The sequence below is a fragment of the Panthera tigris genome, chromosome A1 (assembly GCF_018350195.1).
Source record: "Panthera tigris isolate Pti1 chromosome A1, P.tigris_Pti1_mat1.1, whole genome shotgun sequence".
NCBI lineage: Eukaryota > Metazoa > Chordata > Mammalia > Carnivora > Felidae > Panthera > Panthera tigris.
The window spans coordinates 192,838,835-192,910,923 of record NC_056660.1 but is presented as its reverse complement, the minus strand read 5'-3'; the positions used below and the strand labels follow the sequence as shown (position 1 = coordinate 192,910,923).

Genomic DNA, 72,089 nt, shown 5'->3' with positions numbered 1-72,089 from the left:
ACATTGTTGGTGTAAACTCTATGGCATGACTGAAGTCGCCATGTATCTAAGGACTCTTATCAGGCAAGATAATCCAAGGGTTCAGAGTCTGTCTTTTAGGAACTAATCAAGGATTGCCCAAGAGCAGCCCAGGTCTTCCGAGTTAACCCTGTACTACACAGGTAAGATTTCATTTCCCTTGTCATAAAACAAAGATGTTGGATAAAGACATTGGTTCCTAAGGTTTGTGGGCATAGGTGCAGGTAGGTAGGGAGTTTGTAGATCAGGATTCTCAATGTACAGGTCTACAGTGAAATTGTGGCCATTGTAATTTTTAAGAATTCCTTCTCTTGATTCTGACATTTACTCTTTGGTCTAGGACCACTGGACATAGTGAGGTAGTTAGAAGTCCAACTTCTGGAATTAGATGACCTCATTTTGAATCTTATTTCTGCTACTTACTAGCTGTTTAACTTTAGCCAAGCCTCTCTGTCTCAGTTTCCTCATCTGTAAAATAAGGATAATAATAGTATATGTCTTTTAAGATTTTTCTTTTTATTAAGGAGTAATACATATTTAGAGCAGTGCCTGGTCTAGAGTAAGAACTGTATAAATATCTATTATTATTATTACTATTATTATTATCACCAAAAGATTTCCTACCCTAGTATTCTAGCATTCTGGAAATCATAAATACAGCAGAAATGGACTCCAGAGATTCTTTCCCCTCATACAATTAATGTTTTCCATTTTGCTTTTTCTGCCAATTATGCTCAGAATTGGAGAGCCGGATAACAAGAGGTGATGGCCAGAATCCTTATGGTTAAGCACTTGCTTAGCAACCATTGATCATGACTAGCACCTGTAAGGACTGCTCATCTTTTGCAATTGATGCCTCACTATAATTTAACATGTGGTAATACACTCTTATAAGATCACTGATCTCACGAATTAAAAACCAGCTAATAGGGGCTCCTGGGTGGCTCAGTCGGTTAAGCGTCCGACTTCGGCTCAGGTCATGATCTCGCGGTCTGGAGTTCGAGACCCGCGTTGGGCTCTGTGCTGACCGCTCAGAGCCTGGAGCCTGTTTTGGATTCTGTGTCTCCCTCTCTTTCTGACCCTCCTCCATTCATGCTCTGTCTCTCTCTGTCTCAAAAACAAATAAACGTTAAAAAAAAATAAAAAAAAATAAAAACCAGCTAATAGTTCTGGTTCAAAGAAATCTTCTCTTGACCAAAAACCAATTCAGTATTTTAGATTTGAGTAGCTATTCAAATGCAAGGTAACCTATTGACAACATATAGAAATGGGTTAGCATTAACTCACGAGTGGTAGGGCTGACATGTTGCCTGATAGACATTAGATGGATTGGTCCATACACACAAAAGAGGTCTCATTCTCAAATAGCATCCCCATGACATTTTGGACTTCTTAAAGAAGTAATTTCCAAAACTTTTTTATTGACATTCATATCAATGAAAATTTTATTCATAAATGTACATGCTTATACTCTGGCATATGTATATTCATAAATTATATATGAGCATTTCTATTTTAATATATCATGTTCTGTTATAATTTTTCAAAGTTTTAGGTGGTAAAATAAACATTATTAAAAGAGATTATAAAATAATTTAAAGTAAGATTGAATCATATATTATTTATTATTGGTATAAAATGTGATAGGATACTTCTTCATTATTTCTTTAAAACAACTGGTTTAACCTTTTGTAGTAAACCAATTTCAAGCTTTGGCTACAAGGTTCAGGTCAAATTTCTATTTATGTCTATACTTTAAGAGCTAAACAAGATCCTCACAAAGACATGATTCTCCATAACTTTACTGACTGAGAGAACAGTTCAAATCATACCACCTGAATTTATTTTGGTTTATCTACACAGAGGCAGAGGCTATCTATAATCAGTGTTTTACTTTTTTAATGTTTATTTATTTTGAGAAAGAGAGCACATGTGCAGGTGTGAGTGTAGGAGGGACAGAGAGAGAGAGAGAAAGAAAGAATCCCAAACATGAGCATGGAGCCTGATACAGGGCTGGATGCCACAACCGTGAGATCATGACCTGAGTGGAAATCAAGAGTCGGACACTCAACCGACTGAGTCACCCAGGTGCCCCATGTAATCAGTGTTTTTAGAATATCAGTTTCTTTATTTCCAGAAACAGTCTCTAATAATGAATATCAAAAATCCCTCTTGATATCTATCCCTCATGTCAAATACCTATGAGTAACAATTCACATGGTCCCTGTTGCTTTCAATCCCCAGTGAACACAAATCTAGGTTTTTCTTAAAACTCAGTTTTGACCACATCACTTTCCTTTACTGTATGGTAGACAAGTCTGGACAACATAATACCAGCCTAAGATTCTTTGCATTGTATAGTGGAGAAAAAAAGGGAATAAACTTCTAGAGGTGCATAGCACTTGGCAAAAGACAGCATATTCTCATATAAACAAGTACATATGCCAACCTGGAAAGCAGACGGGACTACCTGGCTGAAAACCCCTAAATTATCAATTTTCATGTTCTGGGTAGTGATTCTCAAAGTGTGCTCCTGGGACCAGCAGCATCAGCATCACCTGGAAACCTTGTAGAAGTGCAAATTCTCAGGCCTCACTCCAGACCTACTGAGTATCTGAGGTGTGACCAAGCCATCTGTCTTTCAACAAGCCCTCCAGGTGATGCTTATGCATATTAAAGTTTCAGAAATATTGGGTCAGAATGTCTTCATATTCTTCATGCTTATTTTTAAAATTCCTGCTATTTGTGATGGCTCCCCACTATCAATGGCTATTCTTTCAAGGTACCATTTATACATAGGTCAAAGCTCATAGCTAGAGATGGAAGACAATTGCATTTAAAGCTTCCCAGGTAGAGGCACCAGTGGCTCAGTTGGTTAAGTATCTGACTTTGGGTCAGGTCATGATCTGTTGGTTTCGAAGTTTGGGCCCATGTCGGGCTCTGTGTTGACAGCTCAGAGCCTGGAGCCTGCTTTTGATTCCGTGTCTCCCTTTCTCTCTGCCTCTCCCCCACTCATGCTCTATCTCTGTGTCTCAAAAAACAAACAATAAAATAAAATAAAATAAAATAAAATAAAATAAAATAAAATAAAATAAAGCTCCCCAGGCAATTCTCAATATGAGTGCAAGGTAAGAGAAGAAGGTCACGTTAAATTATCTGGGCAGAGCAAACATGGAAAGATGTATGGGAATGGTGAATATTCAGGCAAGGAATGACAAAAATTTAAGCATTATTTCAAGGTCCTCCATTTTGACTATTATCATGTCAAACAGGAAAGTTAAACACTAGAATGATATTAGCAAATTGGAGCATTCTTGAAAGTATCAGAACATATTTTTAAGAACATTTTCTAAAGTATAGTCTTTGAGATAGTAATTCTGTGGAATGTATTATTGAGATTCAATAATCATGTAAGCTCGGGAAACACAGCTAAACAGATCTCATGACTATTTCATGGTAGGACTTCCTAAAGCCTTTCATACTGTTAATCTCCTACAGAAAGATTCTAGCATACAGTATTTCCCAAACTTTTCCCCTAAGAATTCCTTCATCTAGGTACACCTATCAGCGGCTTCAGGGATATTACAATTTCATGTGAAACACTTTGGAAATGCTGCCTTGTGACTGTCAAGAATTTATTGTATAAGTAGCAGAGTAGACTTTTATTTTATTTTATTTTATTTTATTTTATTTTATTTTATTTTATTTATTTATTTTTGGGCTGCTCAGCTTCTACTTCTAATAACACTCTGATCTCCTTTTGCGTAGTTGTATCTCCCTCTTAAGGGAAGTCTCAGTAGACTTGTAAACTAAGATGCCTATTTTACAAAATGGAGCTAACTAGATTCCAGGAAAGAAATAAGCCTTGAGGCCTAAGGCATCCATTGTGCACAATTATTTCTCCCCCATGCATGTAGAATGGTACTAGTTATGCACCATTCTTGAAAAAATTGAGAAAATGGTCACATAAATCATTTTCTCTGTTCTACGATTTCAAATGTAGTAACTTGCTTGAGATAGGCTGCCATGGTTAAGGACTTCTTTGGGATTGCTATTGCCAAATCCATACTCTTATCATCCAGGTTAAGTTTGGTGGTAGGCATATGCCTAAAATTCAAGGAATTGGTTCCTCTCTCCCAGGACTTTGAATCTTGAAAAACAGGCAAAATATGAATTGGTGTCTGCATATGGCCACTCCTCACCCTCTAGACTTCCCATTGGTCCTTTGTGTTGTCTAGGTTTTTTAAATAAGTGTGTTTGTGTTTGAAGTAACCAGATTAGGTTTCTCTTGCTTCTAATCCATGATATCACCCTAATACCAGTAGCTTTCTATATAACCAACAATTTGGGGCTTTTTATAAAGGGCAAGACAGAAAAAGAAAGACCAAGATACAATGGGTAGAACAATAAACTTTGAGAAATGGTTGGAATTTGACACTACACTTAAATCCACCTTGATATGCTGAAGCTCCATTCTTGCCTCTCAACAAAGTTCTTAGCTTCTTTGCCTGTTTTTCACTGGTGGAAAGAGGCAAATACAATTTATTACTAAATTCACAATTGAGTCCCTGGATGAAAGAACTGTATGAAGACAAACAAAGAACGCCATATGCTTCAGATGTAGAAGGCTTTAGGGAAGGGACAAAATCAATCTTCAACAAGTGGAAAAAGAAAAGAAAAATTAAAGTGCAAACATGTACAGAAGACAGATGGCAGTGTATTCATCATGTTGATTCTTTTAAGAGTGGCCACTTGATCTAGGAGAGAATGAGGAAGGCTTGTAGCAAAAGATGTGCAAAAGTACCTAGAACATTTATTTGGATTTTTTAAGCAGACCACCTGCTCTTTTTATAAGTAATTATTTGTGCCTTAGCAATGAAAGGCAGTTATACTGTCAGCAGGGAAGGTCTCAATTATACCCCCATCTTGGTATTGAATATGAGGTTCTCCTTAGAAGCCAAAAAAGAAAAAAAAATAAAAAAAGAAAAAAATTACAAATGTTCCCAACCAGATGTTCACTTTGAAATCTAATGGAGATCTCCCAATTATCCTTCTTTCACTAATGAAACTATAGAGTGCTAGCATGTGGTTTTACAAGCAGGAGGTCATGCCGAAAGTACCAGAGTGCTAGGAACATTACCACAATGAGCACAATATTGAAGCTGTGATGGGGAGGTTGACTGGGGAACAGACGCCCTAGACTCATCTATGATTTCTTCGGATTTCATCACCACACCAGTTCAAGAGTTTCTACACTGCCCCAGATAAATTACAAATTATCCCCCAAATCATATTTGACTTACTTTGGTATTTTCTACACCATGAGGGAAAAAAATGTATTGGTCATGTTTTTTAAAACCAGAGTATGTGTTTTCCTTTCAAGAGCTAGTCTCTGAAGATGAATATGGAAAAATTTCCCTTGCAGATTGTGATTACACACATACAAAACAACACCTCGTATTGCTGGGGGAGAAAAGAGCGATACATTTCAAATTAATGTTCTCAGAATAGGTTTTAAGATTTTTTTTTTTAATGTTTATTTTTGAGACAGAGCGAGACAGAGCATGAACGGGGGAGGGGCAGAGAGAGAGGGAGATACAGAACCTGAAGCAGGCTTCAGGCTCTGAGCCCTCAGCACAGAGCCCGATGCGGGGCTTGAACTCACAGACTGTGAGATCATGACCTGAGCCGAAGTCGGACGCCTAACCGACGGAGCCACCCAGGCGCCCCAATAGGTTTTAAGATTCTAAAAGGTGGTTTTCTCAAGTTAAATAACAATTGATTTTAAAAAGCATATTAGCTGAGGAGTAACAACCAATTAATTTATCTAGATCTGCTATAGAATGCTTAACCTACAGTATTTTTCTGTTATCAATTATGTTTGGAAGTAATATAAGTTTTAAAAATTGCATGTGGATTAGGAAATGACACAGATTTTAGATCTGACAGAGGAGATTCTTGTGACTTACTGAAAGAATATTTTGAAAGTTTATGAGCACCTAAACTTTTGGTAAAATGGGATCTTTACTCAAAGCGTTAAAGATACTTCAGAAGTATGTTTGTTGTTTGTGCGCTTTTTGTTTTATTTTGTTTCGTTCTTTTCTTTTGGGGTGTGTGTGTCTGTGCATATGTGTGGTAGATGTGGAGGGGATAAAAGAGACACAACACCATAAATGAATACTCAACATGAAAGTAGCAAGAGTAAGATTCACTTATATTGACTTATAACAAGTTGGGACAAATAAACATACATTGATTCTTAAATCCCTATTGTGTTGGTTAGACTTGGCCAAGGAAACAATGTTATGAAAGCTAAGCATTAGGAAGAAGAGCCTGGCAGATCAGGGTCCAGGAAAAACAGAGGGTGATATCTGATACTTAGAGAGCTATCATAGTAGTCCCAAGAGCTGATAATAGAGGCAGGTATGGGACAAATGGCAGCTAACTTTGCAAGGAAGACTATAGTAGCAAGAGGCATTCACTCCAGAGGCAGGAGTTCCCAGACACTTCCAAAAGAATGTGTTCTTTGTAATGGCAACATTTTTGTTCACCTGACACGACAGTATTGTCTATATAGCATTTGTTAGTAAAGAAAATATATCCACCTACTACTGGGCTATATGCCCAGTGCATGGTGGAATGTCTTAAATATATATAGTAGGCACTTAATTAATGTGAATACAAATACTAATATAAATTCAATACATAAATGTGTATTCTTCTCAGCAATATGCACTGAGATTGGAAAACAGTAGTATGAACACATCTGGGACAATTATTTGACTTACAGACAATGATTCCTGTGCATATGGATTTAATTAATCCTTGAAAGTCTTCTACAGCTCATTTTGTACCTGCCTTTTAATGGTATCTACAGTTCATAAATTAGGAGCCATGATCTTAAAGGAGTGATCAATAGAACAGTCATGCTTGGGGCACCAGTCGGTTGGGTGGCCAACTTCAGCTCAGGTCATGATCTCACGGTCCGTGAGTTCGAGCCCCGCGTCGGGCTCTGTGCTGACGGCTCAGAGCCTGGAGCCTGGAGCCTGTTTCGGATTCTGTGTCTCCCTCTCTCTGACCCTCCCCCATTCATGCTCTGTCTCTCTCGGTCTCAAAAATAAATAAACATTAAAAAAAATTAAAAAAAAAAATAGAACAGTCATGCTTACTATTTCCAGGTCTAGAACCTGACATCATACCTTTACCATTGCCTTTTTGGAAACTTCAATTCCTCAAGTAAGTTGCTTGATATGCTATAGGCCTCAGTTTCCCCATCTATAAAATAATAACAGTTTACCAACTATGGCTTTAAGAACACAATGACAATGTATGTAAAGTGCTTAGCACAGTAGCTGGCATAAGATAAGGGCTCTTTAAAATAGCTGTTATTTTAATTCTTTTTCCTCCTTGGAGAATGAGGCTTTTAGGAGAGAGTGACTGAGGGACAGATCTGGGTGGCCCTTTAGGGCTCATTCCCCGTCCATCCTTTTTGGGGAGTTTTGCAGAGTGAGCTCAGCACATCTGAGTTAGCTCCCGAGATTTCATCTTTCTAACAAGGGCACTTCTCTAACCAGAAAGCTTCCATGATAATACAGTTGCAGTGATGTACCAGTAAAGTAGTTTTCCAAAAAAAACCAGTCCCCACTTTGTAGTATTTGTCAATTTCTGATGTGTAAACACTCTCACCATGGCCAATACCAAGCTAACAATGTGAAGTCATGAAGGCACCACTGGAAAGAGGTGAGTGCAATCAGCTTTTATGAGGCAGTGTAAGCCTCCTCCATTCTACTACTGGATGTTCCCTGTCCCTCTGACTCCTTAAATATATACAGTATTATACCATGGCCCCTCTCCACTGGAATGCTATCCATGATGCTTTCAGAACTGTTATGGCTGGCCTAAGCCTTGGAAATTAGACTTCAAGAGACTGTATACACACTACTATTTAAGTCTTCCCCCAATAAATCCTATATTATATTTGCGCTGCTTGGTGCTAGTGGCATGTGACCATGACCTCTTTACATGGCAAAAGTAACACCTGACCCAAAGAACATTAGAGTTTCAAACATCAAAGTCATATGCATGGAGGTGGTAGAGATGAAGCATCTCAGTCACTAACAAGCAGATGAACATTCACTTTACTTTTCCTAAGCTTAGACCTTACAATCTGGAAGCTTATAAAACATTTCTACAGGAGAATCTGGTTTCCTGCTATCAATCACTTTGGTATCTTGGTTTCCCATATTGAAAATGACCTCTAATAGGATACCTAAGGACACATCCAGCTGTGACATTCCTTCATGCTGACCCATATTCAAAACATTACCCAAGCCTGTTAAACCCTTTCCCCAAAGAGCAACTTTATTTCAAACACAGAAAAAAGCATACAGAAAACCATAAAGGGTGAGGCATAGAATGAATTCTTTTTGTTGTTCTTATCACTGATTAAACGCATTTGGGAAGAATGGCCGATCAAGAAAAATTATTAGCTTTTTGTACAAACTTGAAATGCAGACTAGTAAAAAACTGTCAAATGCAGAATTTTGTTGTGCATAAATCTATACCTTAGCAGATATTCATTAAATGGGTCTCTCACTGTTAGCAAGTATGTTTCACCTTGGCACACACAACTTTCAATTCATTTAACTCAGTGGGTTTTTTGTTTGTTTGTTTGTTTGTTTGTTAGTGCTTATTTATTTTTGAGAGAGAGAGAGAGCAAGCGAGAGACGGGCAGAGAGAGAAGGAGACACAAAATCCGAAGCAGGCTCCAGGCTCTGAGCGGTCAGCACAGAGCCTGACGTGGGGCTTGAACTCTCAAACCGTGAGACCATGACCTGAGCTAAAGTCAGACGCTTAACTGACTGAGCCACTCAGGGACCCTTAACTCAATGTTTTCTTTTGCTTCAAGTGATTGCCTTTGCCTATGGGCTTATTTGAAACAGGCTTAGGGGCATGTTTCTCCTCTGATTTAACTCAACATATATTCCAAGTTTCCTAACAGGTTAGATTTCCTCTCCTCTCCTTTGGACTCTGTCTCCAGGTCCATTCCCTTCCATTGTATTCTCAAATGTCCATCAGGGGATTAAGACAATGGAGGACTGTGGGGAACAGGATGTAGACAACCCAGCTTTAAACAGACAAAGCTAATCGGATTATCAGAAACCCTTCCGAGAAAATATGGTTTGGAACTAAATGATCTCTAACGCCCTGACCAGCTCATAATCTGTTTATCTCCATAGCTGAAGAAGATGTAATAGACACAGAAAGGATCCTGTACAATCTGCCTCTCTAGGTAACTACACGTAAGGTACAACAGTACCCTAGGTACAAGGGTAAGAAAGACAGCTAGATTAGATGTTTAATAAGGGCTGGGCTTTGCCTTTCTATGTGGTATCTTATTCAGTCTTCATTGTAGGCCATACAAGCTAATATTCCCCCATTACTGGTGAGGATGCTGAAGGCTACATATTTGCCCAAATTTTTGCAGCTTACCAATGTCAGGCTTGCAAATGGCACCCCGATCTGAAAGCAAAGTCTGTGTTCTCAACCATTCTATGCATGACTCCATTCTGCACCTCCAAAGCTATGGAAATTCCATCAAGGGTGTCAAATCAAATGCTACTTTCCACAGCTTGAATAGACTATACTGTTATATTAATCCTTATCTGTGACTGACCCTCAAAAAACAATCATCAAATTCAGTCTTATATTTCTTCAATGCCCTTCTCTTTCCTAGGATTAAAAAAAAAAAATTGTAGACCAAGGAAGTTTATGTATTTTCAATGTAAATACATAGGAGAGCCATTTTTTCTTCAAAGACTTGGAAGAATATTGTAGTGCAAATAATTGGTCCTAATTTTTTGTTCCCTTAGGTTATGTTCTTGCGGATTATGTATATTGCTTCATGTTCCATCCAAAGAATAGGCTACAACAATGCTGAGATATCACATTTTCTGGGTGGATGAATGCTTATAACATTGTCCTTCACTTCTAATGACAATAGTGACTGTTTACTGGATATATTTCCCCTATATTATCTATTTTACCACAATCCTATGGGGTAGCTGCTATAATTGTACCCATGTCAGATGAGGAAAAAAAATAATTTCAGCTTTGTCACACACAACAAACTGATCTTGCCAGGACTGGAAACTTAGTTCTCTTATTCCAGATCCCATTCTTGTACTATACTCCATCACTCATAACTCCATATTTGAAATACTCACACACTTGCAACTATGTAATGAGTCTTATTTCCACTGGATTATTTTTCTCATTCCCTTCTTTCAAGCTTTCATTATAGTTTTCTGGGCGGGCCTACAAAAATAGTGAAGCTTAGATATGCTTAAATTGACCAGGTTCTTCTACCTTAACCCCCCAGAACTAAATTAGATTTTTTTTTTTTTCTGGAGGGAGGTCATATAAAACAGGAACAGAACTTTCCTGATTAGAACACAGTGAGCCTAGGGTTGAATCCTGTTATAGCCCAACACCTTGGAATAGAATGTCTTCCACAGTCAAGCTATTCTGTCTTTAAGGGGCTGGCTAAACTACTTGAAAGTCATCAGGGGAAAAAAGTTATTCCTATTTCAGATAAAATGGGGACAAAATGATAGTTGCTGAACTGCAGACAGCTTGGCTGAAGACTTTAGCTCACAATGTTTTCTATTTTCTTTTATGTATTAATCTGCATGTAATAACACACATAATTTTTTTTAAAGATTTCATTATTTTTAAAAAATTTTATTCTCTATTTTTTAAATGTTTATTTATTTATTTTGGGGGGAGGGGGCGAGAGAACATGAGCACAGGAGGGGCAGTGAGAGAGAATCCCAAGCAGGCTCCACACTCAGCAGGGAGCCTGACACAGGCCTGGATCCCACAACCGTGAGATCATGACCTACGCCCGTATCCAGAATCAAACACTTAACCAACAGAACCACCCAAGAGCTCCTTAAGATTTTAAGTAAGCTCTACACACAACTTGGGGCTTGAACTTAAAACCCTGAGATCAAGAGCTGCATGCTTTTTCAACTGAGCCAGCCAGGTGCTCCAGTATACATAATCCTTACTATTTACTCTATGCTATTCAGCATGCCACAGAATTTCTGCAAGATAACTCAATTAATCCTTATTAAAAAAAACAAAAACAAAAACATGTGGTAGATACTATTAGTATTCCCATTTTACAGACAAGGAAACTGTGACAGGCCATATAGCCAAAAAGTTCTTGGGCAAAGATAGAAATAGTAAGAAATACTCACTTCATTCTCTTACTCTTAATTCCCACATCTGAAACATGAAATTAATAACATAATCTCAGTAGGATCCTGGGTATTATGAGATCGACAAAATAAATCTATTATATCTGCAGTTTCAAGAAGCTTAAAGCCTAATTTTAGACAGAAGCTTTTCACATGCTAAAAAAAATAGATAAAGATAAATTTCACTATAAAATAGAAAGTGAAGTAAAATGTGATTAGAAATCAAAAAGCATGGAAAAGACAAGAGGCACTGACTACTAATTTCCCCTCCTTGAGATATAAGGGCTCTTGAGTCCTATAGTAAAGGAATCTGAGCTTTGCTCCGTTTAGAATTTCCCCCAAATAATTGATGGATGGGGTTGAGGTGAGGAGCTTTTCTGAATTCCATGTAGGGTAATGGACCCCTAGATAAGAGATAGGAAAACAACCTGCAATAATTAAGCTTCTATTCTTTTTGAAAATTATTTCTGAAGCTAGAAAGAAAGAAAGAAAGAAAGAAAGAAAGAAAGAAAGAAAGAAAGAAAGAGAAGTGGAGGGGGGATAGGGGCAGAGGGGGATGGAAAGGAGAAAGGAAAAAGGAAAAGAAAAGAAAAGGGAAAAGAAAAGAAAGTGTGTTTCTGATAAAGTTCAGAAATTCTGATAAAGATCAGGAAGAGAGTGAGTTGACATGGGAGAAGAGATTTGAACTTGACTATGAAGAGTGTGTTTGGGACCAGTAAGGCAGAAAGGGGTGGTGGAGAGCATTCCGGTTATAAAAAAGCACAGATTTCCATTTCTATTTATTCCTTTGGAACATGGTTTGTTCCAACTGGTTGTGCCTTGCTAATGATTCCACATTGCACATGTCTTAATTAACAAGCATATAGAATAATTCCATCACTGCCTCCTGATGAGAGTCCAGAAAATAAGCCGAGGAGATTCAAGAGAGTAAAAGACATAGACTGCCATCTCCTAAACTGATGCTGTCAGCATGTGGCTGAGGGTGACAAAAAGTCATTATTCTCCTATTACTGGGCTTCTGGGATCAATTAATTCAATATTTCACAGACCTCCTAGACTAGAGACAGGAGGTAAGCTGCAATTAATTATCTATTCTTTTCAAAGATCACTTCTAAAGCTCAATAGCTGAGCTAAAAAAAATAAAAGGGAATTGTAATAAAAGAAAGGAAAGGTGCTTCTGATAAAGCTTATGATTGTAGTTAACTGGAAACTGGATCGACAGTAGAAAACTGAAGAGGAGGGCAAAACCTACTCAGAAAAATCAGCCCCCTGTTCCCTCAGCTCTGCATTAGGTGTCCAAGGCCAGGATTTCAACTTGGTGCTAACACTAACTCACTGACATTTTTGAAGGTATTGCACTGCATCAGTTTGCTTAATTGCAAAGTGAATTCTGTGAGTTTGTTTCCAAACCCTCAAGGATTGTTCTGAGGATAAAATGAGATCATGGCTATGGACTTTGAAAGCTTTGGTAGGCTGGTCATACTAATGCAAGAGATAAAAGAACAGCCTGGATATTTCAGGGTATACACTGGAAATGTGCTTTTTAACTAAAATTTATTCCTTAAATTACCCTCTTATCATTTGGTTAGTGACTGTCTAGTTTATCCCTTATTTTGTCTATGTCTGTTCAAGCAAAATTAAGTGGAGCCACAGAGACACTCACTACTCATATTTTTTTTTTCATTCATCACTTATATATAACACCCAGTGCTCATCACAACAGGTGCCCTCCTTAATGCCCATCATCTTCACCACCCCCATCAACCCTGTTTGTTCTCTGTATTAAGTGTCTCATTGTTTGCCTTCCTCTCTGTTTTTATCTTATTTTTCCTCCCCTTCCCCTATGATCATCTGTTAAGTTGCTCAAGTTCCATATATGAGTGAAATAGTGGGTATCTGTCAATCTCTCATTGGCTTATTTCGCTTAATACCCTCCAATTCCACCCACATTGTTGCAAATGACAAGATTTCATTCTTTTTAATCACCAGCTACTCAGAGATTCTAAGTAGATTCCGGGTTGATAGGTTCGGCAGGCATTGTCAATTTATGGAGAACGTGGAAGCCACATGTAAGTGTAGCCTTCACCTGCTGTCTAATACGGGCACAAAATTGAGGTAGTAAAGGCCTACATGCCAGCTATATATAGCTGCTTTATCTCCATTAAGTAAGTCATACTATTCAGACAATTATATATTTCAAATTAATACCACTTAGGGAATTTGCTGTCGTCTATGAATTCTATCTCCCTTCACTTTCCACCTAAATTTGCAGTAATTCTACTTCATGTCTTGTCTTACAAACCACACCAATCTCCTCTACTCTGCCTGTGCTCTGTACTCTCCTAACTGCCTGTGTTTGAGTTCTTCTCTCATTAATATTAACAATTAACATTTACTGAGTGGTTATCGTTTGCCAGGTTTTTTCATAATTGCTTTACATGTACTAACTCATTTAATTCTTATAAATGCAGTAAAATACCATAATGACTCCCCATTTTACAAAGAGCTGAGGCTTACACATATTATACAACTTGCTGCAGGAAATACCACTAGTAAGTGTCAGTCCAGAATTCCCTTCCTGCCATGTCCAGTCGTCCAATCCTATTTAACTACCACTTGCTCAATAAAGCCTTTCTTGATGTTCCCAGTCCCAAGAATCCTTTCCTTCTGGTGACCGCTACAGCAATCTATCTGTTCTACTTCCTTGACACTTACCCCACTTAATCTTTAAATGCAGATTAGTTCGAGAATATTCACAAGTAGTGAACTATTCTAGGCACTGGGTATTCAAAGGTGAATAAGACATAGTGTCTGCCACTGAGTAACTTATAGTCAAATAGAATAGATATTCAAAAGATATAAGAATATGATATAGTATTTAATAATTCATACATACACACAATGCAGCTAAAATCCCTGGGAAGAACAGTTGGAAGAATAGGTCATCTGAGCTGAATATTGACCAAAAGGAAATATAGACAATTCCTAGGTTTCTGGCTGGAGCAGTTGGGTCAAAGACGGTATCATTCACACATACATGGCATCCAGTAGGATAAGATAGGGCTGGGTTATAAGTTTATTTGGGGATGTGTTAGGTGTTTGGTATTTATGGGACATTTAAATGTGACCATCCATTTGATATTTGGACATGGTCAGGTAAGAAGTCTAAGGAAGTTCTAGAGGTTTAAGAGTTAAAATTTGAGGGACAGAAGTGGGTGGCTTCATCCAATCACCAGCAGAAGGTAAAAGCAGTATTATTGATTTTTGTTTAACACATTTCTCTTTTTGTTGAGGATATAAACTCCATGACCTAACTCCTTCCACCAGGAGTTTCTTCTCTGCCTCCTCACAAGGGCTTGGCTGTTCCTCTGCTTTACGTGGATGTTGGGACTACAGGGTAAAATCAGTGAAGGATGGCAGTGAAACATTAACTTTTAAGGGTCAGGTAGAGAGAAGTGAACCCCTAAAGGACAGACAAGGCAGGGCCAGTGGAGGATGAAGTAAGCCAGAAGAGAGTGGTCATGGAAACAAAGGCAGAGAGCAACTCAAGAAGAAAAAAGTAGTCGATGAACTACTGTGAAATGGCAAGACTGGTAAGAGTTTACTACTTACCAGTTGTTGTGTGGGAATGTTGTGTGGGAATGCAGTAAGTGATGGAAATAGGAAGTAACAATAACAGTAAAAAGAATATAATAATAAATAAAAATAATAAAAATGTCAGAAATCATATTATGGAGTTCAAAGCATGATAGAGTTAAAATATTTATATTTCCCCCTTTTCTGGTAATGTGGTAAGTTGCATTAACTGATTTTAAATTTTTAACCAATTTCACTGAAGTTTTTGGGATGTTTGTGCATGAGAGAGAGAGAGAGAGAGAGAGAGAGAGAGCATTTATAGACCGATTCTAAAATGTTATAGAAATTCAAAGATACAAGAAAACCAAAACTATTTAAAAAGAAGAACAAAGTTGGAAGACTTACTAAGTATCATGATTTATTACTAAGTAATAGTAATAATGATCATGCTATATCAGCATAAGGATAGAGATAAAGAGACCAATGTAATTAATAAAATGGAAGAAAAAGAGTTCAGAAACAGACCTTTTATACATATGATATATGTATAGATGATAGATGATATATGTATAGATGATATATGTATAGATGATAGATGACAAAGGGGACAGATACTACAGTGAAGTAGGGAAACCAGGGTCTTTTCAGTAAATTATGCTAAATAAATTGGATATCCATATGGAAAAAGTATATCTCAAGTCCTATTTCATACTGTATGCAAAAATTAACCTAGGTAGAATGTTCACCTAAACAGAAAAAGTAAAACACTAAGTTTTTATGAGATCATAGGAAATTATCTTTATGATCTTGAGGCAGGTGGGGGGAAGAGTTCTTATACAAGACTATTTCAGACTTTAAGAACTCCTCTCATCATAAAACGAAACAAAACACAATAGAAAGAGTGAAAAGTCCAACAGTGATGTGGGAGACTATGTCTGCAATACATTTATTTAACAAGAGCTCACAACCAGAATACATAAACTCCTAAACATCAATAGAAAAACAGAAAAATGGCCAAACAGACACTTCCCCAAAGAGGATATTCAAATGGATGAAAAGGAGCTCAAATCCATTATTAAAGAAATGTAAATTAATACTACAATGAGATACCAGAAAGGCTAAAATGAAAAACAAAACAAAGCAAAAAAAAAACCCGAAAAACAAAAATAGCAAGTATTGGCAGGGGTGTGCAACAGTAGCAACACTCATACAGTGTTCATCCAACATAACCACTTTGGTAATACATACATATATTTAAAGTATAAAGTACATATCCTACTATCCTCCTAAATACATGCTCTATAAAACACCTAACAATGTGCACCAAAGGACACGCGAGATTATTCACAGCAGCATGAATCTTAATAGCCAAAAGTGAAAACAACTCAAATGCCAAATGTTCATCAACAGTAGAATAGATAAACAAAGTATGCTGTATTCATACAATGGGTAATATCCAGAAATAAAAATGAACTACTACTATACCCAGGGATCAATCTCAAATACAATATCAAGCAAAAGAAGCTAGATATGAAAGAACACCTTCTGTGTATTTCCATTTTTTATAAAGTTCAAAAACAGGTAAAACTAAAACCTCATGAAAATTAAAATTGAAATATAGGGATAATGACTCAAATTGGGCTTGAAGTGGGTTTCTGTGAATATTCTGCATTCTGATCTGGTTGCTGGTTTCATGAGTGTATTCATGGTGTACAAATCATGATGATGTCTACTTTTGATCTATGCACTTTTCTGTATGTATATTTCCAATTAGTTAACAGAAAAAAAAATGTTGGATTTGATGAACTTGCCTAGGTAAAGGAGAGTGAAGACCTTGACAACCCACAATATTTATAGCCTAAGCAGAGGAGGAGACATTCAGTGAAAGGCATCAGGAAGAGACAAAGATCTACGATCCAGGTCTAATTCATTTTGGCTTTCAGCTACAGAACCCATAGCAGTGTCTTCATTCAATTATTCATGTACCAATTCAACAAACGCTTTGGAGCACTGACCCTGTGCCAATTACTGTGCCAAACTCTAGGCATAGAACAGTTACCAAAAGGAAGTAAATGCTTCTTTTAAGGAGGCATGTGCTTTGTACATTGTACATTAAATTATTTTGAGTGAACAAATTAGTGAATGAATACAAAGCAACATTTGAAGTTGGAAGTCCTGTTAATTGGTAAACTCCTCCTTTTGATTTACAAGCTATGGACATAACCACAGGCTCGCTGAAGCCAGATATAAATGTCTATGTTTCTGCACTGGAATTGGATTTTGTGATTCCTGATTCCCTTATAGGGTTATCAAATGCATGTTTACCCAATTTTTCAAATTCTATCTGGTTTTGTTCTTTATGGCATCTTCAAAATATAAAATATTAAATTTCTCTCTGAAATAAAGTAGAAAAAAACAGAATTCAAACTAAATATTATATAGTAGCTCTCTGTATTCCTCTCTCCATAGAAAGCTCAATATCAAGATGAAAGTGAATGAAGTTGTGCTACATGAATACAAATATGGATAATTACAATAAAGTCTGAGACACCCATTTTTTTTTACCAGTTATATTTTTACCTATTCATTTGACAAGAAAAACATTTCCCAAGCTTGTGATGACTTAAGAACTCCCTCAAAATGTTTTTCCAGAGTATTCAAGATAGAAATGTGTTAGCATTTGTGTTTGTGTGTTCATACAGGAACAGTAATCTACACAAGTCTTGCTCGGAGGATAAAGAAATACACAATGATGGTTCAGTAATTAGCATCTTCATTATGCTTTGTGCTTTACAAATTATCCTACCACCTTTAGAGCACATCCACCATGATTCTCTCCTTTTTTTTCTTAATGTTTATTTATTTATTTTGAGAGGGAGAGTGTGTGTATGCAAACGAAAGAGCACGAGTGGGAGAGGGGCAGAAATAGAGGGGGAGAGAGAGGATCCCGAGCAGGCTCCATCTCACGGGCTGTGAGATCATGACCTGATCCAAAATCAAGAGTCAGATGCTTAACCAAATGAGCCACTCAGGTGCGCCTCTTTCATTTCTTACATGATGCCATGAGAATGGTTTTTTATCTGTATTTTACACGCACACAAACACAGCACACAAAGGCCCACCATTGAGACACGTGTGGTACCTAGCCCCAGGTTGCCTAAGTGTCACAAACACCACTAGAATCCACAATTTTCAGTCTCTAAATCCAGAGTTTTTTCTACTTACCCCATATAGTACAAAATCTGTCTCAGGTTGGATTTTCTGGAAAGCAAATTCTGAAACAATGAAATGTGCAGTATATTTATTGAGGGAGTACCCTTGCAATTAACACTTGTGAAAGCGAAGGGAAGAAAACAGGTTTCCACAGAGAGAGAAAATGAGCTTGGCCAGCCCACAGGGGAGTCAGGAAATAAAATGGCCCGCATTCTTCCAAAATGGCCAGGCTTTTATATCCCCAGGCTCAATCAGTCATTGGATGTGAGCCACCTAGGAAGGTGGGCCACCTGGGAAGACCATGAGATTGGATGGGGTGACTCTCTACAGCTGATGCAATCCTTGAAGTTGCTGCCAGCTGAAGGCTGTTTACTGACAAGCATTTTTGGTAGCCTGGGCGAACAGCTTCCTTGAAGGGAAAACTGAATAGCACATTTTTCTTTTGTCACCAATCTTACAATGATCGCTTAAGTCAATCAATATTTTTCTGGTCGTCCTAACTTTCCAACAAGGATATCCTGTTGCTTCCTAAATACTATGGAACTTGTTTGTGGGAACATGTCTCTGGACCACAAATTAACATGGAAATACGGACCTATGGTTATCATTTTCACTCTTCCTTTTAAGCCAAAAGTAGCCAGAGATAGAAAAACTCTCATTTTAATACACAGAAAGTGACCCTTTCTCAATCATACATGGGACAGGCTTCCTGGCTTTTTTATATTTTGTTAGACAGTGAGTAAGTGTAATGGACATTCAAATGTGAAGGCATTTTGGAGAACTTATATCCATGATCATATGATAGAGTAATCTCCCTTAAATTAACTGTGGTACATTTAGTAGTTAGTCTCAATTAATGTCATCGCCCCAAAACCTTATTATAGTTTCAACCTGTAGTACCTCTGTATCCAGCATGCTTTATACATTTCCCTGTGGAGAGGAATAACTTTGTTTTGTCTTAAACGTGTCTGTAACTTCTGCCAGAAAACACTGGCTGCCATCATGATTATCAGCCTCGTCATTATAACAACAGTTATTAAAGTTTTCTATTTTCTAAGACTTCACATGTTTACCTCATCCAGCTTTCACAACAATATTACCACTAAATAAATATGGTAGAAAGACAACATATATTAGAATGGTCTAGAACCTTTGGAAGTATGGTAGGGGCAACGAGAAGATCTTGACTCACCCCAGGATAGACATTAGTCACACCCCCCCACCCCAACCTGACCATAGAGTTTTTGCTGTGCTTGGGTAAAAACTGCTTAGCGCATGTTACTTAACATCATGTTATTGGTTGGTTGGTAATACAGAAAACATCAACTCTAATAAGTATGTTTAAAAAGAATTTTTAATATGCCACCGGAGAGAAACTGGAAAACAAGAAACAGCAAATCACACGCTTTTAGAGAAAGGAAAAGATCTTGAGTGATAAAGGTGATAAAGTAGAAAGTGAAACCATAACCTACTGGTGAAATAAAACCATTCATAGGAAAGCTCCCTCAAATAGTGGTATTTGGTGGAATACTGGTTAGTGTTCTTAAAGAGTGAGACATTTATCTATTAGCTGATTCCTTTACCGCTATTTGGGGCACTGGCTTTTCAAAAGTACCTGTGAATTCTAAATATCTGCCTTGTTTCTTTTCTCTAAGCATCTGGGTAACTGAATTTACCCAATACCAAATTTACCCAATTTAACCCAATACCAAAGAGGTATTATTGGCAATAAAACTGCTCTATTCTGGAACGTTTTCTTATTCCTTGTTTTGGGGTTCTGCTTGGCAGAAAACCATTGCTACTTTAATAGGAAAATAAGGAACTCTGCACAAAACTCGGAAATAATTTTCATAATTAATACAGAGGAAAAAAATGGAAAGGGAGCTAACATTAATGGAGGACCTTGAATGTGCCAGGCACTAGGGCAGTTCTTGGCATACATTGCCAGTTATAAAATCTCTGTGAAGAATGCACTGTCATTCCTAGTTCCAAACGAAGGTGCTGGGCTTCAAAGAAGTTGAATGCTACATTAATGACTGAGTGAATAGGAAGTAGGCACTTCCCTAATCCTCTCTCAAAACGCACGTCTAATGGCTGGGCCCCAAATTCTTCTGATCCCCAAACCAGGATCTTCTTGATGCTCTACATATCTGAGGAAGCAAAGACACTGAACCCAAATTTCTTCATCTTTCCCCCCACATTTCTCAGTCTCTCAAACAAATTCCACATCATCAAAGGTCCCTTCTGTTCTCAAAGCACAGTGTCCATAAATCTCCATTTTTCTTCAACTATTACTTCAATGAGTTGCTTGACATTTCCATTATCTCAAAGGTCTCTTCCAGCTATAAAGTAAGGAATAATAACTCCAAGACTATACACTTTTATTAGTAATTTCGTGTCAGAATATATATATATATATGTATATGTATATATATATGTATATGTATATATATATGTATATGTATATGTATATATACACATACACATATATAAACAAATATATATCTTCTCCTTGGAAAAGTCTAAGCCATTTTTTCTTAAAGTATTGCTTCTGTTCATTCTTTCTCCCCTCTTCTTCTGGGGCCCCAATTCTACTTATGTTAAGTCTTTTCATTGTGTCTCCATATCCCTTATGTTGTTGTGTTTTGTTTTGTTTTTTGCACTGGCATCCTTTTGTCTGTGTTTCAGGCTAGGTATTTTCTTCTTTCTTGCGCTTCTCTACACTGCTAAATATACAGTTAAACTTATCCCCTGAGATACTAATTTGAAATATTGTTGTTTCCATTTATTCTTTTTTGGAGATGTTTATTCCTTTTGTAAATATCAGTTTTCTATGGAAATTTCCCATCTTGTCATTTAATATCTTGAGCATATTAGAGTTATTTGAAATTCATCATTCTTAATATCTGAATTTCTTGTGGTCCTGTTATGTTCTCATAGTCCTTGGTCAATATTTATCTTTTCGACACCCAGTGATTTTTTTTTTATTTGATTGCTACTGCTTTAGTAGCAGTATCTCCAATATCTTTAAGCAGAATTTTTGGGTATAACTTTTCCAGTATTCTTAGTGGAAATGTTCATTTCAAACAAGAACACTGCTGGAAGTAGAAATCTCCACATAGAAATCTGAATCTATTTTATACTGGAGGAATAAATCAGTATAACACAGTTGGTGAAAGCTCACACTCCAGAGTCTGATTGCCCCAGGTTTGCATCTGAGTGGCACCATTTATTAACTGTCACTGAGCAAGTAAGTTGGACTTTTTGAGCCATTTTATCTAACTATAAAATGGGAAAATTGAGGCACCTTTCTCAAATGATTATTATGGGGATGAAATGGGACAGTACCCATATAATGTTCAAACTAGTGAAGAGCATACAGTTAGTGCTCAATAAATATAAGTTGTTATCACAACCACTTAAATACTACTAATTACTGCCAACATTTCTACCACGAAAAACATAAAAATTCAAGTATATTTACATGCTTCATTTGTATGCTACAGGAACTCTGTAAGATATATAATATGATACTGACTTATACCCATTTTCAATCTCAGAGAGAGTGAGCTTCAGACCATCGAAGTGATTAGTGAAGAGATCACACAACTAAGAAGTAGCCAATCTGACAGTCACACACTGGTTCCTCTGAACCCAAATTTTGAGTTGTTTTTATAAAATCATTTATAGGGTCTCCTGGTGGCTCAATTGGTTGAGTGTCCAACTCTTGATTTCAGCTCAGGTCATGATCTCCTGGTTCCTGACTTTTGATTTCGGCTCAGGTCATGATCTCCTGGTTCATGAATCAAGCCCTGTGTCAGGTTTTACTTTGTCAGTGCAGAGCCTACTTGGGATTCTTTCTGCCCCTTTTCTGCATGTGCTCTCTCTCCCAAAAAATAAACATATTTTTTTAAATAATGAAACAAAATCATTTATAGGACAGTTATAATGTTTAGGTTCTGTCTGGCTAAATGTCCTAGTTTAAGGGACACATATCATATTTAAATTCAAGACTTAAAGTTTATCTAATCTTATACCATAATTTTATACATGGGGAAACCAAGTCTCAGAGGGGAAAGGTTTTGGTCTAGTTCATACAGCTAGAAATGGGCAGAGCTGTAGAAAGAACAAAATCCCAGGTTTTTCTCTACTTCAATTCACTCTTTCTGTGTCAAAAATATTTGCCTAGCAATAGCTATGATTTTGACCCTGAAACATCATTAATAATAGCAATACATTCTCCCTCTCCACAAAGTAGCCAATAACAGACAGATGATCTTATTCCTACTGCTAATGCCCCATTATTGTATTATACCAGCATTAGCATTGTGTCATAAAATTTAAAAATTTAAGGTAGCATCATCTGCTCAGCCAGAAGGTAAAATCAAGATGGATGTTTATGATGTGTTCAATTTAATTACTGGCTTGTTGTGTGTGGTTTGGTTTTGTAAATCAATTCAAGTAATACCAGTTTCTCATTAGTCTTAGAGGTGTGGGGTTTTTTTCCCCAAGTCCATGGAGTATGCAGTAACTATCCATGGAGGAAATAACAACATCAACCTTTTTTAGAAATACCTACTGATTTACAACAATATGTACGGACCTAAAGGGTATTATGCTAAGTGAAATAAGTCAGACAGAGAAAGCCAAATACAAGATGATTTCATTTATAGATGGAATCTAAAAAAAAAAAAAAAAAAAAACCAAGAAAATGAAACAGAAACAGATCCATAGATAGAACAAACTAGTGGTTGCCAGAGGGGAAGGAGGAGGGAATGGGTGAAATAGGTTAAGGGGATTAACAGGTACATATTTCCAGTTATAAAATAAATAAGTCACATAGATGTAATGCACAACTTAGGGAATATAGTCAATAATATTGTAATAACTTTGTATGATGACAGATGGTAACTAGACCTATTGCGATCATTTCATAATGTATAAAAATATTATAAATTTTAATGTATAATTATAATATAGAAAAATAATGTAAAAATAACATGTACAGCCTGTATTCTTATATGAAATATATGAATGCATTTTTTAGAATGTATAAAAAATATTTAGTCTTCAATGATTTCTGTCTTAATTCTGCTGCCATCTTACACTTTTTTAAACAATTTCCTTTACTTCCTCTTTTTCCTCTCCTAATCAAGCACATCTTTCTAAGTGTACACACCTGTGGAGTGAATCATGTTAACGAATTCCAACTAAATAGTCCCTTTTCTTCCCAACAGCATTCTTTCCCCAAGTTCAACCTGCAACTTAGTGTGTGAATGAACCAAGGCCACCCTGACCTTTGATTTGTCACCTTTCCTACCTTCAACATTCTTCACGGCTTTAATCCATAGACTATAAATTTAGCAAAGACTATTTTTGGTGCCTCGTATCTTCTCTCTGTTCTCTTCCACTTCCAGTCCCTACCTTACTTTTTAATACTTTCTCCAAGAATTTCAACACTGTTGTAATCATCACATCCAACATCACGTAGGGAAGAGACCGGATCAACCAGCTCACCCTAAATTGAAGATGTGAAGTGTTTCTTTGAAGTAAGATTTGGATTTGCCAAGAGAACCAGAGACTGAAAAGCTTATACCCCAAGACTGAGTAACTGACTTTTTTTGGGAAGAGGTAGGTATTTCAGATAGATGGTCCTTCTTAGTTTTCCTCAAATCACATTTAATTTGCCTCCACAAAAGTGTGACTAATGTCATATCAAAGAGGAAAGTTTCTATTTTATCAGTTGCAGAAACAGTAAGCCCACTACGTACCCTAGCCCTAAATATTCTGTGGAAAGAATACATTTCCTTTATCTGGGGAGAAATACACTTGGTCCCAAAGGGCACAAATTTCTCAAGGTAAAAACTAACAAAGGATGAACTCAGGAACTGGAAATAAAAGCTAGGTTATTATCTGTAAGACCTCTTAAAAATAAAAATAACAGCTTTTTTGAGATTTAATTCACATACTATACAGTTTACCCATTTAAAATGTATACTCCAATGGCTTTTAGCATATTCACCAGGTTATGCAATCATCATCCTAATCTTATTGGAACTTTTTCATCAACCCATAAATATTGTACCCATTAGTAGTCACTCCCCAATTCACAATCCATGAAAAATTAGCTTCTGATGGCAGTTCTAGAGGCGATCCCTGTATGTGTCATATTTGTTGACTTACTTTAAAGGTCCAAAAACCTGAGAAAGAACTCTTGCAAGTGCTCCGACAATGGCAATCTTGGCCTACCACAGGGCTGTATTGAACACTCGTAGTTGAAACTACAGGTACATCAAATTACCGCTAGGCGGCATGTGGTCATTCAGTGTGGCTCTCCAAGTCCAGAGAGCAGCTCAGTGTCAAAGCTCAGCCTAGAACCCAGGTGTTTCTGATTCCAGTCCTGAGGCTTTTTCCACTATCATACTGACTTCTTTGGGATAAACTCCAAAAGGTGCTGGAAATAGTTTCTACCCCAGATCCAACATCAAATTCCTCTTGAACATCCTGAACAATGCCTAATATTTCTTTCCCAGAAAACCTCACTTTTGCACATGTAGAAAAGAGGCAGAAATGCACAACAGAGTACAATAAATTACATCCTGGGCCTCCATAGAAAAGTGGAAGGCTTGTGTCCAAGAGGGATAAAGGAACAACTAGAAATCCTGGGGAGGCCCAAACCTCATTTGTGACTTCCCACATTGAGTGAGATCGGCACCTGAGGCAGGTGTGAGCTGAATTATTTCCAGGAGTAATTGCTCTGGGCTTTAGTGACAGTTTTCAGTGCTACAGTGACTTCAACCTGGTAGAAAAAAACAGTTTTTATTGGTCTTTCTTGCTAAAAATTGCTGAGTCAGTTCTCAAATTCTGTCAGTCTGAGACCAACATAGCATAATTTGAAAAGAAGGGTATAGAAGTAAAAGTTTAGGTCATAGGGCACTGTTAGAGAAAAGTGATGGACCTACAAAGGGAAGTAGGGCAGATGTGCCTTTTCTGTTGTAATAACAGGAAGCTCTGTGGTGACTTTTGCATTTAAAAAAAGTCTGTTTTGTCCAATTCCTTGAAAATATCTCACCTGAGGCAGAGAGTATAGCAGAAAAGGCATAATCATGGGTATATGAAACAACAAACAAAAATCTGTTCCAACCATCGTGACCTTGGAAAAACAATTTCTTCTATATAAGTTAATTTACTCTTCTGATTATATTACGCATTATATAACTGTTTTGAACAGGAGATGGTAAGAGGTATGTAGAGTTGTGTAACAGTGCCTAGAACATAGCAAATAGCTATTATTATGAATACTATTCAACTCCCTCCTTCCCTCCACAATTTATCCTCATGTTCTCTCCCCACAATCTTATTGCCAAGGATACTGAAAACTTAGTTTGAGTCAATGACATAGTGATTGAAAGGGAGCTAATATTTACTCCTCCCAATGACATTTAAAAACATCTAAGGGCATTGAAAGATATAATGAAGCTTTTATCCAATGGTAGAATTCTGGCAATAAGTCAATCACTGGAGAAGGTATTTCGGGATGTGTGATGGCCCTTGAAATTACTATACCAAAGAGAATACCTCTTTATTTGATGTGTAAGAGGTACATCAAAGACACATGGTAAAAATGTTTGTTATAGACATCAGCTGTCATGTGGGATACCTCATAATAGGCCTTCATAATGACAGAGTTCTGACCATATCCATGTTGGTCAGGAGTTTTCAGCAGACTCTGGGTAAGTTGTTTAACTTTGTGAGCTTCTGTCTCTCTGTCTGTCACATGGGTTTAACTGGCTCTTTCCCCGAATAAAGGGGGATGTGCAATTCTCTGTCGAGTTCTGGGTGGGAAGACGGGGATTACAGGATGTAGGAGATGGAGTAAAAGAAGAACAGAAAGATATCCAGGGGTGAAGTTGGGATCAGGAAAAATAAACAGTGCTACCACAGAAGGTCTAGAGAAATTCTCAAAGGCTGAAGTGCATTTGATGGGCTCAGGAGGCACTTCCTATATATGGAAAATAAACTTTTATGGACACTAAAGTAACTGTCACAAGAACTCCATCTTGCCTGATCATCTCACAGAGTTGTTCTGCAATCCAAATAAAATAATCTGCAAGATGACAATTTGAATGTCAGAAGTATTATTATTGCAACTTTATGAAAAAATTGACTTTTTATACCAGAGAAAAAATATGTCCTGACCATTAAAGGATAAATTAGATTTCACAGCTAGTTCAGAATTTAAAGTTAACATAAAGACAAACAAATAAGTTATTATATGGTTACCGGTCAGCAATATGGGCATAGGGAAAGAACACTGTAGTTACAGGTAAGAGTCAGATATTGGAGTTCTGGCCGTGCACTTAGCAACTATGTGACCTCAGGCAAGAAGTGTAACCTTAGTTGCATCATCTGAGGAAAAAATAGGGATAATTATGCCTGTCTTAGTGCATTAATGGATTTTTGTTAGGATATAGAGATTGCAACATGAAAGCACTTCGTAAATGGAAATGTGATACAAAAATTGTAATAATAGGTAAAACTTAACCTTTTCTGAATTTCAGCAGCATTAAACTCACCAGAAATTCTTGCCATGGCATTATACATCTTTCTGATAAATCTGTCCCACGGCCACCCCTAAACAGTTAAACACGCAAACATGCACACACACACACAGAGATTTCAAGCTGTCTTTATAAAGTCAGATGTGTCCTCAGAGAACAAGTGGATGAAACACACAAGTGGGCTGGACCTCACCCATTAGAACCATTTCTATGAAATATATACAAGGAGCTTTGTTATCCTCCTGGAAATTAATAGGTTCCTTTGAGCAGAACTGGGATGGGATACTTTGCCCCCCAGTCAGCAGCAGCCTGACTGGATGACTTCACCTCCTAAGGCTATAATTGCACTGAGAGCAAGTTGCATCAAGCCAGTTTCAGAAGGATTGCTTCTTTCTCTATTATCTTTTTTTCTTCTTAAGAACAGGCTCTCCTCAGCTGACATTCTGCAGTAGGAGGAAGACAAGTGACATCCAAGGGCTCATAGCCAAGTGTTTGATTGGAACATTGATACTGAATGTGTCTTCTCAGAGCTGCTGGAGCCCAAATTACCCACGCCCCCACCCTTTTGGCATATGGGCATTTTGCAGTGAAAACCAAGTTGGCATCTGGGCTCATCCTTAATGATCTATCTTATAGCAACATTTAGGGCTGTATTTAAATGTCCCGGATATATTAATAATAAAAAAAATGCAGTAAAATTAAACACCAAGTTAAATCAGGTTTTATTTAATTGTTTTTATTAATATGGATAAATTTAGAGTCAGGCAGAAAATACAGGCACTTGGTCCTTTACTGGATTAGGGCTTAATTTTATTTTTATTTTCATTGTGTGTTTTTTAATTTGCACAATTAATGCATGCAAGAGTATAAAACTCAGATAATATAAAAAACAAAGGAAAGGAGGAAGCTTTACTTACTATACTGCTATTTGAGATATAAGAAAACATTTTTTTACAAGAAACATGAATAAACTTACATAAGAAATTACAATTGAAGTTAGAAGCAAAAAATGAAATATAATCAGACTTACAACCAGACAGGGAAAGAACATTCCTTAGTAAATCAGCTCAATTTCAGTACTCTCACTAATTAGTGTAAAGAGAGCTTTCAACAAAATTACTAATTAGATTTTTATGAACAATTAGTAATAGGTAAAGTAGAAAAGTACAAAAGGTATAACCGAATAGAGTTAAAGAGAGGTCTATTATTTTTGCCAGGCATCTACAGCAAATGTGTAGATGTAAACTATGATTGGGACGCCTGGGTTGCTCAGTCAGTTAAGCATCTGACTTCGTTTCAGGTTATGATCTCACAGTTTGTGGGTTTGAGCCCCACGTCAGGCTCTGTGCTGACAGCTCAGAGCCTGGAGCCTGCTTCAGAATCTGTGTCTCCCTCTCTCTCTGTCCCTCCCCTGCTCATTCTCTCTCTCTCTCTCTCTCTCTCTCTCTCCCTCAATAATAAACATTAAAAAAAAAAACTAAAAAAAGTAAACTATGATATTTCCTACTAGATCTATCCAATGTTCATTGCATCATTAGTAAAGTTCATTTCATTTAGGTGTTTATATATACATATTTTATCTTTAGTTTAAATATTAGAAACGTTTTTTTCTTGCAGTATCAGTGTTCAATAAATCACAGAAAGAATGCCTCTTTTTATTCTTTTTTATTTTTGAGGGGTAGGTTGGCAGGGGATATCAATCACCTTTGCAAACCTAGCCTCAAAATCCATGTTCAAGGTGAATGCTCTATGTGTTCATCCACCTTTATGAACTGATTGATCTGTTATAAATCAATTTTTTTTTCCTACCTGAGACTGATCAGATTTTTACTCCGTTTACATGTCAGGTTTAGATGTACTTTCCTTGTCTTCATTTATATTCTGAAACAAGGATGACAATTAATAAGATCTCTTTGCTCTTTTTAAATTATTGAATGAATCTGACATATATCATTGTGTAAGTTTAAGATGTACATTGTGTGACTTTGATACATTTATATACTATAATATGATGGCCACTTATTATCAGATTGCATATTTATAGTACAATATTGTCTTATTCACTACACTGTGATTAGATACACTGTGATTAGATTACTAATTGTTGCAGGTTGTTCTCTTAACGTCAATTTTTTCCCTTCACTTGCATCCCTTCATAACCACCATTTTACTCTCTATTTTTTACAAGTTTGACTTTTTAAGATTCTACATACAAATGATATCATACAGTATTTGTCTTTCTCTGTCTGAGTTATATCACTTAGCATAATGTGTTTGAGGTATACCCATGGCAGGATATCTTCCTTTCTCGTGGTGGAATAATATTCTATTATGCATACAGATCACATATTTTTTGTCCATTCATCCATTGATGAACATTTCGGTTGTTTCCATGGCTTGCCTATTGTGAACATGCTGCAATAAACATGGGAGGGTATATATCGCTTCAAATTCCTGTTTTCATTTCCTTTCCTTTCACTCCCATTTCCAGAAATGGAATTGATGGATCATACAACAAATCAATTTGTATCTTTTTTTGGAAACTCGATATTGTCTTCCATAAGGGTTGGATCAATTTACATTGCCACCAACACTGTCTTTTCACCACATCCTCCCAGCACCTGCTGTCTTTTGTCTAGTTGATGATAGCCATTCAAACAGGTATGAGGTGATATCTCTATGTGGTTTGAATTTGCATTCCTTTGATGTTTAGTAATGTTGAACTTCTTTTCATGTGTTTGTTGCTGTCTGGTTTCAAACTATACTGGAAAGACATAGTAATGAAAATAGTACCATATGGGCACAAAAAATATATATACATAGACCAATGAAGCAGAATAGAGAGCCCAGAAATAAAACCTAGTAGATACAGTAAACTAATACGTGACAAGAAAGCCAAGAATACACAATGGGGATGGGGTGCCTGGGTGGCTCAATGGATCAAGTGTCGCACTTCGGTTCAGTTCATGATCTCACAGTTCATAGGTTTGAGCCCTGCATGGGGCTTTGTGCTAACAGCTCAGAGCCTGGAGCCTGCTTTGGATTCTGTCCTCTCTCTCTGCACTTCCTCTGCTCATGCTCTGTCTCTCAAAAGTAAATAAACATAAAAAAAAAAAAAGAATACACAATAGGGAAAGGACAGTCTCTTCAACAAATTGTGCTGGGAACACTGGAGAAATATATGCATAACAATTAAATTATACTTCTAGCTTAACACTATTCACAAAAAATAACTCAAAATGCATCAAAGACTTAAACATAAGACCTGACACCATAAAACTCCTAGAAGAAAGCATACAAAAGAAGATCCTCAATATTGGTCTTGGCAACATTTTTTTTAATGACACCAAGAAATATAAACAAGAAAAGTAAACATCAGCAAATGGGACTACATCAAACTCAAAAGCTTCTGCACAGCAAAAGAAATAATTAGCAAAATGAAAAGGTAATGGAAGAATTTTGTAAACCATATTTCATATAAGGGTAATATCCAAAAAAAGAATTTCCTTGTTTTTACCTATACCACTTAGCTCAGGATTCAAGGTAGAAGTTCAGTTCCATGGATAGCACCCCAAACAAGGGATGTTGTTAACCCTATAAAGTAAAGAATGATCCACATTCTCAAGGACCTTACAATAAAGTCCTATAAAGTAGAATGATCCACATTCTCAAGGACCTTATAATATTCTTTCAGAGAACACAATGAATCATGAAAAAATAAGAAAAAGAAAGAAAGAAAGAAAGAAAGAAAGAAAGAAAGAAAGAAAGAAAATCGACCTATAATTATAATTTTATAAAATAAAAGGGGACACAGGGGAATTGATAATAATCCAATTACTTGGGTCTTATTCAAGCTACTTCCTCTCCCTGAGCAGCAGTTCTCCCATTTTTACATAAAGAAATTAGATTACACCAAAGATTTCCAAGTTGTTATATTCTCAATCTAGTGAAATTTTAAAAATCAAATTTTGATGACCAAGATAGGATTCTCAGCCTTCAGTTTTGACAAGTAAGGGAATTGAAAATAATTTTTACCTATCAGCATTGTTTCCTTAAAAAAAAGACATTTTAACACCAAAAAAAAAAAACACCCCACAATCACAGAATAAAGAACAGCACTTACCAAAGTAGGAAACTGCATTTATTTATTCAAAAGACATGTATTGAATGCTTGTTGTGTGCTATGCTGTTCTTGGTGGTAAGGTAATACCATGGTGAGGAAGCAGACAAGTCTTAATGGAGATCCCATGCAGGAGACTAGGGAGTGGCAACTTTTGCAATCTACCCATTGTACTAATTTATTTAGTCATTTAACCAGGAACTAATGGAAACATCATGCAAACACTCATTCTTGGACCAGAATTTGGAAAACACTGCTCCAGAAAATCAATAGTTCCAAGATCCTATGGTTAATAAGGTCCAGAGTCTCTATCATAAATAATTAGAACAGGGAGTTACTAATGTTGGTTAGAAAAATTTTAACCCAATAAAAGAATCTAAGAGAACATGGAAAGCATCTTATTGTATTTTGATTTTAGGTTGGTGGGAAATGAGGTAATTAAGAAATCTTCAATTTTCCTTGGGATTCATTATTTTCCACTCACTGTCCAAAACAGTAATACACTTAAGATATCATTATTATCACCATTATGGTCATTATATTGCCCTCTCTGGTAATGCAGAATGCGGGATCACATCCAAACTTCCATAGGATACTGATAGAAAGGGATGACATAGCATTTCCAGGAGATCAGAGAAAATTTAATGTTCTTAATTTGGGTACTTTCTTTGTCTTAGAAGTTGTGATTATAAAGCCACTGGAGGGGCACCTGGGTGATTCAGTTGGTTGAGGTTCTGACTCTTAATTTCAGCTCAGGTCATGGTCCCAGGGTTGTGGGATTGAATTCCTCATTGGGCTCCGCACTTAACACAGGGCCTGCTAAAGATTCTCTCTCTCTTTCCTGTTGCCCCTCTACCCTGCTCACACTCTCTCTCTCTCTTAAAATAAAAATAGATAGATGGATGGATAGGTGATAGAAAGGTAGGTAGGTAGATAGATGATAGAAGAAAGAAAGAAAGAAAGAAAGAAAGAAAGAAAGAAAGAAAGAAAGAAAGAAAGAAAGAAAGAAAGAAAGAAAGAAAGAAAGAGAAAATAATGACACTGGAACTAGCTTGTCCAGATTTTCTCCAGATTTAAACAAGATAAGTGAATATACAGATTGCAGTCATTGGCTGAACAATGTTGTCATTTGTCCATGTGATGAAAGCCCTGAGAAGTTCATTTTGGGGATTCTTGATAGTTATTTACAATGAAGAAGAGGGAGCCAATGATCTTCCATGACTTTTACAGAATCATTCCCTTACCAATGAGATAGACAAGATGGAGTTCTTGTCACTTCTCCTAAAGTTTTGGCTGAATCAGACTAACATACAGGATAAACTGCTTGAAGATAAATTAAAATGAGTATAACTGGAGAAGACACTCAAGCCTACTGAGTTGACAAGGATGGGGGGGGAGGAAATGGAAGTGGACTTGTAGCATAAGTCGGTATAGATGGGGCACAAATCATGTCAGCACTGAGTCATGAGAGGGATGACTAAAAGACACCCAGTTGTCATGGAGAAGCACAAAGAGAATGAGAAAGTAATAATGATGCTTAAGTACAAGAATATCATAACTAGGAAAACCATTGCATTGACTCAAGGAACATGAAGACCTTTGTTCTACTTATGATTCTATTGATAATTCACGGTATGACACTGGAAAAATCACCTGCTTTCTTTCTGATTCAGTTTATCTCTGCTGTATGCACTGGGTAAGTTAAGTTATCCTGTTCTGTGGGATATATCTGTATGTGCACTCAGGAAGCAATACAGTTGATGGTTGAAAGTAAAGATAACTGTAGTCAAACAGACCAGGGTTCAAATCATGGACCTACGACTCACCAGCCACATAGCTAAGTCATGCTATTTACTTTCTGCCTAATTATCTTAACTGGCAAAATGGGAAAAAGAACAATATAAACATCATATGGTTTTGTGAGGATTAAAAAAATATCCCTGTAAAGCTCTTAGTTTAATATCAGACACACAATACTATTATTACTGTGGCCACTGCACACTGGACTTTTTGGATCATATCCTCACCTGGCAGAAGCTACAGCAAAGATTAAGTATCTCCAGGCCCTTTTGCTTATCATGTGCCTACACAATATAACAAACCTACTAGCCTGATGGAAGGAAGTGAACTCTCAGAGTTATCATCAGATATGAAAAATAGCAGCCAGTGCATTTTCCCTTATGCTTGTTGTTACATACATCAAAAACTGTGTGTGTGTGTGTGTGTGTGTGTGTGTGTGTGTGTGTCCACCCACAAACTAGAAATCACACTCAGTTTGCTACCTTGTTTCTATTCCCCTGTGCTCCCAGGCTTCAACCTGGTTGAAGCAAAAGAGATGTTAAATGCCACAGGGCTAGGGAAAACAGACAAAGACAACTTCTGTTTCTCTTGAGTAGTAATCCTTTCTGGCAGAAATGTGAGTCAGTTCAAATGTCTTTCCTCTGGAAAGACAGGTCTGTTTTCACCATATTGAGTATTGCATTAAATTTTCACAAAGTATAAGAAATTTAATTTAACAAATATTTATAGCATACCAATCCTAATTCAGGCACAGTGTTTGCACTGTGCAAGGAACAGGAGTTTATGAGATAAATAAGACATTTGCCCCTGTTCTCACTTCCCCTTACTACTCTCTACTTAAACAAACATGCATGCACACATGCACATGCACGTATATTTAGAGAATTGAAAAAGTATAACATATGAAGTGGTTCTTCAAGTCCCCCCACCCCCACCAGCAGTATCAGCATCACCTAGGAATCTTTTAGAAATGCAAATATTAAGGACCTATTCCTGATCTTTAGAATCAAAAACTATGGGGGTAGTTCCCAGAAATCACTGTTTTAACAAGCCCTCTTGGGGATTCTGATGCACACTCAAGTTTGAGAAAACTTCTCAAGCAGAACTTTACATTGAGCATCTCTTGCAAGAGAAAAGTCATCAAATCACAAAGGATGAGAACAAGAGAAGAAAGGAATAGATAAAAAAAATACCCCAAAACACCCAATTAACTAAATGGCAATAAATACATACCCATCAATAATTACTTTAAAAATAAATGGACTAAATGTTCCAATCAAAAGACATAGGGTAGATGAATGGATAAAAATATAAGACCCATCTATATGCTGCCTACAAGAGACTTACTTCATATCTAAAGACACACTTCAGATCTTAAGATAAACACAGACTAAAAGTGAAGAGATGGAAAAAGATATTCCATGCACATATTTACAAGTGTTATATCTTATTGTTGGACTGATTCTGATCCCTTTATCTTTATGTAATGACCTTTGTCTCTTGTTACAACTTTTATTTTATCTGATATAATTATTGCTACCCCAGCTTTCTTTTTGTTTCCATTTTATATATGCTTGTGTATCCTTAACTAATTATTGTAGATATAGTCAATTTTACAATTTTTTGCAACCTTCATACTAGCTTTCTAGGTGGTTGATCCATTATGTTTACTATACATTTGCCTTCACCAGTGAGATTTTTTTCGTGTGTGTGTGTGTGTGTGTGTGTGCCTTCTCTTTGCTACTTAAAGAAATGCCTTTAATATTTCCTGTAAAGCCATTTTAGTGGTGATGAACTCATTTAGCTTTTGCTTATCTGGGAAACTTTATCTCTTCTTCAATTTGAAGGATAATGTTAGCAAGTAGAGTACTGTTTTATAAAAAACATTTTTTTTTTCCTTTCAGCACTTTGAATATGTTATGTCACTCCCTTCTGGCTTACAAATTTTCTGCTGAAAAATCAACTGATAGCCATATGGGCATTTCTTCAGACGTAACCAATTACTTTTTTCTTGGTGCTTTTAAGATTCTTTATCTTTTTTATATTTTAATTTTAATGTGTCTTGGTGTAGATTTCTTTGGGTTCATTGATTAGGACTTCCTGTGCTTCATAACTGTATGTCTGTAAACTTCCAGGTTAAGAGAGTTTTTAGCTATTATATCTTCAAATAACTTTTCTGCCCTTTCTCTCTCTCTTTGCCATCAGAGATCCCCTATAATGTGAATGTTGGTATACTTGATGTTGTCCCACAGGACCCTTAAGCTATTCTCATTTTTAAACAATTCTTTTTCTTTTTTTTTTCTTTTTTTCTTGCTCTTCTGTGAGTTTGAGTGATTTCCACTACCCTGTCTTCCAGATCACTAATCCATCCTTCTGTATCATCTAGTCTGCTATTTATTCCTTCTAGTGCATTTTCCATTTCTATTATTGTATTCTTCAGCTCTGATTGGGACTTTCTCTTTTTTTAAGTTTATTTATTTTGAGAGAGAGAGAGAGAAAGAGAGAGCATGAGCAGAGGAGGGGCAGAGAGAGAGAGTGAGAGAGAGAGAATCCCAAGCAGGTGGCAGGTGCAATGCCAGCACAGAGCCTGACATGGGGTGCAAACTCACAAATCCATGAGATCATGACCAGAGTCAAAATCCAGAGCTGGATGCTTAACCCACTAAGCCACCCAGGTGCCTCTGATTGGTACTTTCTTATATTTTCTATGTCTTTGTTATCTCTTTTCTGTTTTTTATGTTTTCTATTTCTGTTGTGTTCTTCCATTCTTCTCTTGACTTCAGTAAGCCTCTCTATGACCATTACTTTGAATTCTCTATTGAGTAGATTGCTTATCTTCATTTTGTTTAACTCTTTTTCTGAGGACTTGTCTTGTTCTTTCATTTAGAACATATTCTCCTATCTCCTCATTTTGCCTAACTCTCTGTGTTTGTTTCCATGTATTAGGTAGTTCAGCTACATATCCAAGCCTTGAAGGAATGACCTTATATTGGAGTTGTGCTCAGGGCCCAGAAGCACAGTTCTCCCACCCACCAGGTCTAGGTGTTCCAAGGGAGTCCCTTATGTGGGCTGTATGCACCATCCAATTGTGGTGGGGCTGTGACTACTGCAGGCACACTGGTGTGTAGGGTTATAATCTTCTCAGCTGTGAGTACCAGCCAAGGCACATGGGGTGCAGAGTTCTCATCAGGACAAGCTCCCTGGTTGTTAGCAGTCTAGAGGGAAGATACCCAAAATGGATCCCACCAGTGCCTGGCTCAGTAGGATGAGATAGCAAAAATGGCTGCTGCCAGTGTGTCAGTCCCCAGGGATAGTCCCAGCTATGTCCCACCTCTCCAGCAGGCACTCCAAGTTTAGTAAGTGGGTCTCCTTCACCTATGGTCTCTGTGTTCTTTGATTTTGTTTTTGTACTGGTTTCCGAGTTGAGTGAGTCTCTATGTTAGCCTTTTAAGAGCAGGTTTTACTTTCCCTACAGTTCTACAGTTTTCCTGGACATATTCTTTATTGGTTTTCAAAGTCAGTTGCTTTAGGGATTCATCTCTCCTGTGCAGAATCTAAGGATTGGGGTGTCTGATGTGAAGCTCAAATCTCTCACTCCTCAGAGAAAAGTCCATACCTCTGAGATCCTTTGCTACTATAGAACTCCACGCCTGAGGTGTGGCTTTTTTTTTCTTAACAAGGATTTTATCTTTGCCTCTTCTACCTATCTCATTGCTGTCCCTTGTTGTGGTGTCTCTGTACATCCGGTTTCTAGATCCCCTTCAGAGGGAATTATTCCATACATACTTGTAGATTTGTTGTGTCCAGGAGAGAGGGTAAACTCAGGATCTTCCTATGTTGCCATCTTGAACCTTCTCCCACTACTTCTTCCACTCTTGATATATCCTTCCATGCAGAGAGAATTTTAATATGTATGATACTCCTAGACGTTTCTTCTCATTTAATGGGTGCGCCAACAGTAAATGGAGTGACTTATATAACAGGTAATTTGAGAAAAGAAGTTATGCATGGTCCTTTCAACTGTTCCCTTTTTTTCTCTCATAAGTGCAGTGCCCACAGGAAGTAGGTATTCATTCTCTTCCAATCTTACATTCCACGATTCGAATCATGGGATATAGTTAGGAAGTTCATGGGCTCTTAAGCTAAGATATATCTTCCATTCTAATCTTAACAAATGTGTGACTGTTTACTTCCATTTGCCTTACTTTTTGTCTTCTGACTGTCAGCATCCAGGAAGGAAAGAGGCGTCCTATTTATTAGACTCTTTTGAAGACTCTAAAACACGATGTGTCAAAAGTCAAAAAAAGAAAAAAAAAATGGGTTTGCCCTTTGCCCCAGGTATTCTCTTCTACCTATACTAAGAAAACAATCAATAATGTGGTCACAAATTTTGATAAAAAGTGTCCATCACTGTTTAAAAATGTAAGTATTATTTTAAAGTTAAATATCCAATAAGTGGAGATTATGCTATCTCAAATGTAATAAAACGGGGTACAACTCCAAATCATTTTTTTTTTCAAATAAAACTGATGACACTGGAAAATTCTTATGGAACAGTGTTTAGTGAAAGAAGACATCACTCAAATACTATAAACACACACACACACACACACACACACACACGTTAAAAAAGATCCTAAATCTAAATGTTAATCTTCTAGGAAAAAAACTAACTTTATTTCTCTTTCCCAAAAGGGAAAATCTGTAAGAGATGACTATCGTGGCCATGTAGACAGTATCTCATGCTTAAAGTGATTGGAAAATGGCATTATATTGAGGGGAGGGTGTCAGGAAGGGTTGAATTAATCTCCTGGTTCTACTGTCTACCTATTATGCTTACTGTGTCCTTTCCTTGGCCTCAGCTTCTGCATCTGTAAAAACAAGCATCTGGAATCAATGATCTCCAAGACCCCTTCTTACTCCAACATATTAGGATTCCATGATTTCATCACTAAAAATTTTATGTTGAGTAGCTGAGTCATTCTAGCCAATTAAGCTAGAAGGCTGATAATTCTTCAATGAATAGGAGGAGTTAATTTACCTAGTTAGGTCACTATAACACGCAAACACATTTAATGGTGCAGTGGTACAGTAATACTTCTAAACATTTTCCAAGTTACTCAGACAATCTACAGAAATCATCTAGACTTCCATACTTACAATTTCCTTTTTCTGTTGATCTCATCTTTTTTGCTTGTTTGTTTTTTAACTCCTCCTTCTGAAAATGGAGAAAGGAAAATATGTTGGTCTTAAAAAAATTATCATTTGAAAGCCTCAATGACTGTCAAAAAAAAGGTCTCATCAAATATTTGTTCCTGCAGATACAAAGGCACTTAAAAAGCCATGAAAAAAAAGCACATAAAGAGAGAAAATTGGTATCATTTTATATTTGTTTTTAAAATGGGGGAAATAATTATTCCTATTCAGTTGCTCATTGTAGTGCCATCATCCTTAATTTTTTATTGTTTCTTCTTCTGACATAACTCAGCAAAATGATTTAGTGTGTTTCTCTCTCTCTCTCTCTGCCTGATAATTTCATAAGCTCTAGTTGTTTCTGAAGGATAATGATTCAACTCAGGTTTGGTGCCTGCTGGATCCTGTCTCCCTGAAATTGGACATTACTCTAATGATAACCTCAGCCCATACCTTCCAGATAAAAGAGGGACTTTGAAAAAATAGAAACAGCATGACTCTTTATTTTTCCAGAGGTGAAGTCTCATATTTCACCTTTTTTTAATTAAGCAATAAGTTAGATGTCAAGAGCAATTACAGCCTTGAAGGTCAAAGCTTGCTTAATTAAAAAATTGGAAGGGCCTCTCCTTGTTCAACTATTTTGAAAGCACTAGAGACCTTTCACATCCACCTGAAGAGTCAAAGGAAGTCAAGGCCAAATAGGCTAATACTTTGCCTTGGAATTCAGATTCTTGTTGCCTCCTGATGGGCTGCATTGGCCTCCACAAAAGCCTATAAATCTGATACACAAATTGAAGTATGGCATTATGACCCAAATCTGCAAACAGGTAATATTCTAAGAGTGCCATTGAGTGGCAGAGAATTTTAGCATTTATTAGGCTTTAGCAGATGGGAAGCAAATGTTCCAAATACTAGATCTTCAATGGGTCCTTTTTCCTCAGTATATCTTCATTTCTTCAGATGTGACCCTAGAAATGCCATTATTAGAATCCTTTGTGGGGTTTGATACAATGTAGTCACTATGACCTTACCCCAAGTAATGAATCAGAATCTCTAGGAATGGGTTCCTGGAATCTGCATTTTTTAGGTCCTCTAGCTGATTCTTATGCACACTAAAATTTGAGAAGCTATAAATCTGGTCCATTTTCCTCATTTTATCAATGAGAAACTAAGATTCAGAGAAGAGAAGCATCTCTGCTAATCACTTTAGAGATAGAATTACAATCTATGTCCTATCATTTCACATTCAGATCCTTTTCCATCAACCAACCAGATTACCTAGATAAACCCATGTGACCAGTTTTTCCTAAAGTTAGTATAATATATACTATGCACACTTTCCCCAAAGGATTCTTCAAACAATTCGTCATAATGACTAATAATATTCCTATATTCAGTTTAAAAGGTATGAGCCATCTTATAACATAATAACATAATCCTGAATGCCATTCCTCCCAAACCATTCTTAATTCTTTTGCATATTCTTGCAATTATATTTCTATCATTAACATTTGATGATGCATTGGATTTTAGCAATCTGAGATATTCCTGAATTTAGAGGTCATTCTCTAAACATGCCTACAATGATGCTCCTTTTGTAATTCAATCCATGCTGTCCAAACAACACAAACACCAAGATGTAACTGATCTTATAAACCCATGCAACATAGAACTGCAGAAAGAGTATAGATCTAAGAGTCAGAATATTTGGTTTCAAATACTTTTTCAGTCACAAATTAACTGTAGACTGGTTATTTCCCTCTGGACCTATTTATTCATTTGTGAAAAGAAGGGACAGTTCTTTAAAATAGGCCCTTCAAGAATTTACCTAAGGGATACAAGAGTGCTGATGCATAGAGGCACTTGTACCCCAATGTTTATAGCAGCACTTTCAACAATAGCCAATTATGGAAAGAGCCTAAATATCCATCAACTGATGAACGGATAAAGATGTGGTTCATATGTACAATGGAATACGCCTTGGCAATGAGAAGGAATGAAATCTGACCATTTGTAGCAACATGGATGGAACTGGAGAGTGTAATGCTAAGTGAAATAAATGAGGCGGAGAAAGACAGATACTATATGTTTTCACTCATATGTGGATCCTGAGAAACTTAACAAAAGACCATGGGGGAGGGGGAGGAGAGGGGGGAAAGTTACAGAGAGGGAAGGAGGCAAACCATAAGAGACTCTTCAATACTGAGAACAAACTGAGGGTTTATGGGGAGTGAGGGAGAGGGGCAAGTGGGTGATGGGCATTGAGGAGGGCACCTGTAGGGATGAGCACTGGGTGTTGTATGGAAACCAATTTGACAATAAATTATAATTAAAAAAAATAGTCCCTTTCAATTGCTTTAATTCTGTGAAGAAAAGCAGGAAAACTAGGACCCTGTGCTGTCACTAACTCACATTGTTCTTGAGGAATGTGAACAATCAGGAGATGCCAATATCTCTAATTATATCAAGATGCCAAAGTAACAATGGTCAGTGTGTACTATTATTTAGCTGGGGAGGAGCTCCAGGAACTGTTGAGTTCCCTGTGGTTAAAGAGGAAGAAATGAATGAGCTCCTGCCAGAGGTGTTAATGAGGTCCCAGCATTTATGTGAGAGGGCAGAAGAGATTTCAGGGAAAAAATATCTCTAGAGGATTTAGTAAACCTATGGTTTTTCTGCAAAGGCTAAGGAGGCTAGGACAGAAGTTTTCTCGAAGAAGCAGAGTAGAAATTTGAAGTCCAGAAAGTTCAGCTTCAAACAAGCTGTGGCTAAACAATTCAAGCTAATTAAAGCTTTCTCAAATGAATGGGGAAGAAATGCATGTGTGAATTTGGTTTCTCTTCAATGATTCCACAGTTAAAAAAAAAAAAGCTAATAGAAATGTGCCCTGAGCATCTAATTACCAGTAGGAGCTTCTGAAATAGCAAGAACATGTGTAGACCTGCCAACAAGAAAGTTGGACTTGAATTTTACCTGTCATATGTTACTAGTGTGCTTATATATGAGCAGTATGTAAGTTACATGATGCTTCTAAGTCTCCCTTCCTTTCTCATTGACTGGGATTAATAATGCCTTCAGTGCCTCTCTCAAGTGGTGGAAGAGAGACAAAAGTCAATAAGAGATGGTATGATACAAGCATATTAAACTTTTTTATTCAAGTGTAAGGATAAGTAATATGGCATTACCGAAATAAACCAAACTTGGTCATGATTATGATATGTGTGCGTGTGTGTGTGTGTGTATTTATCATGATAGTATTTAATTTAGAGGATATATATATATATATATATATATATGTATATATATATACTTCAGTGAAATTGATCTACAACTTTTATTCTTCATTAATTCCTTGTTTACTTAATAAAATATGTTGAGGAGTGTATCCTTTTCTCTGTTCATTCAAAGCATTTATTAAAGATTAAAGTTACTTTTCCCTTAAAATGTTTGAAAAAATTCTCCAATAAAGCCATTTGAGCTTGGAGTTTACTTGTAGAAAGATTTTTAATTAAATATTTTATTACCTTAATTAGTATAAGATTATTCAGTTTTCTTTTTTTCTTCTGGGTCAATTTCGAAAGATTTATTTTTTTTAATTTATTGGTATAAAATGGTTTATTGCTAACTCCTTACTTTTTTATACATTGACAGGATTGAAAATGATGTTATATCTTCATAATTACTAGTTATTTGATTCTTATGTCTTTTTGATCAGTCTCAGCAGTGGTTAATCAACTTATGTGTGTCAAAGAATCAGTATTTGTCTTCGTAGATTCTATTGAATATGTGCAGTCTTTTAAATTAATTTCTGTTATCCTCTTTCCTTTCCTTGTACTTGCTTTGCTATTCTTTTTTCTAACTTCATTATGTAGATACTTAGCTTATTCCTTTCATGCTTTCTTAACTTCTACTATATAAACATAGAACTGTGAATTTCCCTCTGATCATTGTTTATTGTGATTTTTGATGTGCAGTATTTTTCTTCTTGTTTGGTTAAAATATATTCCATGGGGCGCCTGGGTGGCTTGGTCGGTTAAGCGTCCGACTTCGGCTCAGGTCATGATCTCACTGTCCGTGAGTTCGAGCCCCGCGTCAGGCTCTGTGCTGACAGCTCAGAGCCTGGAGCCTGTTTCAGATTCTGTTTCTCCCTCTCTCTCTGCCCCTCCCCTGTTCATGCTCTGTCTCTCTCTGTCTCAAAATAAATAAACGTTTAAAAAATGTGTATATATATATATATATATATATATATATATTCCAATATTCATTGTGATATTTTATTTAACCAACAACCTGCTTAAAAGTTTATTTCTTAATATTCAAATATATGAGTTATTATTAGAATAATTGCTTTGGGGTCATAGATAATGCTTTATATGATTTCAAACATTTGGAATTTATCCAAACTTACTTTATGACTCAATATATGATGAATTTTTATAAATAATCTACATGTGCTTGAAAAATAATACATGTTCTGCAGTTTTTTGACTTAATGTTCTACTTATGTCCCCTAGGTTCACTTATTTAATGATATTGTTCAAATTTTCTAGATCTTTACTGACCTTTTGATTATTCTATCAGTTACAGAGAGGCATGTATTTTAAACTGTTCTTTTAGTTTTATAAATTTATTCTTATATTTATATTTTTACTTGATATTTTTTCAGAATGTGTTATTATGTGTGTAGAAATTTAGAATTATTATATGTTCCTGATGAATTAAATCTTTTAGCTTTGTGAAATTACTTTATCTCTAGTAAATCTTTTTGCCTTAAGGTCAATTATTTCTGTTATTAATATAGCCTCACTAGCATTCCTTTGGTGAGTGTTTACATGCAATATATTTTCTTTTCCTTTTAATTTTAAGCTTTCTATACCTTTATGTGTAGAATGTGTCTATTCCATTTTAAAATCCATTTAAAATCCATTCCATTTTAAAATCTTGGGATTTTGGGGAGGTTTTTTTTTGTTAGTTTGTTTATTCAAAGATGTATGTGTGTATACTATACTCCTACATGTTTTTTGTTTACTCAAATATATATATATGATGCATATTATATATTTATTATACAAATATATATGCATTTGTGTGTATAAATATATATGTATGTGTATATATATATGTTTATATATATATAAATTGTTATATATATATAAATTGTTTATATATATATATATATATATATATATATATTGTTCTATGTTTCTTTTGCTTTGTTTTGGATTTGTTAAGGAATTTTTTATATCTAATTTTTCCTCTGTTAGTTGAGATTTACACACAGAATTTCTACTCTTGGGTGGTTCCATAGAAATTACCTTGCTTTTTGTTCTTCTGGTCAAGAAAAAGACTTCAGCAAATCTTGGTTTCATTTACCTCCTTCATTACTTTTTTTAAAATCATTTTTTTAAGTTCATCTTTTATTTTGAGAGAGAGAGAGAGAGAGAGGAAGAGGAATCCCAAGCAGGCTCCACATCATCCATACAGAGCCTGATACCAGGCTTGAACTCACGAACTGCAAAATTGTGACCTGAGCCGGGATCTAGAGTCAGACACTTAATTGACAGAGCCTCAGGTGCCCCTACCTCCTTCATTACTGATATAATACTGCCTTTAGATAATTTAATTGTCTCTCTATTTTTATATCTTTGAGATATTGTCATTGTTTATGCAGTCAATATTCAAATAGATTTACCTACAGGTCCACAAGCTTTCACCCAAACTCATGGGCTTCAGAATTCCAGTTATTTTGGATTTTGACAAGTAATACACTACAAAACCTTGTATTACTTATCACCTCCATTGGGATCTGATCAGTACTTCATAACTGTGCACATTAATATCTTTACAGATAGCTATTAACTATTTAAGTGGGATAAAGACTATAAGGAGCCTCAAGTTATCAGGTCAGGTGAACCACCAGTTAAGTTCAGATCAGGTCTTGCTGACTTCAGAGGTTTTGGGATTTGGAATTGTAGATGAGAGATTGGGGGCACACCTTATGCAGTGTCTGCTTTTAGGAGCTCAACAAATGCTGTTGCTGACCTAAATTGTCAGCAGTGAGATTTTTACATAACATTTTTGGCCAGATGGTGGGATTTGGGGGTACTGTGACTTTAACACTGCAAGTCTACCTGTCTAGCTGACAGATATTCCTGCACCCAGTATATTCATGCTGGAAAAATTGTAACAATGAGATTGTGGAGTTGCTTAACATCACATATAGCAGGTTTAGAGCAGGAAAGACCTTTGAACTCAAAGTCTCAGACTTCCTATATTCTTATTTTCAACATATTTTGACTCCTAGGAAGGGAAGAAAACATCACAGCTGGATGAAAACATCACATTCAAACCAAACAATGAAGGGCAAATGGCAGTCAAGGAACAAAGAAAAGCTTCCTCACAAATGAGTGATGTGGATAGAGATCTTGAAAAGACCATTTGAGGGGAGTGGGAATCAATGTCTACCTCTCCTAAATGGAGATGTAAATAATCTGTTTCAGCTGGAAGGTTTCACAGCCTCATAGATTTTATGCAGAAATAAATTATTTTCAACATGGACCCAACATTTATTACACTAATTATACCATTATTCACATTCTTCTCCTAGAATGATCCAACATGCATGCGTTTTAAAATATGGATTTACAGAACTTCTTCTAATAAATCTCTCTTTTTAAAAAACCATTAGTATATTTTTTTCCTTAGTGATTTCAAGTTCCCAAGCAAGTTAAAGAGAAACAAGCAAGTTCCCTCTCAAGTTAAAGAGAAAGGGGCTGAAGAGTTAAATCTATCCTTGATAAACCGTCTATACTCACATCACCAAACGATCCTAGAAGTTAAAAGTGAATACAGTTTTTAAGACAATTTCAAGGGGATTTAGAGAAATTGTTTGCTGCCTTATATAGGAGTTCATTCACTATATGTGAATGCTTAAGCTACTAGGAGTCATTAGAAGCAGAGGATTGAAAAATGGGAAAGCAATGCTGAAGCAAAACATCAAAGAATAAAATCACCCAGGGCTTCAGGGCGCCTGGGTGGCTCAGTAGGTTAAGTGTCCGACTTCAGCTCAGGTCATAATCTCATGAGTCCGTGAATCCAAGCCCCGTGCCAGGTTCTGTGCTGACAGCTCAGAGCCTGGAGCCTGCTTCGGATTCTGTGTCTCCCTCTCTCTCTGCCCCTCCCCCACTCACACTCTGTCTCTATCAAAAAATGAATAGACGTTAAAATTTTTTTTTTTAAATCGCCCAGTGCTTCAACTGGTGCAAGGAAATGACTGCTTTCATACACTGTTGGTAGAAGAAGGGATTGTTATAATCTTCTAGACAATTAATCTGGCCATATCAGTATGATTAAAAATACAGCTTGACACAGAAATGCCACTTTTAGGAAATCTATCCTCTAAAAACAAAAGCATCACTATGTGAGGATCTTCATACATACATAGTGTTTATTCTTTCAATAAGTGAGTACCTACTCTGTGCCAATAATGAAAGACAGAGTAGTGCCAAAGTGTACATTCTAAGGGACCGAGATAGATGATAAATATGTATGGAAAAATATCAGGTATATGTATCAATGTTATGTAGAGTCTCTAAATGGAGCAATGTATCTACTTATCACTTTAAAGTGGGTGATGAAGAAAGGGCCCTCTGATCAGGTGACATTTACTGAGAAAGGGCCAACAAGAATCTAACCTTGGAAAAACTGCAGTGATTTTTATATGTGCAAAAGTTTGATAACCATCTGATTTTCAGCAACAAAGGAATGGTTAATTACATTATGACATGTTGCACAGCTCTTAAAGTAATGTCCAATTAGCGTCTCAAACTTAACTGCTGGAAGCTGAGCTATCCCAGACTGAGTGGCAGGGCCCGGGGTTTTGGACGGATTGGTGACTGCAGGGCAGCCTACCGACAGTGAAGCTTCTTGTCCTCCCGCTTTTAGGTCATTTGGCCTTATTAAAGTACCTGGGGTATTGTCTGTTGGGGAATTGCCCGCAACAGGCCCCCTGAGAAAAGAACCATAAGTAAAGAAAATAAAGTTCCACAAGAAATTGTGCAGCCCCACATTTAGCCCTTGCTATCCCCTATGGAGACTCCTCTACGTACAGGAAGGATAGCCTCATACGTTTGCCAGCAAAGAGGGCCTGTAAAGGAGAGACATATGGATTTGAAAGCCCCACGCCGGCAACTAAGGATTGTATCTCTGGGCACAGATGACTTCAACCCGTAGACCCGCCTGGTCCCCCCGGAGGCATTCCAGATGATGACTGAACCTAGTCGGTTAAGGTACAGAATGGTTCATTAGTTCCTAGGTGCATTGTCTCTCTGAGAATGTATGAGGCATGGGTTTCTAAGGCTTTTTCGGCCCCTTCCTGGCACCTCGGACCAAGGCAAACACATTGTTCTTCCGGCCTCATGTGGTTAGGAGGTCATGTCCCTGTAACTGTTCCACTTGAGGTGTTGAGAAATGGAGGGCCTTTCATGAGAACAGCAAGGCAAATGCTCTGTAGATTACAGATAAATGCAGATGCATAATGGAATAATGTAAGAAATTAATCTATAATCAAAGGGTATGTGGGAAAGTTAGGGGAAAATCACCATGCTATTTCTTAAAGGTTTTTTATACATAGGAACATTTTCAAAATTAGGTAATGTTAGAAAAACATAGATGACGTATGCTACAAGGAAATCACTAGCATATATAATGCCATGTTTACTACAATAAATCGGCCAGGTCAACACACTGCTGTTGTCTGTGTCCATTTTTATTTTTTGTTTTTATTTTAGTTTTTTTAGTTTTAGTTTTTTATTTTAGTTTTTTTTATTTTCTAGGTTTTTATTTTAGTTTTGTTTTATTTTCACCGACACCGTTCTTCCTTCGGGAACCCCTGGTTGCTGGAGCTGGTCTCTGGCACTTAACCATGCCTCAAAATTTAACTTCTGATCTCTCTCTCTTGAAAATGCCTATTCATTTCACAGTCTGTCTCATCTGAGTTTATGGTAACTCTTCTTCCAGTTTTTACGATAATAGCCTCGCTATCATCCCTGGCTCTGCCTTTTGGGTTACACCCCTATTTTGTCCCTCAGCAAATCTGGGGACTCGACCTTGAAAATATATCCAAAATTCCATCCATATACTCCATTCATGCTACACTCACTTCCTCCATCTTGCTCTATCATTTTTCTCCTAGATTACTCCAATGGTGTTCCAACTGGGCTCCCTCCTTATACTTCAGTCTATTCTCAGCCCAGCAGCCGAGGTGATCCTGTTAAAGGTAAATCAGAATGTTATTCCCTGGATCAAAACCAGTTTCTTTCAGAGTAAAATTCAAAGTCCTTAGTAAAACCTTTAAGGCCCTACAGGAACTGATCCCTACCATTGCTCTCACCTCATCCCCTTTTACTCTGTCCCTCAGTCACTCTACCCCCAAAGACCTAGGCCCCCAGCTACTCCTTGAACACACAAGGACACTCCTACCCCAGGGATTTGGTATTTAATCTTCCCTTTCCCCCAATACAACTAATTGTTCGTATTAAAGCTCTGATTACAGTGAGTAAAATACAACCCTTTAATGCTTCTAATCCCTCTTTCCTACTTACTTTTTCTTTAATGTGTTTCACTATCTAATAATACCATGGATTTTACCCAGTTATATTGTGTAGTATCTCTCTCCATCATTAGAATATAAGCCCCATGACGACTGGGGTTTTGTTTTACTCACTCTGTAACCCCAATGCTTAGAACTGTGCTTGATGCATGATAAATACTCCATAAGCATTTGTTCAATCCACAAATAAATATATTTTTAAAAGATACTCAGGGGGTACCTGGGGGGCTCAGTCAGTTGAATGTCCGACTCTGGCTCAGGTCATGATCTCACAGTTTGTGAGTTTGAGCCCCGTGTCAGGCTCTGTGCTGACAGTTCAGAGCCTGTAGCCTGCTTGGGATTCCGTGTCTCCATCTTTCTCTCTGCCCCTCCCCCACTTGCGCACTGTCTTCCCCGCACCCCCTCAAAAATAAACATTAAAAAAATTTTTTTATTAAAAAAAAAGCTACTCACATGGGGTTCCCCGGGGGGCTCAGTGGGTTAGGTGTCTGATTCTTGATTTCAGCTCAGGTTATGATCTCACAGTTCGTGGGAACACATCCGGCGTCAGGCTCTGCACTGACAGTGAGGAACCTGCTTGGGATTCTCTATCTCTCCCTCTCTCTCTGCCCCTCTCCTGCTCACACTCTCTCTCTCAAAATAAATAAAGAAACTTAAAAATGATTTAAAAAAAGATGCAAAAGTAAATTGACATATGTGTACATATTTATGAGTTTATAAAACGGTGTGGGAGTATACAAACCAGAAAGTTCATATTGATTCCCTCAAGAAAGTAGAAGCAGAGGCAATGAGGCAGATTATTAAGTTCTTTCCTTAGGCGTCTCTGAATTGGCTTCTTATTATAGGGGTTATATTTGTGAATTTTTTGAGAAAAACATTATAATTTAATTTTAAATAAGTATATTGATGTTAGCCCAAAAATGTACTTAAAACCCTCAAATCCAAAGATTAATCCATTTCTCCCTTTCATCATTAGTGTCAGTATTTTAATTGGAAACACATAAATATTCAGGCATGGTAGCTGTTTATACAATAAAAGATCCAAGAGTTTCAGTAGTTTCTGAGCTTCCCAGAAATAGAAGCCATTCCAGGCTTCCTCCCTAAAAGCATAACCCCCTGCATCATGACCAAGAATAACCTAACTGAACCTTTAGCAAATCAGTCCTCATTCAGAAATATTTTTTTTCATATTCTGATTATTTCTGGCATTAAAGAATAGTTTAAGAAGGCTGAAAAACAGCATGTGAAGTGACTATTCATTTTTTTTTCAAGTGAAGCAGTGTGCAGAAACATAAACAAAATACAGCTAAAGGAGATGTGGGGATGAAAAACAGCCTCTTTGACTTTCCCAGGTAGCTTCTGAGATAGCTAAATGGAAGTCTTAGGGGTCCTTGCACTTAGATATTTATGAACCATGATGTGGGCAGGGTGAAGAGTAGAGCAGTCTGTTAACTTTCAAATAAAGTTGAAGGAATGTTTGAAAGAAATGAGACAAGATAACTGTTCTCAATTATTTTAAGAAGCAAGTTGACTTTTCTGTGAAGCTCCAGAGAACGTCAATAAGTTTAGTGAAAAGGAGGTTTAAGAAGACAACTTGTTTGATACTAGGAAAAAATAAACTGTCTGGAAATTATAGTTGGCCCACGGTGGAATGAACTGCCAAGTGCGATAGCAAACCTCCTGTCTACTAGAGGAATGGGAACAGAGACAGAACCTGGCTAACCAACAAAGTGTGATAGATGGCATTTCTTACCAAGTGGGAGATTAGATCATTACAATTCCTACCAATTCTCAGGTTCTAGGGGTCCATGTGTTAGGACTCTTGGTTATAAGTGACAGAAACTCTCCTTTTGCTTAAGCTTGCACAATTGAAATGCCAGATTGGATCCTAGCTTAAAATGTGGCTCAATTCAAGGGTTTAAGGTTTTGCATCTCTTCTCCCTCCTTCTTGAATCTATTTTTGTCTTCTTTTTTGGCTTAATTTTCATGCAGAATCATTTCACATGACAACAAAGGCTCTCAGCAATCCCAGGCTTAAACTATCCTTATACCTCGAAATCTTCAAGAAAGGAAAGAAAGGCACTCTTCTCAATGGAGAAGTCTAGGGAAAAACTCTGTCACATCTATGGTTACATGCCTGCCCCTGAAACAATCTCAGCATCCAGGCAGGTAAGGCACACTGATTGGCCAGCCTGGGTCACAAGCCTGCTGAAGAGGAAGAATTTCCACTCCCCTTCAAGGTCCTTCTAGCCAGACTCAGAATCAAATTGACACGAGACATATTAATGGGAGAAAATCAAATTTAATTTTGTACATATGGGAAATCCACACAGACATGCAATTCCAAGGACAGTCAGGCAAAAATGACGAATACATGACGTCCAGAACTAAGGGGAAGGGCAGGTAGGAATCTAAGACTTCAAAGAGAAGAAATGCAATTCACAGGAAGATAAAAAAGAGTAAATGTTTGGTAAACAAATGTTCACTGGGCCCCTCAGAAACAATGAGACAAAGAGAACTTGATCACATAGGTCTTACTTGTGTTCTCCCTGTCTACTATACCTAGTTCATTTCTTAACATAGTGATCTATGGTGATAGTTCTCTTCCGGGAGCAGATCAGATCTTCTATCTAAATTCTTTTTAGGTAGTTGAGGGGAAAGGTAAAGAGTTTTTCTTGAATGTACAGGGTTGTGATTGCTTTGTAATTCAAAATACTCTTCATGCCAAAATGGCCCGTCTTGGGGCAGCCTGCCGTTGGCCCCTACAAGCCCATCCCAGTCCCAGGCAAGCAGGACCACGTGAATGACAATTCCACCAGGTGGGGGTGGACTATTTCCCTAAAGGAAAAATTTCCTCAGCAGAAAAATAACAGATGTCTATTATATTCTGAGAAAAGCACATAAAACTAAAAGATTTGATTGTTACATACATCTGACCATTCCGGTGAACTCAAAAGGAGAGACAAAGGTTAACAGCCCTACTTTTGCAGATTACAAACAAGAAGGCGTTGAGTCCCTTCACATGTTTTGGCTTAGATAGAGCTTTCCAGAATTAACGAAGAAAATCATGCTGTTTTCACCGTTGCATTGCAATGGGATGGTACTAGGGTAAGAAGATGTGTGCTGTCACCAAATATGTTTCTGTAACAGATGGGAATTGCTTTTTCTTGAAATAGCTACTGATGTAGGGATGTTAAGATTAGCTAGGGCAATGGCTTTCCTTTTGTAGGAATTTGTATTATGATAATCAACCAACCAGAAGGAACTGTTAGTCATCCTTTCCCTGTTTAGAGGCAAAGCTTTGCAAATGAAAGAGAACAATATACATGTAGGATATACGTATGTGTATGTGTGTGTGTGTATTTCTCCTCTTCTATATATATGCAGACATTTATAGACTGTACACAAAATGAGTCCACGTATTTCTGACAAAAAGGCAGAATAGCATAATGTGTACGAGCAAGGTTTGGGAACCATTCTGCCTGATTTCAGATCCTGATTCCTTCACTTACTAGTTTGGGAACCTTAGGCAAAATACTTAATCTTTCCATGTCTTATTTTTTCTCGTCTTTTACTAATAATAGCAACAATCCCAAAGAATGAATGCATTAAATGAGCAGACAAGGGAAAAGCACTTAGAAGGCTGACTGTGGCATCACAAGTGCCCAATGAAGTTTGTTATCCTTAATTATTACTGTCACCAACCTTGTATGTGGTATGTGTAATGTTAAGGCCTCAGTTTCCACTCTCCAACAGCTATGTGAGGGTTCCCAGGAGTAATAGTATAGAATTTCTATAGAATTCTAGCATGATATTTTATTCTCTGTATGGGGGCATTTTTAATCTTGTGATTTTACTCACAAATGTGTCAAACAGCAGCTGAAACAACATTCCTGGTATTCAGAACCAAGAAAACCCAAACAAGTGAAGCTAATAGACAAAGAAATTGACCTAATAATGAATCATTTATGTTAAAAATCTCACATATACAATAGTTTTGAACCAAAGTAATTCTATAAATATTATCTTTTTAAAGAGGAAAGGGGTAAAACCAGAAATTTGGCATTTAATTTCTTGAATTATATCCTTATTAAACAGTGCCTATGACATGAATGATACAAACATACAAAGAGGGAGATAGGCAAAAAATGAAAACCAATTTTGCAAAATTGCTTAGTAAGGTAAATTCATCATCACTCATTAATGGTTAATCGGTCTGAAAATAGGCACAAACTTATTCTGGTCCCAACTACTTTACAGAGAATTAATTTAAAAATGGAAGATGATGGTTTCCAGAAGTTAAATTTCTCTGTATGTCACCAAGTTTGCTCCTAACTTTCTTCCCGTAAAGATGATTTGCTGGATATGAATGGAAACTTTCCCTTTTGGAATCCCCCATATGTCACTGTATAAATTGGATTCAGAGAAAGTAATTTGGTTGCTGCAAATAGGATTTCAGTAGCACAGGTAGGCTAGGCAGTAGGACAAGGCAATTCTAAGAAACCAAAACCCAGCTTCAGGAAACTAGCCCTTTAAGGAAAGATGGGGGAAAAAACCTGGCAAATATTTAACTCAAAGCCAGGTTATCCTCAAATAAAATAATGTACTTCCTGGATTCCCAAGAAATGCCAGTTTCTCTTCAGTGGTTTGCTGATGGCTTTTTAGATGTTATGATGTCACATAATAGATTTTAATCACTATGCTCGAGAAAAGGAGGACTATGTAGGAAAAAACGAACCAAGGATGGACACACCCAATGTAGAGACAGCCTCACCTGCTGATAGCCTGAACAAATGATAAAAACTTATTCTGATGAGATTTCTTGCCTGCATCTGGATTTAGAATTAACAGCAAGATAAAGCTGGAAAGAATTTTAGAGGACATCTTGTCCAATCCTTCATTTCTTGAGTGAATCTCCATTATGATATTCCTCAAAAGTAGACTTTTATCTTGAACACAATACACCCAGTGTTATTTTCCAGAAAGACAAAATCCATTAAACATAATGCAGTGTGGACTCTGAGAAAGTTCTTTTTTAAACTGAATATAAGTTGATCTCCTGGGAACTTCCATGCATTGATCCTAGATTGATCTCTTTAAAATTCCCCATAATTACTAAAATACATTTATTCAACAATTCAGCAACTATTTCTTGAGCCTCTCTGTCACAGGTGAGACACTTTTCTAAAAGCTGAATAGAAGATACAACATGAAAATATAGTTCTTGCCCTAAAGCTGCTTATAGAAATATAAAAGTGATGTAATTAGTTTTAGCACAGATCAGTTTCTGGGTCCAAGGTACAAGGAGATGCAAGCAAGATTTCATTATCTCAGTGGAGAAAGGCATCACTTCTTTGTAGGGGCTACAGAGAAGGCTCCTGAAAGACAAGGGAACAGGGAAGTGATATCACAGAGGTACTCAAGAGCATGAGCAAGGGTAAAGGTGAGAAGTTTGGGATTTTAATGCCTCCTGGATTTCTATCTTATACATGAAGATGGAGAGACTTGAACATGTTCTGTCACTGCATATGTGCAGTTTGTGACATTTGGACATGTGATAAATTATCATTTTATAAACCTGAAATGGATGGAGTTTAACTTGGCCACTTCCCTGCATGTGATCGGCAAGAGATTCTCATCTAAATAACCAAATGATAGTTTCTACGTTTTCTACAGGTATGGTGCAGTGTGTGTGTGTGTGCGTGTGTGTGTGCGTGTGTGCGTGGTGTGAGGAACTGCTAAATTTTTCTCACCTTGTCAGTCATCTCTGGATGAACTGTAATGTCTCCTGGAGGGGAACCAGGTGGGAAAGCCACAGATGGATAGAGCAAGGGATATTTTATCCTCAATGAATACAGAGACTAGCTGGCCCAAGAATAATTCCAGGTGGCAGAAATGTAATGGTACCCACTTCAGGTGAATTAGGCAAGGTTCCAGCAGGGAGCCAAGTTTGCTTCAGATTCCACCAGGAATCAGCCCTTTAGAGGACTAGAGGCTTGTATTTTAAACATGACAACTGTTATGCCTCTTGTATTTTCTGTAATTATTGCCTTTTTGTTCACTGAGTATTAAAGTTCTTTTTGAAAATGTCAGCCTGTCTCAACTGAGCAAAGAAAAACATGAAAAGTTATTTCAATTCATGTTTTGCAGCTTTAAAGGAGGTATGGGCTCCCTGGGGCCTGATGTAGTGGAGGCCACAATAATCTAATGGAGAAGAAGCCCCAGAGGAAAGAGAAATTTACAAGAAAAAAAAAGGTGGGTGGCCTCTTAACTAGCCATTCTCCTTTATAAAAATATTGTTCTGGACTTTTATTTTCATATTCCTATATCATAAGAGATTTATGTGTGTGTGTGTGTGTGTGTGTGTGTGTGTATAATATGCTTATATATAATATGCTTATATATACTTATATATAATATGCTTATATATAATATGCTTATATATAATATACTTATATATAATATGCTTATATATAATATGCTTATATATAATATGCTTATATATATAAATAAAACAAATATATATGTATATTTTATTTTTATTTAAGTTTATTTATTTTGAGAGAGAAAGAGAGAAAGTACAGCAGGGGAGGGCCAGGGAAAGAGGGAGAGAGAGAGAGAGAGAGAGAATCCCAAGCAGGCTCCATACTGACAGCCTAGAGCCTGATGCAGGGCTCAAACTCAGGAACCGTGAGATCATGACCTAAGCTGAGATGAAGAGTCAGACGCTTAAGCGACTGAGGCATCCAGGTGCCCCTATTGCATATATTTTTTAAATGTTTTCAAAATTCAACTTTTTTATTCTGGAAAACTGCCTGTGCATTGTAGAGGAGAATAGAAAATGCAGGTAAGCATAAAGCAGAAAATTAAAATGATCCATAATTCTAACATCAGAACATTGGTACTGTTCTGGTGTTTCATTCTACATTTCTTTAACTTATAAATGTATATACATTTCTGGCACAAGAGTAGAATGAAATGGAATTTAGGATTTTGATTTTTTACATGTATTGTGTTGTATCCCTTTTTCTGTTGTTTGTAAATTGTCCTACAGCAATCTTTTTAGTGGTGGCACAGCATTGCACAATGCATTTAAATCACACCTCACTTGTTAGGCATTTGACTTCGTTCCATTTTTACACATTTAATATGACATTACAATAACTAGATTTCATTTTCAGCTGAAAACAAGGGAGGGGTGGCGGAAGGGCATTTTTATAACCTAAACCTTTTCTACTTATCTAAACTTTTTATTGCAGCTTCTGATTCTATTTCAAGCATACTTTAGGGCATGAATGGGCAAACTTTTTCTATAAAGGATCACACAACAAACATTTTTGCCTTTGTGAACCATTTAGTCTCTATTGCAACTTCTCACTTCTGCTGTTGTAATACAAACACAGAAGCAGGGGCGCCTGGGTGGCTCAGTAGGTCAAGCATCTGACTTCAGCTCAGGTCATGATCTTAGGGTTTGTGGGTTCAAGCCTCACGTCGGGCTCTGTGCTGACAGCTCAGAGCCTGGAACCTGCTCCAGATTCTCTGTCTCCCTCTCTCTCTGCCCTTCCTCTGCTTGTGCTCTGTCTCTCTCTCAAAAATAAACATTAAAAAAAATTTTAATAAAAAAAACCACAAAAGCAGTCATAGATAATACGTTAATGAATGGGCTTAAAGGTGTTTCAATAAATCTTTATTTACACAAGCTGGCAGCAGGCTGGATTTGGTCTATGGACCGTGTTCTGCTGACCTCTGCCTTGATGTTCAGAGTCTTATGGCCATGCCTTATTTGATCTATACTGTCATTTTATAAGCTGAATATATACCAATGTTCTTCTAGGCTTGGGGGATATAAAGGTGAAGTAGACACAGACTCTGTCCTTGTGGAACTTAATATTCTGTAACATTGATTTCAAAGCAAAATTCAAATAGGCATGTGTGCAGTCAGTTGTTTGGGATAAACATGTAGGTCTGTCCCAATTGCTAGGACCACAGAAACATGATGGTCATGCCCACTAACACTTCCCACTACCTCAGTCATGCAAACCATACCTGTGAACCCTAAAATGCAACAATGTTTTCTTTTCCTAAAAGAAAACAGAATAAATGAGAAGAAAATAGAAGCTACAAAATGCTAGCACATTTCTTGCACTATACCAATTTTGTGACTTTAAACAATATCCTTAACTTCTCTAATCCTCAGTTTCCTCACCTATAAAATAGGGATAATAATGGGATTGTGAAGATTGAGGTCACATGTGTGAGATGTCTGGCCCACTACATGGAATAAGTGTGTAATAAATGACATCTAGTTTTACTGATATGCCCTTACATAGACAGTTGTTCATAAAATTAGGTAATATTCTTCACTGATTTGTTCATTAAACATTTTTTATTACAATATATAGAAAGAGCATCTCTGTCTAGGACAAGTGACAACAAAGGAAAGAAAGAAAAATATAAAAATTAGGCACCAGAAATGAAATCTGTAGATCTGAAGTCATTTATAAAAATGGACTGCTTTATCCTTTACACAGTTAAAGGTATTTCGTACATACTGTGCCTGACCCAGTTCATGTACCTCCACAGACCTCAGTCCCTCCTGGCTACCAGGCTCTGTCCTAGGAGCAGCAGTGACACCAGGTCCCATGTCCATTGTCATAAAGCCCTGGCCACATCCACCACCGCCTCATCTTGTATGGCCTCCCTTGGGGGTGGGAGTCATGGGGCTCCTGCACCAGGTTACCTGCTCTCAACCTTGGCAAATGAGGACTCTGCTTCAGAAGCAGCCACAAGGAGCAGGTGACACAACTCAACAGCAGAGGGTTAAAGAATTAAGTACAGAATTAACATCTTAACAGCTTTTACCAGTGAGAAACAGGGGACCCAGGGGGAACGAGCAGACACATTGCCTTCTTCGTCCATCTTAGAGGGTTCGGGTTTTCAAACCCACACCCAATAAATGTCAGCACACAAACTGTGCCTCAGGCTCTATTGCCTGGGGAGCCAGGCTGACACCCACAGCATCTCATTGAATCACCATGATAATCTAAACAGCAATCCTATGACGTAGATGATATTTCTCTTTTATGAATGAGGAAATGGAGTCCTTCCTCTGGAGGTGGAACGGTTCCTACAGGTCAGTCACAGCTAGACCTGACCAACTTGACTCAATGAATTTCCGTGACACTGAGCTACTTTCAACATCATGTGCTTCCAGTTAGGCTTTATAAGCCTTCAGAGTTAAAAAGGAAGTCACTCCTTTTCTTCTCCCAACCTCCTTCAATGCCAACAAGGGCCCAGGGCCTGGGTTTATTAGAAAAACTCAGTGTTCCACCTGTTTTAGAGAAAAATTTCAGGTCAGTCTATCTCCTGTGTGTTTCCTTTATTACTCCCACTAAACACTTCACTTCTGACACTTCTGCTCACCAAATGTGTGGGGAGATTTCCCCAAGACAACAAGCAAGGGTCCTACATCACTGGGTATCCTGCAGTTTAATTCAATTCTGACACTGTTTACCTGGAATTAGCAACAGATCACAGGTTAAGGGCTCAGTCCCAGAAGACTGCCTCCCACCACAGCCCAGTACCCCTTCTGACACCAGTCACAAGGCCAGGTTATCACCTGTGCTTCTGATCAAAGGATCCCACAACCCCCTGTTTGAGTCTGATTAATTTGCTACAGTGGCTCACGATATTCAGAGAAACACTTACATTTACCAGTTCATTAAAGGATATTATAAAGGATGTGAATGAAGAGCCAGACCAAGAAATACATAGGGTTTGGTTCAGGAGGCTTCCTAGCACAGGAACCTCCTTCCCATGCAGTTGGAGTGCACCATCCTCTGGGTGTGGAAGTGTTTGCTAACCCTTTGAACCCTGTCCTTTTGGGTTTTTATGAAGACTTCATTGATTAAATCATTGGCCATTTGCAATTGAACTGGATCTTCAGCACCACCACCTCCCCTCCAGAGTTGTATGTAGGGGGTGATGGACTGAGAGTTCCAATTCTCTAAACACCTGATTGGCTCCCATGGCAACCAGCCCCATCCATAAGTTACCTAAGGGCTTTTCAAAAGTCACCTCATTAACATAACAAAGACAACTTTATTGCTGTCATCACAGGAAATCCCAGGCTGTGAGCCAGTAACTGTGGAAAAAGATAAAATACATATTGGAAATACATTTTGGTCATCGAAATGACCAAATATGTATTTCCTATGAATCACAATATTGTATTGGGGCTGCTCATTCAGAATCCACTGAGAAGAAAGGACTTGGCCTCCAAGCCTGTGTGGTTCCATCTGATGTCAGCCTGCCTCTGACCCAGGAACCTACCCCACCCTTCCAGAGACATGGCTTCATTGTCATCCAGAGCTTACTAGGGGATAGCTCCACACCCTGTTTGAGGACTAGGGTGCAGTAAAAGACTACTGAGTTTTGTATGAATTCTAATACTTACTAGGTGGGTGACTACTCAAGCCTAAGTTTCTTTTTCTATAAAATGAGGATAATCACGTGATAGACACTGCCAGTGCCATGCCCAGCCCATGTGCCCCCAGCTCTCCCAGACAGGTCCTGAAGACTCCCATGGCTCTCTGAATCTCTGTCTGGTGGGGTTCTCTGGGAAGCAGCAAGCTAGTGCAGGACATACTGAATGTGCCAGAGAGTTCATGACTGGAGGACCTCAACCAATGAGGGACAGGAGTTTGTGGCTGAATGCCTCAGCTTCCTTGTGCCCTGCATAGGCCAATTCTGAGATGTGTTCTACACAGTCTCTTAGAAAATCCCCAGCAAGACTGAGCCCCACTTACCCACACAGGTCACCCACTTATTTACAAACCCCCTTCTAGCCTCCTCCCTTCCTTATGTCCCTTTCCCACATCCTCACTGTGTTACCTGGGATGGATTTCCAAATACAGTCATTTGCATCAAAACCTTTGCCTCAGGTCCTATTGGGCAAGCACTCTAGCTTGCCTATCTCAGGGGACAGTTAAAATAATAAAAAGGAAAGCCAAAGGGCTCCATTGCTAAATTCCAGGAGAATCAGGACTGTTTTGTTCACTACTGAATACCTAGTACTGAGCACAGTATCTGGCAAGTAGTAGATTTTGAATGCGTATTTACTAAACGAATGCATTATTTAATTGATTAATCTGAACTCACCTACTGACGCTCATGAAGAATTTACACTATTTGACAAATTTAAGACGCTCAATAGATGTCACGGGTTCATTCCTTCTCTTCTGTCCACTGTTTTCTCTTCTGGGTCTGTTCCTTGAGGTTTTAGAAAGGTTGAACAGGACCTAGGGTTCTTGGGGGCATTTCTTGCTGTATACCCACCTCTCTTTCACTACAATCCCAACCTCTAAAAAGTTTTAAAATTATACGTCACTGTCTATTACTTTTCTGCTTTGAATTGCTGTGCTGTCTGTACTCACCTTATAATGTAATATCATCAATTAACAGCTACAGCAAAAAGCAGTTACATTTGGTGCAAATCAATGCCTTACAGACTCTCCATGATTAAAAAAAAAAAAAAAAATTCCATCATAGACTCCTGAGTCTTTTCCACCAGTTTCCCCCAAAATGTACAGGAAAGTAGGTGACTTGTTACATGCCAGGGAAAAAGAAAGAAAGAAAGAAAGAAAGAAAGAAAGAAAGAAAGAAAGAAAGAAAGAAAGAAAGAAAGAATCTATATCAAGTATTTGGAAGAAATGTGAAGTTTAATGCACTATTTTATTAGACTTGGCTTTCCAGTAAAGTCTAAAGGTGGTCACAATATAGCTGGGATAAGTGTTCTATGGTTTGTTAAAGGACAAGACTACCTTGCAGAATTCATACCTGCCATCCCCCAGTCTTAGGCAGTGCTTCCAATAATAATAATAATAATAATAATAATGATAATAATAATAATAATAATAATAATAATAATAAACCAGTGAAACAAATAAAACCCTTCCCAGAAAGCTGGAGTGCTTATAGATCATTGTGTCAGAAGATGTCTTCCATCTGAAAATCTAGAGGAAGGGGACCCTGCATCTAGCCCTCTCAGTTTACAGAGAGACAGAGACACAGAGAGGATTGCCACCCACTCAAGACCAAAGAGCACATCAGTGGCAGAACAAAGCCCAGCTCCTCAATCTTCTGATTCTTCCTGATGCTTCTCCATCACATGCTACCTCCTTAGCTCCTGACAACAGGGCAAAAATAGTTACATGAGAAATATGTGTGTGGGCATGTATGTAAGTGAATGTTCATGGTTTATTTTTTCAGGGTTTCTGTCAATTTATGCCAGGTTTCCAAGGATATTATGTTCGTAAGAGTACAGCTACACATTTTCCCTAAACTAAAATCTCTCTTAATCATGTGTGCCTCATCTGTTTTCCTGGTTTTACAGTTTAGGGATCATGAATATACTGAATCTAGAGCTTCTACTGGTTCTTTTTCTGGGTCTGTGTTTTCCTAACAATAAGGTGAGGAAATTGAACAACTGTAGTCACTAGTGTATCTTTTAAATGGAAAATTCTGTGATCCCAGTAGCTTTGATGGCAACTATGTAGCATCATAGGCTTGTCTTATCCACTGCTGTTCCCCGGTGTCTATCATATTTCACCATACCATTTCTTCTTCACCTAAGATACACACAAGAGTTAGAAAACCTTTGCTGGGGGAGATGAAAGGGTAGATGGGAGAATGGAGGACTGAAAGAATCTACCTTGAGAAGTGAACTTCTTATACTGAAATTATTTGTGATTATAAACAACACTGACACAGTCCAACAAGAATCTCAATAATTTACATATGTGAAACCTAGAATTTTAGACCCACAAGTGTTAAGTTACTCATTATATTAATCTGCACATTCATTTATTCATTAATTTATATTCCACATATTTAGTTACACTCCCTTTCATCCACTCATTCATTATTTATCTAATCAATGCATTCAGTTAACGTTTATTGAGCACTATCCCTTCACCAAATTAACTTACTTCTTAAATTATTCACATTCTAAATTAGAACAAAAAAAGAACAATGAAAACATAAATTTATCAGAAAAGAAAAAATAAATAAATCTGATTTCATGGTCTTCACATCAGTCCTTCATATATCAATAAACCAACATATATCAATTAAGCTACTAATCAATGTCTCTCATCATTATTTATAATAAAACATTATATATATTCTATATATAGAGAGAATATATATATGGGACATATATATATATATATAGAATATATATATATAAAACATTCAACAAATATAGGCGTTCTGGACCAGAACCAAGGATAGGGAAGAAAATTTTTGGTCAAGTTGAGCTTTTTAATAGAAGTGTTGAATGTTGAGTGAATTCCTTTTAGAGATATTCAAGCTTAGACTGGATGAACAACCACAAGGGGATCTAGATGAATCGTCTTAGGAGTGTTAAAGCCGGTAATGACTTTCCGAGGCTAATAGAATAAGTTGACGTTTTCTTAAGAAAAATCTGTACACGCATACAAAAACAATTCTGCCTAAAATTTCAGAGTCCATGCTTCCCTGAATTCTATCCATTAATCCTAAATTAAGCTCACCCACTCTGGAAAGATTCCAACATTTGAGAAGAAGATGGAATAGTTGACCTTTAAGATCCCAGAGCTGTGAGAGTTCATATTTCATGATGCCATATATCTTCTATCTAAAATACATCTTCTATCTAAAATGAGCTTTGTTATTTTCTTCACCCCCATATTAATGCTTCTAAAATTGAGATGAGCTTAGTAATCAATATGTACATTTAATTCAGTATGACTTTTGTTTGTTTTCTGAAGAGCTTTTACTAAATCAATGGTACAATCTCCTAATCAATAGCAACTTTGAAGTAAGACACAGTACATTATTTATTGGATGATGTGTTTGGCATCGCTAAAAATAAAATTAAAAACAACGTCTCTGCCTTCAAAGAGTTGGCAATCAAAAATCTAGACCAATGTTTGTGAAATAGACTAATACCTAAATAATAGACTGATAGACTAAATAGCTAGTAATCAATCATTTGTGAGAGGGGCATTTTTCAGAAGTGGATGTCAGTACAAGGCAGAGAAAATAATTAAAAGGTCTTGAGATGGACCAAGGATTATGAATTGAATCTATGAAAGGGTTTGGGTGAAAGGGGTGGACTTAAACATTCTAAAATATTCGGCCCAGTGGTGTGGTTGCATGTGGGAAACAAAATAGTATTTAAATCTGCCAGCAATTTATTTTAGCTGTTGGAGATAAGTTATTAAAATTATCATTGAAGTTATAAATATGATTGAATGGGGAAGGATGTAAAAAATCTGTTCTCTATTCTGGAATGAACCTAGAAATTGTTCTTCATGCAGGTATGCCCTTTGTTTTGAGAGAATAGTTTGATAAGTCTTTTAGTTATAGATATTTCAGGCAAGTAACTACCCATTTTTCTCAGAAAATCCTGAAACAGTGACATATTCCAAATGCTTCAGGCCAAGCATTTTGTTTCTGAATATAAAAAATTTATCATTCACGGGGGTTACAGTTGCCTCCTTGCAATGTTTATTATATTTTTGCCGAGTGCCACATTCTTCAATTCCCATTACAGGGTAGGACATCCAAGTCTAGAATCAGAGTGGAGAATACTGGGTTGGGGTCTATAATCTATAGGGTTAACTGGCCCCTGCAACATGACTGCAGACCAGGCTCATAAGAAAGAGATGAACACTGAGAGACCTTCTGTGGGGGTCACAGTAATTACATTTTTACAGCAGTTATTCCCAATATTCAGTTTTACTACTCCTCCATATCTGTATTATAATTCTCTCTAATCCCCAGTTTCTCATAAAGTTTTGTCAGTGCTACAATCTGATATTAGCTTTTCCTAACTAAGAGGGGGACCTGTATCCTTGCCTGGGTCAAAGTAGATCACAGTGTAGCATGGTACAAAGAAATGTTTTCAAGCTGCAAGAGGGGACCGATGGAGAAGTCCAGGGCAGCAATCCATAAGCAGCAACCAATGCAAGTGTGCAAACAGCCAAAAGAGACCCAGAAATGCATTGAGAGAGATCTGGACTTCCTGCACTCAAAATTAGGGTTTACCCTATTTTATTCAACTGCTAAAGGGAAATACAACTCCTTGGAGACTTCTGGCTTGAAGACAATAAATGTGTTTGTGGGGTTTTTTTTGTTTTTTGTTGTTGTTGTTTTGTTTTGTTTTTTTTTTTTTGAGCCAGGGTCCTTAAGTTTTCTTCAGTGGCCTCAGAATATTATGAACCATTAAATTAGGTGTTGAAGGGGCACAAGAATTTCAAGCAACACAAGAAGAGATTTTATAGTAAAATAAGATTTTCTCTAAATACACATTTAAAATATACTGAGGAAAACATTTTGGAAAGGCTAGCTACGTGTTTCGTAATGGATTAGATGTAATTAGACTTTAAGACATACTATATTATGCTCCTTGGATATCATTGGCTTTTGGTTCTAATGCTCTCCCAGCAAGTCAACAGATAATGGAGCTGCCCTAGGGAGTCTATTCTTTGAGGAAGGTTGCAAAGCCCTAGGCACCTGGCTAATGACGAGCCATTTATTATTTTTGACTTCTGCACCATTAAAACAGGCTAAGCATTAAAAATGGAATTTATCCCATGAAGGTAATCAGAGATCTATATACAAAAGTAAATGAACAAAGATGTTTATCTCAGGTAACTGTAAAAAACTGAAATGAACCTAGAACCTAATAATCCAACGTATTAGATTTTTTCACTAAGTTACAGTGCATCCATTTCATGAAATATAATACAGTCATCAAAAAATATGTTGCATTAAAATGTTAATAGTGACTACCATTAATAATAATGCTGATTACAGTTCTGGATGGTTTGGATTCCCTTTTCTTTTTTCTTACCTGTTTCTGCACTGTGTAGAATGGTCATGATGTTTAATTTCTGCAGTAAGCAAAACAATAAAATTTGTTAAAACTGGGGTAGAAAAGAATAATCACGGTTAAGCCATTCTATATTGCTAAATACAAAAGGAAGCTAGAAAAGAGTAGATGGAGAACAACAAAATCTAAAATGTAGTTATATACAGAAAAAATATTTAAAGATCATGTAGTTAAATATTGATAGGTAATTCTAATTATTATATTATTATTCTACTGTTGTTAAAACGTTCAAGCTTTCTCCAGTGAGCATAAATTAATTTTTTTAAGTTATTAAAAATTAAGGGGTATTAAATTTCACCCTCAGGTGAAAGGTGGCTTTTCCTTAGCTGTTACAACTCTATTACCCAGAGAAGCCCACTTTCTCCTCTTCATTGTGAGAGCCTAACCATTTTGTAAGGTGACTCAAGACGTCACTGAGGGTATCAGGTGGGGGTACCATGTAGAAGAAAGATGGTACACTCCAATGGGCAGGCTGAAGGGAATTTAATAAAGTACTTTCTACCACATTGACAGTAAGGTTTAAGAAAGCCAACAGGACTTGGGGTGCCTGGGTGGCTCAGTTGGTTGAGCTTCTGACTTTGGCTCAGGTCATGATCTCGCGGTCTGTGAGTTCGAGCCCGGTGTGGGGCTCTGTGCTGACAGCTCAGAGCCTGGAGCCTGCTTCGGATTCTGTGTCTCCCTCTGTCTCTCTGCCCCTCCCCCACTCATGCTCTGTCTCTATCTCAAAAATAAATGAACATAAAAACATTAAAAAGAAAGAAAGAAAACCAACAGGACATAGCACATGTAGTAGCCAAGACTAATAACAACAGGGATGCTTACAGAGAGATCCAGGGTTTGTGGGACCTGAAATTTATTTACTCATTCACTTTATGAACTTTGATGAGATGAATACAAAGTTGCAAGTACAAATCAATGATGTAAACGAATGTTTTCAAATGAAAAAAAAATACAATAACTTACAAGCTTAAACAAAGCGGACAACCTCTACAAACACCTGGAAAGTAGCAGAGTTATATCAATTAATTGCCTGATGAAATGCTATAATCTTCCCCTACATTTTTGGCTGCATATTCTTTGATTTCTTTGTCCAATGACAACGGTTTGGTTCATAAGTTGTTATTGGTAATGACACATAAATTGTCATGATTTAAATCCAAACTGAGAAAGCCTGTAAGTCCCTTTTTATTATTTATTTCCGTTTCAAAAATTGTTTTAGGTAATGTCATGCGAATGTTTGGAATTATTCTGAAATTATTAGGGGAAAATGTCTATCAAGTTTCTTTTACAGGTGCCCTCTATGAAGTGGAAGAGTTTTTCACCCACCAGCATTGAGTCTCTATATTTCAACTTCCCCTCCAGGACCTAGTCACTTCTGCATCAGGCTTTGCAGGATACATCACAATTCAACTTCTGGCCATGTGTTTCCTTATGGTGATACCAGATGAACAGTGGATTATAGAAGAATTTCTGGAAGCCATTTCTTTACCATGTTAACTGCCCATAACTATTCACAGAAGTGACATAAAAATGATACCCCACTAAATTCAAACTAAATGTATACCTCAGGTCCCCATAGTCAGACCCTGCCTGTTCCCAGTGTCACTCCACATCACCTGATGCAAAGAGAATTGCAACACAAGGAAGGTAGAGTAGGAAGAGGAGGCAGGATTATTCTGCTTTGAACTAACTGTATCTGTTGAATTAACTGTATCTGTTTTCTATTGCTGCAAAATAAATGACCACAAATTTAGCAGCTTAAAACAATCCCCATTTAGGGCCGCCTGGGTGTCTCAATTGGTTAAGCATCTGACTCTTGATTTTGGCTCAGATCATGATGTCATGGTTTGTGGGATTGAGCCCTGCATCGGGCTCTGTGGCTGACAGCTTGAAATTCTCTGTGCCCCTCCATCTCTCCCTCTCTCTGTCTCTCTCTTTCAAAATAAATAAATAAACTTAAAAAAATACTCACTTATTAGCCCACAGGTCTGTAACTCAAAAGTTCTCTGGATTCTCTGTTCAGAGTATCACAAGGCTGAAGTCAAGGTGTTGTGGGGAGTCCTAACCTGGAGGCTCTGGGGAGAAATCTGTTTCCAAGTTCATGAAGGTTGTGAACAGGATTTAGTACCTTGCAGCAACAGGACCCAGGTCCTTGTTTCCTTGATGACTGTCAGCTGGAGGCCTTCATCACTTCCTTAAAGTTGCCTGCAGTCCTTCTCATGGGATCTCCTCAATCTTCAAGCCAGAGTGGTGCATTGAATCCTGCTCCTGCATTAAATTTTCCAGGCTTCCTTTTCTGCCATCCATTGGAGAAAACTCAACAATTCGAAGGGCTCATGTGTCTAGATCACAAACACCCAGAAAAGTTCCTTAGCTTAACATCAACAGTGCCATATAATATGGCAATAATGGGAGCCATATCTCATATTCACAGGCCCCAAAGATTAGGACATGCAATCTTAGGATAACTTTCAAAATTCTGACTACAAGATCTTATTTTAACAAGGTATCCAAAAATACATGACCACATTGATACCTTGTTTGGGTTCCTCTCCAGGTGTGGAAAAGCAAGTGAGGGCCACTAAGGCTCAATGCTGAGTACAACTCTGAGCTTTCTACCCATTTGGGATAAGGAGAAGAAGTGGTCACTGGAACCCAGAGAATATGCCTATATGAAGCAGTGATTTAGTGGAGGAATGCAGCCAATCTACAGTGACTTGGCATGAAGGAGGCCCTGAGATTCGAATAAGTATCCTAATCTCACTCTGCTAGAATCTACTATTGGTTCCTTTCATTTGCCAAATCCACTGAAAATCATAAAACAAAAATGTTCATGGATGCAGTCCATGAATCTCAGGCTCCCTAGGCACACAGGAAGGTGGAAAAGTCAGAAAACAGATCTGGAGGGCAAAATGAAGACATCCAGTCCACTGATGGATCTCTTTCTCTAGTTCTTTAGTGCTTATTGACTGATGCTGTGGTGTTGGCATTCACTTGTACCCTTCCTTCTAGTACTTGAATTACTGTGTAGGTGGATAGTGACATCCCCGCCTCTAGGTGGTAAATTACATAAGAGAAGAAGACATAACTTTTACTTTACTTCCACAAACCACAACACAAAGAACAATATTTAGTTGGGCTCCTTAACAGAAGGGTCTATGTGACCTAATCATTAAATTCTTTACCGCCAGCACTGTTTGTGGCACATAGTTAAGGAAATGATTTATCATCCAAACTGGGACACTTCTGAGAGTAGAAATGAATGCTATTTATAATTATACTGGGTCAAAAAAGATTAGCTGGGCGTGTCCCAGACAAGGTAGGATGTATGGTTGCCAGACACATAATGGATGCTTGTTAAACACATGGATTAGTAAGTGAATGAAAGGGTGAATGAAAAGTATTCCTAGAATATTGCATTAGCTCCCTCATGTCACCTTGCTCTGTGCAATCCACTTATGTTTCTATATGCTACTCTCTTGACTTTATTAATGTCTGTTTATCTATATCTCTGACCTCTATCTGGATACCTAGACTGGAATTATGTCTACAACTGAGGGAACTACTTTCTACTCGCTTACACTGTTTCCTGTCTTTCCTCTCTGTAAATAACTCCATCAACTCTCAGTCCCCAAAGTGATATTGCACACCCTGCTACCTTACCCCAGCAACTCCCATTTAGTCTGTTGTCAGATTTTCTAAATTTTTTCTCCTCTATGCCATTTCTATCAATTCTTTCCACATCACTGTTACTACCCTGCCCAGGCCTATATCAGATTGCTGTTGTGCTACTAAATGCTTGCTTACTTACTACTATTATTGTGCTACTTGCTACTGGACTGCCACTTTTTCAGGCTAATTGTGACTCCATCTCTAGAATTATCTTCCCATGGTACAAATGGGATTATATCACAAAGCGTTGTTTGATGGATGGAATACTTGTAAAATAGAATCAAACCTCCTTGAATTGACATTCAAGGACTCCCATAATCTGGCTCAATCCTTCCTTGCTAGCCTCATCCAGCACTACTCTCCCCCGGATATCCTATGTCACCAGACTTTGCCTAATGTACATTCATACTTTGGGGCATCTATAACCATAAAGCACCATAATTTACTTTTTAATGGTGTGTTGGTACTGATTTGTGTGTTTGCTAATTTCCATTGTGTAAATACTCTCACTATGGCCAATTTCCAGTTACCAACGGTGTGTCACTGAATGCAGAGTTGGGAAGGGATGTTCACATTCTGCTGCCATGAGCCAGCTTCAACACATCACTACTCCTTTTTTCCGCTTGTAGAAATCCTACACATCCTTCAAGGGTCATCTTACGGAAGATCCCTATGACTTTACCCTCGATTCCCAACTCTGGCCTCCTTGACTCAACTTGGACCCATTGATGGGACATTTTTCATTCTACCGTAAATCCTGGAAAGTAAATTGGCTGACAGTAAATCTCACCTAGAATGCATGAGTGAGTCCCTCACTGATACATTGTATTTTGTATTTCTCTAGTCAATCATCTTCATAAGCAGTACCTGTGCCTTAGATTCAGCACAATTTATCTATTTTGTATGGTTATACTTCCGTTACTCCATAAAAATCCTCAAGACACAACATCAATAGCATTTATTTCTTTCATTCAGTGTATAAGAGCCAAGGGGCCATGAGATATCATGATGCTAAAGAACTGTGCTTTCAGAACTATGGGATCCTACTAATTCAGTAACTTGGAATCACAGGGGTGGGCAAAATGATCTCAAACCCATCTCATGAAAATAAATTTCCCTTTGGCCATACCTTTCCTGATATCAAGAGGCATCTGTGACGTAGACATGTGTATCCCTTTTGCTCCCATGATAGCTGAGCATAATTAGGTAATCTTTATGATTAAGATGAGGCAGGGAAACTGAAGGACTCCATAAAAATCTGCTTTCTGCTCCTTTTCCTCCTTCTATTCTTGCTAGGATCTGCACCCCCACCCTACTTTATACATGCCTTGTAATGCAAATAGCATATGTCCTCCTTGTAAAGGACAGGGGTTAATGGCTTCTCTGAAATAGATAACATCTAAGGAAGGATGAGGTGAGAATCACCAGAGGAAGCCACCATGTGCATATTCCAGACCACTGGTGCTAGCCATCTTGGCTCCAAGACCCCTGGCTTCAGGGAACGAGTGACTTATGACAGACACCTGGATCCTGTGCTTGTTCTGACCAGTTCTTCCTGGATGCCTGGGAGGACACATGCTCCAGTCCATAATAAACAAACAAACAAGCAAACAATAAGTAAATAATAAAACCCCCAGACCCCAGAGATGAGACTCGTGCTCCTTCTCCTTTCCAAGTCTCCCAGATGCTCCGTCTGTATCTCTTTCTATATTTCTTCAAGAGACTCTGCTTTTGACTCCTGCTGGCTCACATCTGATTTCCATCCTGCATGAAGCCAAGGACCCTCTTTGCTGGTCCTGCAGGACCCCCTCTGGGTCCTCTGACCCAGTCTCCCTGCACCAACGGTACAGGTGCTCTCTGCAGTTTTTATAATTATTTCCTCCTCAATCTCCTTTTTATCCTTCTGGCTGTCTTTAGCTGGGTGAGATAACTTTGTTTTGTCCACATAACTATTCCCTTTCTCCTTTTAGTGGCTCCTTTAAAATCAAATTTCCCAAACTGAGCTATCAGACCTCATCATAAAGCCTCCCTCTTCACTCAGCGAGTTATATGTATATAGGATGGTCATCTTAATCCCCTTGAGAGAAGCAGGACACATGGAGAGAAAAATCTCTTGTTGAATCAAATAATGGTTCAAGCGGGGATAAAATAGAGATCTGGTTGTTGTTGTTGTTGTTGTTGTTGTTGTTGTTGTTGTTGTTGTTTTAATTCAGTATTTTCCTGCCTTTACACCATTCTAAGCTAGTTGAAGGATAAGCTAGCTGCAGGTTGTCCTGATACAGTGAACAGACAGAAGGGCATCTTCCTATAATATTCCTGATGAAGGTTTATTTTCATGTGCCTGGAATGTTCTCCATATACCAGTAGCCCTGCTATTGAACTGTTGTCAAAAAATAAATGGCTCCAAATCACAATTGCTTTGAAACCAAAATCATTTTTGGCAGACACCCTCCAACACCTCACAGCACTGAGCTGGCTCCTTGCTAACAACTTCAAAAGCAGATCGATTCATTTGATTACTTTATTACATCTCACTGGTTTCTCTCTGAGAGTTCACCATGGTGTCCTAAGTTTCAAAGTTCGGTGTTATTAAAATGTGCTGTGGAGGTATTTTTATTTTTTTTATTTTTATTTTTTTGAATGTTTATTTATCTTTGAGAGAGAGACAGAGTGTGAGTGGGGAGGGGCAGAGAGTGAGGGAAACACAAAATCTGAAACAGGCTCCAGGCTCTGAGTTGTCAGCACAGAGCCCGACATGAGGCTCGAACTCACGAACTGTGTGTGAGAGAGATCATGTGGAGGTATTTTTAAATGGTCGTGTTGGGTGATAGGAAAAATCTCCTGGGAAAATATTCCAGGTCAGTGGAAGGAAGGAAGGAAGGAAGGAAGGAAGGAAGGAAGGAAGGGAGGGAGGGAGGGGGAAAGGGAGGGAGGGGAGAAAGGACCGGGTGAAGTGTGGAGAGGGAGGGAGGGAGGGAAGGAAGGAAGGAGGAAGGGAGGAAAAAATAAATAAAAATAGTAACAAAGATGAAAGAATAACAGAAGACACTGTGTACACACCTGTCTCCTTATTAGATTTGGAGATTGTGTCTCGTTCATTATAAGGCTGGGCACACAGTAGATGCTTAATAGTATTGCTAATACACTCTTTTAACCATCTCCCTCCCCCCAATCTTTTCTACCACGGTTTGCTCCAGGCAGAAGGATTAGCCTTTGGATATACATACACTTCAGTGAGTCCTCAGGGCTCTGACACTGACCAAGCCATTATTGCTTGATTCTATTAAAGCAAGAAAGCAATTTGCATTTGTTAAATGTTTCCCAGGTCCAAGGAATTTCTCTGTATCTCTTATATGGCACATCAAATAATCTCCACAACCACCTTTTAAAGCATCCTTATCTCTCACAGATGAGACACCTAATATCAAAGCAGTTCAGAACGTTTCCAAAAGTCACATTGGTAAGCAGTGAAATCAGAATTCCAACTCATAACTATCTAAGCCCTACACACTATTTTGCAGGTAATACTTTAATGTCTTACAACGTACAGTGTTTGATATTTAGCGAAAATAAAATTCTGAAGCATTAAGTTGCTGGTATCTTGGAACTACCCTCTGAGTCTGGAAGAGTGAAGAAGGGCAAACCGAAGCCAGGATAAAGTGCCTACTGTAAGGTCAGTTCAGTTCATACTGGATCAGGGCATTAACCAAGCTCTTCAGGAGACTGGACAATTAGTGCTAAGGAATGTAGGGTTCAGTGTCAGACATAGCTGGTTGGGGGCCCTTCACCACCAATTTCTTCATTCAGTAAATATTTACACAACTCCTATGTGCTGGTCCTGGTCTGAGTGCTGGAAACTGTGAACAAAACTGAGAAGGCCCTGCTTTAGGGGAGGCTACACTCTATTTGGGGAAGACAAAGGATGGATGGATGGATGGATGGATGATACTTAGATAAGATTATATTAGGTCATTTCAAATAGTGACAGAAAGACTAAAGCAAAGTCACGTGACAGAATAAAGGGCAAGGTGACCTTGAATAATGTGATCAAGCAGGGTCTCCAAGAGGAGGTGACCGCTGAGCTGACTCTTTCACAATGGAAGCAGCCAGTCACACAAAGACTTGAAGGAAGAGGGGATCAAACAGAAGGAACAGCATGTGCAAAGGTTTTGAAGGAGGAATGAACTTCAGTGTCTGAGGAATAGCCCCTTACTGGTTGATTTCCCTTGGGCAAGTTATCACGTTTCTCTGGGCTGCATTTTCCTCATTGCTGGAAATGACAACAAGACTTCCTTTACAGGACCTGGTAAATGACAAGCCCTCGGTAAATGCTGAATAAATGACATTGATTCCTTTCTTTGTTCATTTCACACATTGCTCAGCATCATGTCTAAATAGGCCATCTGGGCAATTTTCCATTCCCAGGGTTATCTGTCCCTTCTACCAATTAAAAAAAAACAAATAGACAAAAAAATCCAAGTTGCGTTTACTTGAGTGCCTTATCCAGGTGCAAAGTCAGGCTCAGCCAGGGCATCTGGGCTTGCTTCTCTGTCCTTGATCTGACAGTCTGGATTTGCTCTCAGAATATTTGCTGTCTTAACATGCCTCTCTCCAGATGCAGGGCATTAATTCTGAATCAGCTCCCCCTACTTTCCTGTCAGAGGTTGTCATTTGCAGAGCGGATGATGGAAGGACTGAGTGATAGATGGCAGTCCCTTCAGAGCCTGTCAGCTTCATTCTCAAAGCAGGCACTGAAAAATGCAAGGCTGGTGCCAAGCCACAGGGCTCAGGGAGGGAGAATCAGCGCCTTTCCCAAGGCTGAGATAATGAGAATCCACTGGTCAGTATCACATTGCAGTCTAAGTAGGACACAGTAATCCTGATTACAATGTTAATAACAATACACTGTATCCCTGAGCACTTACTCAACAGCCCTGGCACATCAATAAAACTTTTTTTCTCCATCCATTCAGTAGATAATTTACTAAACACCCAGTGTGTGCCAACAATCCTACAAGGTTCCCAGATCGGAGAAATGAATGAAACAAAGTCCTTACCTTGATGAGACTAACATTAAAAGAGGGACATGAACACTAAATAATCAAATAATATGCTATGCCAGGTT

The 72,089-nt window shown here is 37.6% G+C and overlaps 1 long non-coding RNA gene across 1 annotated transcript; it reads left to right on the top strand.

Annotated features, from left to right (window-relative positions):
* Positions 1-25,760: 25,760 nt before the first annotated feature.
* Positions 25,761-65,026, top strand: LOC122231752. The gene is made up of 4 exons (XR_006208987.1): positions 25,761-25,804; positions 46,936-47,019; positions 53,503-53,607; positions 64,584-65,026. It is a non-coding gene; the product is annotated as an uncharacterized LOC122231752 (long non-coding RNA).
* The last annotated feature ends 7,063 nt before the right edge of the window (positions 65,027-72,089 follow it).